The 71,117-nt window shown below is 38.2% G+C and overlaps 6 protein-coding genes and 1 long non-coding RNA gene across 11 annotated transcripts; 4 read left to right on the top strand and 3 right to left on the bottom strand.

Annotated features, from left to right (window-relative positions):
- The first annotated feature begins 10,551 nt into the window (after nucleotides 1-10,551).
- Nucleotides 10,552-13,129, top strand: LOC111479994 (uncharacterized protein YwbO). Its single transcript, XM_023124937.1, has 8 exons — nucleotides 10,552-10,663; nucleotides 11,131-11,301; nucleotides 12,089-12,208; nucleotides 12,313-12,356; nucleotides 12,428-12,553; nucleotides 12,624-12,708; nucleotides 12,781-12,837; nucleotides 12,924-13,129. Exons 1-8 carry the CDS (start codon nucleotides 10,589-10,591, stop codon nucleotides 12,999-13,001), a joined length of 756 nt encoding a protein of 251 aa, XP_022980705.1. The 5' UTR covers nucleotides 10,552-10,588; the 3' UTR covers nucleotides 13,002-13,129.
- Nucleotides 13,130-37,977: 24,848 nt separating this feature from the next.
- LOC111479990 (pollen allergen Che a 1) lies at nucleotides 37,978-39,028 on the top strand. Its single transcript, XM_023124928.1, has 2 exons — nucleotides 37,978-38,198; nucleotides 38,279-39,028. Exons 1-2 carry the CDS (start codon nucleotides 38,030-38,032, stop codon nucleotides 38,884-38,886), a joined length of 777 nt encoding a protein of 258 aa, XP_022980696.1. The 5' UTR covers nucleotides 37,978-38,029; the 3' UTR covers nucleotides 38,887-39,028.
- A 478-nt stretch (nucleotides 39,029-39,506) lies between these two features.
- LOC111480038 lies at nucleotides 39,507-41,296 on the top strand. Its single transcript, XR_002717727.1, has 3 exons — nucleotides 39,507-39,553; nucleotides 39,714-40,189; nucleotides 41,098-41,296. It is a non-coding gene; the product is annotated as an uncharacterized LOC111480038 (long non-coding RNA).
- LOC111480011 (U3 small nucleolar ribonucleoprotein protein IMP3) lies at nucleotides 40,609-42,682 on the bottom strand. 2 transcript variants are annotated; one of them, XR_002717725.1, is made up of 5 exons: nucleotides 42,398-42,682; nucleotides 42,198-42,305; nucleotides 41,309-41,383; nucleotides 40,843-41,153; nucleotides 40,609-40,693 (listed from the first exon to the last, which is right to left on the bottom strand). XR_002717725.1 is itself a non-coding variant. In XM_023124961.1 (4 exons), exons 1-4 carry the CDS (start codon nucleotides 42,529-42,531, stop codon nucleotides 40,919-40,921), a joined length of 552 nt encoding a protein of 183 aa, XP_022980729.1. In that variant the 5' UTR covers nucleotides 42,532-42,682; the 3' UTR covers nucleotides 40,802-40,918. The 2 variants fall into 2 exon arrangements, 1 of the variants encoding a protein (XP_022980729.1); XM_023124961.1 differs by lacking the exon at nucleotides 40,609-40,693 and having other exon boundaries at nucleotides 40,802-41,153.
- Nucleotides 42,683-43,326: 644 nt separating this feature from the next.
- On the bottom strand, nucleotides 43,327-46,402 carry LOC111479967 (transcription factor BIM2-like). Of its 3 annotated transcripts, none has more exons than XM_023124898.1 (7): nucleotides 46,127-46,402; nucleotides 45,912-46,017; nucleotides 45,208-45,331; nucleotides 45,030-45,125; nucleotides 44,305-44,735; nucleotides 43,827-43,944; nucleotides 43,327-43,724 (listed from the first exon to the last, which is right to left on the bottom strand). In XM_023124898.1, exons 1-7 carry the CDS (start codon nucleotides 46,176-46,178, stop codon nucleotides 43,617-43,619), a joined length of 1,035 nt encoding a protein of 344 aa, XP_022980666.1. In that variant the 5' UTR covers nucleotides 46,179-46,402; the 3' UTR covers nucleotides 43,327-43,616. The 3 variants fall into 3 exon arrangements, with proteins under 3 accessions (XP_022980666.1, XP_022980668.1, XP_022980669.1); XM_023124900.1 differs by having other exon boundaries at nucleotides 44,305-44,732; XM_023124901.1 differs by having other exon boundaries at nucleotides 45,208-45,277.
- Nucleotides 46,403-48,776: 2,374 nt separating this feature from the next.
- On the bottom strand, nucleotides 48,777-52,949 carry LOC111479888 (O-fucosyltransferase 27-like). Of its 2 annotated transcripts, none has more exons than XM_023124770.1 (10): nucleotides 52,566-52,949; nucleotides 52,208-52,292; nucleotides 51,398-51,471; nucleotides 51,220-51,308; nucleotides 50,890-51,133; nucleotides 50,700-50,812; nucleotides 50,545-50,635; nucleotides 50,337-50,465; nucleotides 49,707-50,260; nucleotides 48,777-49,635 (listed from the first exon to the last, which is right to left on the bottom strand). In XM_023124770.1, exons 1-10 carry the CDS (start codon nucleotides 52,770-52,772, stop codon nucleotides 49,173-49,175), a joined length of 2,049 nt encoding a protein of 682 aa, XP_022980538.1. In that variant the 5' UTR covers nucleotides 52,773-52,949; the 3' UTR covers nucleotides 48,777-49,172. The 2 variants fall into 2 exon arrangements, with proteins under 2 accessions (XP_022980538.1, XP_022980539.1); XM_023124771.1 differs by having other exon boundaries at nucleotides 51,398-51,468.
- Nucleotides 52,950-70,628: 17,679 nt separating this feature from the next.
- LOC111479221 (uncharacterized mitochondrial protein AtMg00810-like) lies at nucleotides 70,629-71,114 on the top strand. The gene has a single exon (XM_023123774.1). The coding sequence runs from the start codon at nucleotides 70,629-70,631 to the stop codon at nucleotides 71,112-71,114; it is 486 nt and encodes a 161-aa protein (XP_022979542.1).
- Nucleotides 71,115-71,117: the final 3 nt, after the last annotated feature.

The raw sequence follows: 71,117 nt of genomic DNA, 5'->3' as shown, positions 1-71,117 counted from the left end.
TGGGAGAATGGTCGAGGTAGTCAAGGCAATAGTAATGAAGAAATCTATAATGAGAAGAGACTATCGAGCCAAGCAAATTGGTGTGGAAGAGGACACAGTCGAGGAAGAGGCGGCCAATCAAACATTCAGTGCTATAAATGTAAAAAATATGGTCATTGTGCGAATAATTGTAACTCCGAAAAATGTTACAATTGTGGCAGAATGGGGTACGTTGCAAAAGCTTGTCGAATCGAAAAAAGGGTGGAAGGAACAACCAACCTAGTCGTGGAAGACGTAACAGATGAAGGTCTTCTCTTGATGGCTCAAGATGAAGAGAACATCAACAACGACACTCTGTGGTACCTCGACTCAGGGGCAAGCAACCATATATGCGGTCATGAGCACCTATTCAAAGAAATGCAAAAGATTGAAGATGGTCATGTGTCATTTAGAGATGCGTCAAAGGTGGAGGTCAAAGGCCGAGGTACAATACTTCTTGCAAAAGGATGGTGTAATGGGGTCAATCTAAGATGTTTATTACGTATCAGACCTCAAGACCAATATATTAAGTATGAAGCAACTCACAGAGAAAGGTTACTCAATATTCCTAAAGGACCGCCTACTACACCTGAAGGATAAGAAAGGGCGTTTAGTTGCTCGAGTCGAGATACAAAGAAATCGGATGTACAAATTGTACTTAAGAAGCATACAAGAAAAGTGTATGCGAGTCGACGAAGAAGACAAGGTATCACTGTGGCATCTCTGCTTTGGTCACCTACATCATGGCGGCCTAAAGGAGTTAGCGAAGAAGAATATAGTACATGGGCTACCAAACATAGACTTTGAAGGAAAATTTTGTGAAGAATGCATGCTCAGCAAGCATGTGAGAACCTCAATTCAAAAGAAGGCTGAATTTTGGGCTAAACAACCTCTCGAGTTGATCCATATAGATATATGTGGACCAATTAACCCCGAGTCCTTCAATGGAAAGAGGTATTTCATTTCCTTTAACGATGATTACTCACGGAAAATTTGGGCTTACTTTCTAAAAGGAAAATCTGAGGCATTTGAGGTGTTCAAAAAGTTCAAAGTAAGGGTGGAGAAGGAAAATGGTAGACACATCAAAGCTGTACGATCCGATAGAGGTGGCGAGTATACTTCGACGACTTTCATGGAGTATTGTGAGGAGCAAGGCATAAGGTGATTTCTAACCGCCTGGTACACCCCTCAACAAAATGGTGTGACCGAGAGAGAGTATCGGACCATTCTCGACATGGTTCACTCAATGCTCAAGAGCAAAAGGATGCTGAAGGAATTTTGGGCAGTAGGTGCGCAATGCACTATCTACATACAAAATCGATGTCAACATGCAAAGTTAGATGATCAAACACCACAAGAGACCTAGAGCAGACAGAAGCCTACAATCTCTCATCTCAAAGTGTTCGGTAGTGTGGCTTATGCTCACGTACCGAACCAACAAAGAACAAAGCTCGAAGACAAAAGCAAAAGGTATATCTTTATTAGATATGATGAGAAGACAAAAGGATACAAACTACTTGTTCTGATTAGCAAGATGGTGATAGTGAGTCATGATGTGTGAGTAAATGAAGCAAGCAAATAGGACGAATAATTCAACGGAAGTCAATATCGAAGTAGGAGAATCATCAGTCGCTGCACTAACAAGTGCACCAATAGACTCAGAAATTTTCGATGATGAAAATGAACCACGACAACCCAAAATGCGGAGTTTGCAAGATTTGTATGACTCAACAGATGAGGTACACCTTGTATGTCTTCTGCAAATGCTGAAAATATCAACTTTGAAGAGGCGGTGCGAGACACGAAGAGGCAAACTGCCATGGATGAGAAGATTAAAGCGATTCATCGCAGCAACACATGGGAAGTGATAGAATTACCAGAAGGAAGTCAACTCATAGGTGTGAAATGGGTATTCAAGAAAAAGATGAATGCTCGAGGCGAGATTGAGCGATACAAGGTGCAACTTGTTGTGAAGAGATACAAGCAAAAGGCGAGAATCGACTATGAAGAAGTGTTTGCTCCCATCATTAGAATGGAGACAATCTGATTGATCATTTCCCAAGCAACCCAATTCAAATAGCCGATTTTTCAAATGGATGCCAAGTCAACATTCTTGAATGGTGTTCTTGAAGAAGAAGCATATCTCGAACAATCTCCCAGGTACATGAAAATTGGAGAAGAGAAGAAGGTACTAAAATTGAAGAAGGTACTACAATTGAAGAAGGCGCTTTATGGGTTGAAACAAGTACCGCGAGCATGGAATACTCGTATCGACACAACCTTCAAGGAGAACGGGTACAAGCAATGTCCCCATGAACATTCACTTTATACAAAGAAGAGTGGAGGTAATGTGATACTTGTCACTCTCTATGTCGATGACCTCATCTTCTCAGGCAATAATGATGAAATGATAGAAGAGCTCAAAAGCACAATGACCCGAGAATTCGAGATGACAGACTTGGGCTTGTTGAAGTTTTTCCTCGGTTTGGAGGTTAAACAAAAAAAAAACATGTATTTTTATATCATAGGAGAAATATGCAAATGAGATTTTAAAGAAGTACAAGATGAAAAATTGCAACCCGGTATCAACACCAATGGAACTAGGTGCAAAGCTCTCAAAGTACGATGAAGGAGAACGAGTAGATGCAAATAGGTACCGGAACCTGGTGGGAAGCCTTCGCTATCTTACATGCACAAGGCCAGATCTTTCATTAAGTGTTGGCATAATAAGCCGGTTCATGGAGGAGTCAATTTATTCACATTGGAAGGCGTTGAAGCGACTCCTACGATACATCCAAGGAACGATGTCACTTGGGTTATTCTACTAAAAAACAGAAGATTACAATTTAGTCGGTTACTCTGATAGTGATTGGTGCGGATACATAGATGATCAGAAAAGTACATCGGGCTATGTATTCTTCATGGGCAACACAAAATTTACTTGGCTTTCAAAAAAACAACAGATCGTGACACTCTCGACGTGTGAAGTTGAGTAAGTAGCAGCATCTTGGTGTGTGTGTCACGCAATATGACTTAGAAATTTGTTGAGTAAGATGGAGCTAAAGCAACGAGGTGCAAGCGTAATACAAGTTGACAACAAATCAGCAATTGAGTTGGCCAAGAACCTAGTGAACCATGAAAGAAGCAAACACATTGACATTTGATTTCATTTTACCGAGATCATGTGAAGGAAGGAACATGGAATTGTTGCATGTGGCAAGTCAGGATCAAGTTGCGGACATCTTTACAAAACTGCTACCGAAAGTACTTTTCGACAAATACAAGAAGATGATTAGCATGACAGACGGCAAGAGCATTTAAGTTTATAGGGAGTTTTGTTGGAAATAAACTTAAATGAAAAAAAAAAGGTAATTTTTAATTTTGTTAATTTTAGTAAGATTTTTGAAATTGAGGAAGGAAAAAGCAAAAGAAATAATGAAGGGCAAATAATCCTTCTAGGAGAGAGGGGTTATGGGATAGCCAATTTTAGATTTTAGAAAATCTATAAATTAATTCATTTTCCAGGGTAAAAAGGAGAGCAAGAGTTACAAAGTTAAAAAGTATAGTGTAATAGAAAAGGGCTCTTCAGAATTTCTGAATCTCTTTCTCCTCTCCCCTCTAGACATCTCCTTCACAGTTTCGTGAGTGTTATTTTAATAAGTTAGTTCCAGAGCGAGCATTTATTTCTACAAACTGGTATCAGAGTGGAAGCATTTATTTCTACAAACTGGTATTAGAGCGGATTGCTATTTTCAACAAATTGATATCAGATCAAATTTTATTTCAACACTATGCAAATGATTGTAACTCTAACAAATGTTATAATTGTGGTAAAGTGGGGCATTTTGCAAAAGATTGTCGAACCGATAAAAAGATGGAAGGAACAACCAACCTAGCTTTGGAAGATGTAACAAATGAAGGTCTTTTCTTGATGGTTCAAAATGAAGTCAACATCAACAACAACATTCTATTATGTGGTACCTCAACTTAGGGGCAAGCAACAATATGTGTGGTCACGAGTACCTATTCAAAGAGATGCAAAAGATTGAAGATGGTCTGTGTCATTTGGAGATGCTTTAAAGGTGGAGGTCAAAGGCCAAGGTACGGTTCATTACTTGCAAAAGGATGACTTAATAGGGTCAATCCAAGATGTTTATTATGTACCATACCTCAAAACCAACATAGGGAAACTCACTGAGAACGGTTACTTGATATTCTTAAAAGACCGACTGCTACAATTGAAGGACAAGTAAGGGCATTTGGTTGCTTGAGTCGAGATAGAAAGAAATCGGATGTACAAACTGAATTTAAGAAGCATACAAGAAAAATATTTGCGAGTTGACGTAGAAGACAAGGCATCGCTATGGCATCTTCGCTTTGGTCACCTAAATCATGGCAGCCTAAAAAAGTTAGCGAAGAAGAATATGGTGCACGGGCTACCCAACATGGACTATGAAGGAAAATTTTGTGAAGAATGCGTGGTCAGCAAGCATGCGAGAACCTTGTTTCAAAATATGGGTGAATTTTGGGCTAAACAACCTCTCGAGTTGATTCATATAGATATATGTGGACCAATTACCCTCGAGTCTTTCAGCGGTAAAAGGTATTTCATTTTCTTTATCGATGATTACTCCCGAAAAACTTGGGTTTATTTTCTGAAAGAAAAATTCGAGGCATTCGAGGTGTTCAAAAAGTTCGAGGCATTCGAGGTGTTCAAAAAGGTCAAAGTGATGGTGTTGAAGGCAGCTGGTAGACACATCAAAGCTGTACGATCCGATAGAGGTGGCGAGTATACTTCGACAACTTTCATGAAGTATTGCAAGGAGCAAGGCATAAGGAGATTTCTCCTCAACAAAAAGGTGTGGCCGAAAGAAAAAATTGGACCATTCTCGACATGGTTCGATGAATGCTCAAGAGCAAAAGGATGCCAAAAGAATTTTGGGCAGAAGCTGTGCAAAATCGAAGACCACATGCGAAGTTAGTTGATCAAACACCACAAGAGGCATGGAGCGGACAAAAGCCTACAATTTCTCATCTCAAAGTGTTCGGTAGTGTGACTTATGCTCACGTACCAAATCAATGAAGAAAGAAGCTCAAAGACAAATACAAAAGGTATATTTTTATTGGTTATGATGAGAAGACAAAAGGATACAAGCTAGTTGACCCAATAAGCAAGAAGGTGATGGTGAGTCGTGATGTGTGAGTAAATGAAGCAAGTGAATGGATTGGAATATTAAACGGAAGTTAATATCGAAGTTGGAGAATCATCAATCGTCGCAAGATATTGTATGATTCAATAAATGAGGTACACCTTGTATGTCTTCTAGCAGATGCTAAAAATATCAACTTTGAAGAGGCGGTGTGAGACAAGATGTGGCAAATTGCCATGGATAAGAAGATTAAAACGATTGATCGCAACAATTCATGGGAGTTGACAGAATTACAGGAAGGAAGTCAACTCATTGGTGTGAAGTGGATGTTAAAAAAAAAAAGATGAATGCTCAAGGCAAGATAGAGCGGTACAAGACGCAACTTTTTGCGAAGGGATACAAGCAAAAGGCAGGAATCGACTATGACGAAGTGTTTGATCCCGTTGCAAGAATGGAGACAATTCGATTGCTCATTTTCCAAGCAGCTCAATTCAAATGGGCGATTTTTCAAATGGATGTCAAGTCCGCATTCTTGAATGGTGTGCTTGAAGAAGAAGTCTACATTGAACAACCACTGGGGTACATGAAAATTGAAGAAGAGAAGAAGGTACTAAAATTGAAGAAGACGCTTTACGAGTTGAAGCAAGCACCGTGAGCATGGAATACTCGTATCGATACATATTTCAAGGAGAACGGGTACAAGCAATGTCCATACGAGCATGCATTTTATACAAAGAAGAGTGGAGGTAATGTGATATTTGTTGCTCTTTATGTCGATGACCTCATTTTTTTAGGTAACAATGATGAGATGATAGAAGAGTTTAAGGGCACAATGACACGAGAATTTGAATGACAGATTTGGGTTTTTTGAAGTTTTTCCTTGGTTTGGATGTTAAACAAGGAAAGACGGGCATTTTTATATCACAAGAGACATGCAAAAGAGATTTTTAAGAAGTACAAGATGACAAATTGCAACCCGTATCAATACCAATGGAACCAGGTGTAAAACTCTCAAAATACGATGAATGAGTACGAGTAGATGCAAATAGGTACCGGAGTTTGGTAGGAAGCCTTCGCTATCTTATATGCACAAGGCCAGATCTTTCATTAAGTGTCGGCATTATAAGTCAGTTCATGGAGGAGCCGATTTATTTAGATTAGAAGGCGTTGAAGCGAGTCCTACAGTACATCCAAGGAATGATGTCACTTGGGTTGTTCTACTCGAAAGCAGAAGATAACAAGTTGGTTGGTTACTCTGACAGCGATTGGTGCGGAGACATAGACGATCGGAAAAGTACATCGGGTTATGTATTCTTTATGGGCAACACAACATTTACTTGGCTTTCAAAGAAACAACCGATCGTGACACTCTCGACGTGTGAAGCTGAATATGTGGCAGCATCTTGGTATGTGTGTGTGTTTTTTACGCGATATGGCTTAGAAATTTGTTGAGCAAGATGAAGCTAAAGCAACTAGGTGCAACCGTGATTCAAGTTGACAACAAATCAACAATTGAGTTGGCAAAGAACTCAATGAACCATGAAATAAGCAAACACATTGACGTTCGTTTTCATTTTATCCGAGATCATGTGAAGGAAGGAAGTGTGGAATTGCTGCATGTGGCAAGTCAAGATCAAGTTGCGGATATTTTTACAAAACCGCTACCGAAAGTACTTTTCAAAAAATACAAGAAGATGATTGACATGACGGATGATGGTAGACGTATTTAAGTTTACGAGCAAGCCTCTATTTAAATATAAGTATGCTTTAATTTTAAATAGTAGTTTCATGAGTGACTTTTCATTTTTATACGGAAAATTTTGTTAAGATTTTGTTTTTTACGATGTTGTTACTAGTATTTCTTGTTTTAAATTAAACATATAAGTTCATGACTTCGTTTTAAATGTTTCACTAATTTTTTCGAAGGCGTTATTAAAGGCATGTATGTGGTGAAGTCCCTGATCTAAGTAAGAAAAATTAAGAGTGTTATACAAAGTCTACCTCGGAGGAGCATTATGATCCTTTCTTCGCCTCGCCAATTCTAGAACATGTAATTACTAAAAAATATCAGAGTTAATTAGGAGGAAAGAAAAAGAAAGAAAGAAAACAAAAGAAATGCTTGTAGGATAACTCCTCCATGTTTTAGGTGGTTAGGATATACATGTTTAGGAGTCTATATGGGCAATTTTGTTGAGAATATTATGCATGTTATGGATAATTATTTATAAAAATTTATGATGTAGGTTGATTTTAATTTTTTTTTCGTGGGGCTAAAATGGAGGAAGAGATATTGTAATATGTGCTCTGAGTAATTGATGGACGTTATCTCCCAATTGAGCTTCCATGGATGATTAGGTTATGTTCTATAGGTGATTAATAGGAATATCCTTAGCAACGATAAGATGTCTAGACCTGAGTACTCTAAGAAGTTGGATTAGCCCCTAGAGCTAGCCTAAAGTGCCCTAGAAATGTGCGATGAGGACTAAATTGCTTAGACACCCTAACAACTTAGTGAACTTCCATGACAAGGCAAGTAAGAAAGCTTAACAAGGTTAATAGCAGTGCAAATGGTGTCACTAGAACCTCCGAGTCCACTTGAGTTTACTTTAGAGTGTAAAGACAAATCAAGACTGAGGTCACGATTTCGTAAATTGATCCTAAAGAGGGACTTAGGACTATATGGATAGTTAGTTGAGATGAGTACTTCTATTGAGTATAAAAATGGATCAAGGCTGAAGTCGCAATTCCGAAAACTGAACTTGAGAAGAGACTTAAGACTACACAAGTAGTTGGGTCAAGGTCAATGATTCTATTGAGTGTAGGAACGGGTGAAAAAATGAGAACACAATTCCATGAATTAGTTCTAGGAGGAGCCTTGGGACAATACAAGTAGTTGACTCATTAAGAGTGCCTCAAGTGAGTGTGGAAACAACCCCAAACCACTTGAATAGGGTCACGCTGCCATAAATCCATCTAAGAGGGACGTAAAACCACAAGACTTAATAATTAATCTACTCCCAAATTGAATATGACACTATGAGCCTATGTTAATGATTACCAATTAACCTTACACAGATGATGTAATGACCCGACTTTTCGCACATGCATCGATCAGAATCATCACTTAACAATTAAAATACATGTAAACATGCTAAAGATAATTTACAAAAAAAAAAATAATAATAATAATAATGTTTGGGTACCCTTTTTAAATAATATAAAAATATACAATTTAATCAAATAGTTTTACAATAATAAGGTAATTAAAGAAAATGATAACATTCTCAAATTTTGTTCCATAAAGGAATGTTCCAACAAAACTTAAAATAATAAAATCAATTTAATGTTGAAGAGTCCTAAATAATAAATTAAAACATAAAACTCTAAGTTGTCCCATGATCATCATTTCCACCCACACTCAGCATGCTAAAACCTTGTTCTTACCTTAAACTATTATATAGTTCATCAATCAAAATCAAGAAACCTTGATGGTTGATTATTCGTAACACACAGCGTGTATTCAATTCACCTAAAATAGTTTATAGTAATCACTCTTTAGTGACCAATAGTGATTGGTTACCCAATACATATAACGTGTAATCCTTATCACGTTTATAAATTTCGGCAATCACCCATGTGACCAATAGTGGTTGGTTACCTGATACATACAACGTGTAACCCTCATCACATTTATTTCATTCAAAAAATCATGATCTACATAAATGCGGTCCCAAAATAATTATTTTCATGATCAATAGGCACGATAACAAACAATAACATCCACATAATAATTCATATAATGTTTCAATAGGAAAGTCTCCTACTTTCCTAAATTGCTACTAAGAAATAAAGGTCTTATTCGGACTTAGACCAAACCTACCTCAACAACTCTAACATTTGTTGAGCTTTATCACTCATTGTTCTCTAATAGAATAAGTGGTCTCAATTCCTACCTTTCCCGAACACAAGTCATTAGTTGCTACTTCAAATTCCCACTTTCGTACCTTGGTTACAATATTGAAAATTAGAGATAACCATTCGTGGTACGTCGAATCAAGAATGGAGATTGGACTAAAAGTATAAAACCTAACGAAACTAACTGTTCATTCTTTTTTACGGCAATGGCGACGATAATGAGCTACGGTGTTCGTGGTAGTTGATGGTAGTTAAGGTGACAAGGAGGAGGAAGGAAGAAAAAGAATATGCAGAGAAAAAGGGAGATAGCGACGGCTTCCTGCAGGTAGTTGTGGCGGCGACAGTCCTCAGGTTGCGTGCATAGAGAGGCGTAGGTGTGGCGACTAGGGCTGTGGGCTCAGCTTCATAGCTGAGCCTAAGATTTCTTTTATGTTTTTTTAATTTATTTTAGGCGGGTCTTTATAATATCTTAATGTCGGTCATCAACGGTTAAAGCCATACAAGCTTACTAAGTATGAGAATAGAAAAGTTGGTTCACGGTGAGATGAGACCTGTTATCAGAAAGATCCATAGTGTTAGCACCTAGTGTTTGCTTCCAAGCACCGATAGGGTCTAACATGTAAGAGAATCGCTCGAAGATTCGAGGCCTTTCTAAAATATCAAATAGCAATAGAAGTAGGCTCAACCTTTTTAAAGCTTAGAAAAAATCATGTAGTATTCTACTATGAATTGACTACAATGAGCCTCTAAGTAGGCTACTTATTGATTATTTTTTATACTCACTCCATTTCTCGTTTTTAGGTGATTGCCAATCGCAGTAGAGTAACATCAAAGAGTTGCACGGTCATAGAGGGGGTCGTTCCGGGCGTCAGTCTAGTCTATGTATATTGGATTTTTTTTTTCTTTTTATATTGTTCGAAATTGTATCCCAAACACATGCTTCATCTATAATAAACTCGAACAACACCAAAATTGTGTTTGCTTTATATTATGTCTTAATTGTAGTGTTGTTTGTTTTAAATTGAGCAAAATTTTATCTTATTTGTATTATTTTACTTTTATTTTATTTATTTTTGTCTTGTCTTTTTAGTTATGGTCCAAAATTCGATACCACAAAAATTTGATCGTGACAACATACCCGTTCAAAGGAAAGATTGTCACATATTATTAAGAAAAGTCATGCATTGGGTAAAAAATCAACCACCTATTTGACTATTAAAAAAATAATTAAGCATTAGAAAAATTGGACGAGCGGAAAAACGTCGTGAGAGAAAGAAATTAATGATAGAAAAATTTAAATATTGTTTAAAGATTATAATCCGTCCTATATTAGTTTGAATATTGTGTCTAATAAATTCTTGACCATCGGGAACATTTTTTAATTTAATTATATTCTTTAGATAAGAAAGTTGTTCATTTTTTTTGTTTCTATTTGGGCACCTGTTAAAGTCATAGGTGTTAGGTAGTAGGTAGACTTTGAAAATGGAGAAGCTAAAAATATCGCCATGCTCCGTATTCAACTGCCACTGCAGTTCGTTTCTCCCAAGGGACTCCCAATTGAATCCCCTCAATTTTTCCAGGTAAATTCCTTTTTCTTTCCCCCAAACCCCCCGGACTTTTTTATTCTGTCGTACTTCCTTCTTCTTGTGATTCAACATACCAATTCATTTTCCGTATTTCAACAATTGTAGATGAAGATTACGAAAGCAAAAAAAAGAAACCTCCAACAAATTCTGAAATTTAGAGGCACCAATGATTTGATTTTGACTGTTCGAATCTAGGAAAACCCTTGAATGCTTTGATTTTGACTGTTCGGATTTAGGAAAACCCTTGAATGCCGTGTAATTTCAATTGGGCTGAATTGAAAACATCGAGAACCTATGAATTTCATTAGGAATTTTGGTTTGACCTTTTGATGATAGGTTTTGCATAATGTTTCGGGTGATAATCGTAGAGGGTTTCAATCTTCAATGTACGTAATGCTTGAGAAGGGCGAAAATCAGCGTGGTCGTCTCGTTTGAACCTGATTGACTGGTTGTGTTTTTAGGGAAAGTGCAAATATATCAGGAACATGGCCGAGTCAGTTGGGAGTAGGAGCATGGATAAAAAGCTTATTCAAATCGATATAAGCTCCGACACCGTTTGCCCCTGGTGCTTTGTTGGCAAAAAAAATCTTGACAAAGCTATCTCTGCTTCTCAGGATCAATATCATTTTGAGGTTCTCTTATCTAATCTTTTGTTGTCTTATGCATCAAACTTTTGTAGAATTGAGATATATTCATTGTAGCAATCATTTAAAAAAAGGTTTACTATCATATGAGAGATGGAAGCCATGAATAAAAGATCTTCCTCTTCTAGTCTACTTTTTCTCTTTATGGTAAAGAGAAAATGTGTGTTCTTATATATAAAGAGTGAGAACTGCCCTCTGTTATAGTTGTATATTGTTTGGAAATATCATGAAAATGTTAAGTTTCCTTTTGTGCGCTGTATCAAGTTTAGATATTAGGACGAGCCTTAACGTGCGAAATGTTAGTGTGAAATGGGGTGACATAATGTTGCAATGATCTGAACTCAAATTTCTTCTATTCTGATCTCATATTAAGTCATCGTGGAATGTAGAAGCTTGAGCTATTGAACTAAGGTGATTTAATATTTTCAATATATATCTAAATATATTTGGTAGAAACTCATATCGCCCTCCTACTAGTATGAGTAAAATTCATGAGCGATGCAAGGACCCTAATTTGGCGTGCATTAATTACTCTAATTTTCAACTGGTTTTAGTTCATAGAGTAGGACTAGAACCGAAACTTTGCGCAAGTTTGAATTTCTCATCTCATGGAAAACCCTTTTCACTCCGCTTAGCCCTACCCTCCAGTTGGGGTATTTTAGTGATAGGTTCTATAGGAATTGGACGATGCTATTCACGATATGTTGAAAACTCTAATTCTGTCATAGTTTATATGCTGTCTTAACCTTATTACTTGTTTAACATAAATTTGCAGTTGAAATGGCATCCATTCCAGCTCAATCCTTCTGCTCCCAAAGAAGGTGTTGTTAAGAAGGAATTTTACAGGAGTAAGTTTGGAATCCAATCTGAACAGATGGAAGCTCGGATGGTTGAGGTTATCCTAATGAACAATTCTGAAAGCATTCTCGTCGATGCTCTGTTCTAATCAAATTTTCACCCTTGAATACTAAGTTACTATGAAATTTTGGAATTTTTCAGGTGTTTAGGGGTCTTGGACTGGATTACGACATGTCTGGGCTGACGTAAGTGTGAAGCATATAATAACGGATTTGAGGAGGTATGATTTTTGCTAACACGAACGTCGTATTTTCAGGGGAAATACCCTAGACAGCCACAGGCTTATATATTTGGCAGGTCAACAAGGTTTAGACAAACAGCATGATCTTGTGGAGGAGTTGTGCCTTGGATACTTCACTCAGGGAAAATACATTGGAGACAGGTATGTGGTGAGAAATTTCTTACAGTATTAGTGGCGTAATAGAGCTGATCACATTGTCAAATTGCTGTAGGGACTTTCTTTTGGAATGTGCTAGAAAGGCGAGGGTCGAAGGAGCAGCAGAGTTTCTCGAGTCGGATGATAAAGGAGTTAAGGAGGTATCAATACAGGTCCTATATGCTTTATTCGGTTTCCTAGACCTAAATATGTCTACATATGGTTCACTGTAGGTCAAGGAAGAGCTTGAGAAGTACTCGGGAAAAATCTCAGGAGTTCCCTTTTATGTAGTAAGTGAAAAACAATTAACTTTCTCCAACTGATGTAAAGCCAGGATTTTTTTTATTATGTGTTTCTGAACAGAATGTTATGGCAGATCAATGGGAAGCACAAACTGAACGGCGCTCAACCCCCTGAGGTTTTTCTAAGAGCTTTTCAAGTTGCTGGAAAGTGATTGATTGAAACTGAAGTGAAGCTTTTGAATTTGATGCAAGTCATTTGCTAAACTCACCATACATACTGTTCTTGTATTTACTACCATAATGGAATGCATGTCGGATCTAGCTGCTATTTACAGAACAATGATTCAAAGATCTAATATTCCTACTATGAGGCATAATTCGGCTGAAAATTACATTGAAATAGTAATTATAGGAGCTTCCCTCTATTGGGGCTGGAGCAAATGGAACGTGTGATGTGAGTATAGCTGGCCTAAATTGGGCTGTGTAGCTGTTTGGTGGTGTGCTTATTGATGGATGGATTATTTTCGGTATGGGCTTAGGCCTATGCGTGGGCGTGAATAATCCTTCATTTATCTTTGAGCAAGAGGCATTGGTTCGTCTGGTAACATCTACACTTGGCAGTACTTCGGTTGCCAGTCTCTCTAGTTGGATGGGCGCCGGCCGATCTTTCGACTGAATCTCCCTAAAAACCGTACGTATTGGTCTCCCGCATGTGGCTCATGCCATTCGAGGTGGCCCACGATCTTGTGAGTTTCCATTTTTTTTAGGGAAAGTAAGGAGAGTGGGAAAGCTAACCTACTCTTTTGTTTGGTGAATCTCACCTTCGTCCAAAAGTTTGGACTTTTAAGTGAAAAAAAACATGTTATCTAACATTGAGTGTTATGCTAAGAGATTACCATTTTGATACAGTCGGTTCCACTGGTCATTTTTCGGGAGAAGTTTTGAAATTGAACTAGTCAATTAATTAAGAGGTTCATTGCTAACCTATTGGCTTCATCAACATCATCGAGGGCATTTTGTGAATGAGAAGAAGTGGTAGGTGGAGAATGTGGGCTGAGCTTCGTCACGTGGAGGCGTGGACGTACGGGCTGGCAAGCGGATTGGGGGCATGCGTGCAAGAGCTGTCGCGTGAATCGGACCCTTGAATGGTTGGCCTTTGATGCACAAGCCTTGTGCGGCCCATGGTGGGTGTTGGCTTTGGGCGGCCTGCTTGCGCGTGCTCTGATGGGCTGCTCCTGGCGGCGTACGAGTGACACGAGCGCGCCTACACAATCGGAAGGCTGTCCTTCCCATGGGTTCAGGAAATAAATGAATTAAATAAAATGATATAGACGGTAAATAATTAATACAATAATAAAAGTGCATGTTATATTTTAAAAATTACATAGCATGCATGGTAGAGTAAGTTATTATAAACAAGATGCAACCAAATTCAAAAAAGAATTTATATCACGTATATAAAAATAATTATTACAATAAAATAATTAATTAATTTTGATCCATTATAGATTAAATTTGGATCAAATAATTAAGTTTAAAACTATGATATATTATGAATGAAGGAGATGATCAAAATTAGTCCAAAAATAATTAATTAGATAATCGATGAGTAATTAATTATAATTTTGGAAAAGCTTAAGTTGACTAATTCTAATTACTCAAATCAAACACGTCATTAGCGATGCCGCGTGAAGCCCACAGTGGCAATATTGTCAACTTTCAAATTTATTGTAACAACTCTAGATTTCTACTCTATAAAATTTAACTCTCAAAATATCATCTTTAAAATAATAATTTCAAGATAAACATGATACCATCCTTGAAAACATCGCTACCTCTTACGTGTTCAGAAACATAATTCAAAAACAAAACTAAAAATGATAATGATAAACAATTCAAAAAACGTGAAATGCATAACATCATATTCGAACATAAGTCTAGGAATTTAAATATGCTACTAGTCTATGCACATGCCATGGTCTTTGATTGCAATGTCGTCGTTAGCCGTACAAGGGCGGGCCTTTACCTGAAAAGTGACGTAGCACACGACTTGAATATTTCGAAGAATACTCAATAAGTGACCCCACTATAGGAGCTGTAAAAATGCAAATACATGCAATGATGCTCTAGGGACGTATCATTAAAACATCCTAGGGGTGGCCTCTAGTCAGGACTAAATTGGATATGTAGTACTTTCCTACACACGACCCACACGTGCTAGCGTGAATCCCCAGACGGTTCGCACCCCTCTAGACCTATCATAGTAGAGCTAGTTGTACGTAACAACATCTAGAGGTCAGCAAACTCCTAAGTGTCATGCACGACATGATCACTATCATCATCGTAGTGTACGAGTCCGTACTCATTATCGTAGCGTACGATTTCATACTCATCATCGTAATAGAGGAAGTATCCCAGTGCTTATGTACACACAGACATGCATGAGATCCCTATGATTTTCTCGTCTTAAAAACATCTTTATGACAAAACCTTAATTTCATTCTTATATTACTATCCGTGTGCATTAATCTTCATGTTTTCATCATCATTAATCATTAACTAGGGTTCTGTCCTAGAACTAATCGTCATAGTGCAGTATGACATTCACAACATGCTTCTCAACTTAATATGGAAAATAATGTCATATTAAAGAAGTAACATCATATTACGTTGTCATGTTAACATGCATCGTCATCATTATGCAACATCATCATAAACATATCATCATCATCGTAACATCATGGAACGTTATCATATAGCTCATACACGTCATCATACATCTTCATCATACGTCATACGTCATAGTTCATCAGCAAGGCATCATAAACATAAAACATAAATGACACGTGACTGTGCCACTAGGCACGTGTTGTCATACATCAAACGATTGTCTAACCTATCCTATAGTAAGATCACTTACTTGTTCGTCTTTAACCGATGTTTCTCTAATTTCAAGTTCGCTAAGAATCGTTTTCTATTAGATCGTTCATTCCCTTTCGTTAGTATTTTACAATTATAATTTAATTTTAACTTGAAATTGTGAAATACAACATCGTATTGACCTTAATTACCTTAGTTATGGTCAAAATTGGCTTCAGGAGGGCCGGAACAATGGCCAAAGGTAATCAGCAATTTAAACTGCTGAAGCCAACGAAATGTCTGTCTGTAGGCGTGACACGTGTCACCGAGGGAAAGGAACACGTTGCGGCTTATCTCTCAGGTCGAGGTGCGGGTTTGGGTTAGATGTAGCGAGCACGCGGGGCTGGAACAACTATTGGGCTGCTGCAGGTGAATTGGGGCGACGTGGTTAATGGGTCGAGCTGCTGAAGATTGCTGGGCCGAATGGGTAGCTGGGCTGGAATGACACTCGAGTTGTAGGCATCGCGGGTTTTATCAGGGCTAGCAGATATGGATTGGTGGCTGCAGGTGTTCGTTTGGTGTAGGTGGGTTCGACACGGATCCAGATCCGACAGGTTCGTCTTCTTTGCCCAATTTTTTGGTTACGGGTTCGTCTTCTTTGCTCGTTGTTTTTTACATCATTTCTCGTCTTTTTTCTTTCTCTACCTCTCTGTCAGTCTCTCTTCTTCTCTTCCACGAAGTCTTGTGACTTGAAAATACCTACAACGACAAATCCATGATACTCCCAAAATTCAAAACTTAAATCTAAATTATGATGATGCACGACATTGTTAAGCATATAAAGCTTACCTCTCGTGTATGTGGGATCGACAGTGGTTCTTTTCACGCCATGAATCGATTGTTTCGACGTCGGGTTTGTGAGATCGACTTTGCCGAAAAGTTTCAAGTTCTCTCTCTCTCTCTCTCATTCATTCTTTCTCTCCGTGTTTCTATCTTATAGGTACTCTAGGAGCGTGCCTGAGGTCTGTGGGAGTGTTTGGTGATCCGTGTGGGTTGTTGGGACCGCACTGGTTTTTATTTTTATTTTTATTATATATATTTGTTACATTATATACCCCTAAAACCAACTTTCTTCCTAGAAAGTTTCAAACTCTTGTACTAATTTGAGGTATTTTTCTCTTATCTCATCCTTCTGCTCTCGCGTATCTCTATTGCATAAGCTTTCACTTTGTGAGTTAGGATTCTTATGGGCTTCTCTTCATAACTTAAGTTTTCATTAAGCTGAAGGAGCTCGTAATCTATCACGTGGTTAGCGTCATGTATTTCCTCAGCATTGAGACGTGGAATGCATTGTGTACAACTGAGATGGAGGGTGGTAGGGCTAGTTTATATGCCACTAGACCATTTCTCTCAAGAATTTCGAAGGGTCCAATGAATCGAGGGTTCAGTTTTTCTTTACGCCCGAACCTCAAGACACCCTTCATTGGTGCCACTTTTAGAATTATTGGGTCTCCTACTTTGAACTCTAAGTTCCGATAGCCTCACATCTATGTAGCTTTTTTGTCTTCTTTGAACGGTACGCTCTAATTTTCTAAACAGCCTCATTGGTGACTCAAACCAACTCGAGTCCTACCAATTCTCTATCGCCCACTTCATCCTAGTATATTGGGGATCTACATCATTTTCCATATAAGGTCTCAAACAAAGACATCTCGATGGTCACTTGAAAGCTGTTGTTGTATAAGAACTCCATCAGGTGTAATTTTGATCCCAACTTCCCTTGAAATCTAGTACGCAAGCACGTAGCATGTCCTTTAGAATCTAATTCAAAAGCTCTATTTTACCATTTGTTTGGGGGTGAAAGGCAGTACTGTAGTCAAGGCGAGTACCTAATGCTTTCTTGAGTCAGTGCCAAAATGCTGACGTAAGGAGTGGGTCTCGATCTGGGATTATCAACACTGGAACTCCATGTAGCCTCACTATCTCTTTCACATACAACTGAGCCCAATTATTGACTATATATGTTACTTTTCCTGGTAGGAAGTGTGCCAACTTAATTAATCGGTCGACAATCACCTAGATTACCATATAGACCTTTAGTGTTTTGGGTAGTCCTACTATGAAGTCCGTGACTATATTTTCCCACTTCCACTCCAGTATATTTAGGGGTTGTAATATTTCCACTGTCTTTTTTTCTGGGAGCTTTTACTTGTTGATACTAAGCAGTTGCTCACAAGCTCTGCTACGTCTTTCCTCATACTTCGTTGTACATCTTAGTACTGCCTCGATGTATAACAAATCGCAAGTTATTAGCCTCCGTCACTATCTCTTTCCTTAAATCCTCTATTATTGGGACACATAGGCGTCCTTGACACATTAGTCCGTCATCTAAGAATTTTGAGAACCCGTCCACTGAACCCTATGCTAGCTGGCTCATAATCTTATGTAGGTTACGGTCCTCTCGTTTCGAATCAATTATCCTTTATCTAAGTGTGGGTTGTACTGTAAGTCGAGACATCTATGCTATGACTCATTCAGTCACTACAGCTATGTTAGCTCGCTCGAAATTTTTTCAACTCATACCTCACTAGTAATGAGGGTCGACGAGTGTGCCGTATTTCGACTTAGGGCATCAACGATCACGTTTGCCTTTCCAAGATGGTAGTGGAAGTCTATATCATAATCCTTCACCAGTTCCATCCACCTTTGTTGTCTCATGTTCAAATCTTTCTAGGTGAAGAAATATTTCACTCTTATGGTCGGTATAAATTTGGATTTTCTCTCCATACTGGTAGTGTTACCAAATTTTTAATGCGAACACTACTACGGCCAATTCTAGGTCATGTGTGGCATAATTCTTCTCATATTCCTTTAATTGACGGGAGGCGTATGCAACAACCTTGTCATGTTGCATCAACACATATCCTAGTTCTTTCTTAGAAGCATCAATGTAGAACCCCTCTAAACTCTCTAGTACCATGAGTACTGGGGTTGTTACTAACCTTTGTTTTAGATCTTGGAAGCTTGCCTCACACGCAACACTCCACCTAAATGGTATGCCCTTCCTCGTTAGTTTTGTAAGTGGCAAGGCTATCTTTGCGAAGTCCTGCTCGAATCTTCGATAGTACCCTGCTAGTCCTAGAAAACTCTGCACTTTCGTAACCATAGTTGGGCATTTCCACTTAGTAACCGCTTCAATTTTGGTAGGGTCTACGGATTACATTCTTTGATACCATGTGTCCCAAGAAGAAGACTTGTCGCAGCCAAAATTTGAACTTTGAGAACTTAGTGTACAACTTTTTCTCTCTCAGGGTGGTTAGGACTTTTAAAGGTGCTCTTGGTCCATTTTTGAGTATACTAGGATATCTTCTATCAACACAATTACGAACGTGTCTATAAATTTCTTGAACACTCAGTTCATTAACTCCATAAACACACCCGGGGCATTGGTGAGGGAAAATGACATCACTACAAACTCATAGTGACCGTACCTTGTCCTAAACGTAGTCTTTGATACGACCCCTTCTTTAATCTTAATTTGATGGTACCCCAAACGAAGGTCTATCTTGGAGAATACCGTCGCCTTCCTAAGTTGGTCAAATAGGTTTTCTATACAAGGGAGGGGTACTTGTTCTTTATCGTCCTCTTATCTATAGTTGATGTATAGGCGCATTGAGTCATCCTTCTTTTTGACAAACAACATCGGCGCACACCAAGGGGATACGCTAGGTTGGATGAAGCCTTTGTCCAGTAGGTCTTATAACTACGTCTTGAGTTCTTTCAACTCTACTGGCGTCATACTATAGGGTGCTTTATAAATAGGCCCAATTCTTGACTCGAGTTATATGGCAAAGTCTATCATTCAGGAAGGAGGTATTCCTAGTAGGTCTTTCGAAAAAATGTCCGAAAATTTGTTCACTACTAATATAGTGTCTAAGATATTTTCTTTTCCTCTTATATCTATAGCACATGTCAATATAGCCCAACCCCCTTGTTGAACTAGTCTCTTCGAGACTAACGTTGGGGTAGTCTCGTTGCATGTACCTTTAAACTTAAAGTTGGGTCCCGCAGCGGTAAAAATATCACTTTCTTTTTATGCAGTCTATACTAGCGTGGTTTTCAACTAACCAATCCATGCCTAGTATTACATCAAAGTCTTTCATGCTAACTACTATCAGGTCTATGCTTAGAGTTCGGTCGGCTACGGTTACTTGGCCATCTTTTACTCTATCCTCAGCTGCTAAGTCTACCCCCGCGGGTACTTACATACAATACATGCAGTAAGGGTTCTAGTTTGAACCCTGCTTGTGAAACAAAATGAACTGATACAAAAAAGTGTGTGAAACACGAATCAAATATTGTAAAAGTGTAATGACCTAGGATTAGTAGTGTATTTGTCACCACGATATCAAATCTCCCCGTGTCACTACTGGTAGACGCATATGCCCTAGCTTGAGCACGAGTCTGCATAGGTATGTCATCCTCTTCCAATGCTCTGGGCGAATTAGGTGTGTTTGGTGTTCTTGGTCATGCTGTTGATGGCGATATGACCCTCTTGGTCACATCGAAAATAGGATCTTGTCCCAGCCATACACCTTCCCTCGTGCAACTTCCCACAGATCTTGCACCCTAATTCTCCCATTCCTCTAGCCCCATCTTGGTTCCTGGGGTGTCCATCCGTACATCGAGGAGGGTGTCTCTCAACTTGTCGTGGGTTAGGTCGGTCGGCATAGTGGGGCCTATGCTAGCACTCGCTGACGAGCTGTTATCGGACACCTAGAGGGAATAACGACCGTTATATCATCATGGTGAACATAATTGTCATAATCAATCTCATAGTGTACGGGTTCGTACTCTTCATAACAGAAACGTATCGTGATGCACGTGAACACACAGTTATGCATGAGGTTCTCATACTTTCTATCATGGCATAATAAATTATGTAAGACAACTCTCTATTCTTTCATAACATATTAAATCTCATAATTATACTTACCTAATTCTTATACATTATTTCATATAGTCTCCATGACATGGCATATTGGGAGGTTGTGCATCATAAATTTCCTTATTTCAAAACATATCATGCATAACATAGTATCATGATATTTTGTCTATACCATAGCATGACAAAAATGATATGAATAAAAGGGCCCAACCAAGTTCAAATCGATGACCTCTTGATCTGCAGTCAAATGTTCTACTACTGAGCTATACACCCATTTTATGTGATCCTAACCTTAGTGACCCCTTTGTAAGTGGCCCTACTATTGGAATGGTAGAAAAAATTTTCTTATACATGATGACATGTGCCTAATGGCCCCTGCACGTGTCATGTGTTTGATATAATATGTTGTTATGATATGATATGCTTAGATCATATGTTATTCTATAATGATATAATATGTTATGATGCTATGATATGTTATCATGATGTAATATGTTACGACTGATGGTGTTGCTATAACACGTGCATAAGCAATTTAGATCTTAAGCACTCTTAGTACATTAATTATAGTAAATTAGCTAGTATGTTCAAAAGAATTAAAACTCAATGAGTTTGAATACTAACTTTTTGTAGTTCAAATTCCTTTTTCCTCGCGAACCGGTTTCAAACCACCACTAGTGTCTTCCCTACTATTCTCCGGCCTTAGAACGAGATTGTGGAATACAGTGAGTGACAAATTGAAATGAATTAGTATATGTAAAGAGAGAGTTTTGAGAGATTTTCTCAAAGTTTTTTTTAGTAGAATTTCCATGTACCTTGATCCCTCTATTTATAGAGTCATATTTGCATGTTCATGCAAATTTTGACTCCCAAAATTCCATTCAAATTTGTGGGATTATGTGCGAAACATGCAAGTTTGAGTTAACCAAATTTTGACACTCAAAATTTCACCCAAATTTATATGGTTTATTTGGCAAACATGCATGTTTGCTTAAACCAAATTTTGACACTCAAAATTGCTCTCAAATTTGTGGGATTATGTGGCAAACATGCAAGTTTTGTTAAACCATACATTGACACTCAATATTCCACTAACTCAACCATGGATTTTTCCATTAGGTGAAGTCAACATTTTGACTTTCTTTATTTTAATTCAACCATTAATTTAAATAATTAATTTCAAATCAAATAATATTAAATGATCAATTAAACAATTTAATTAATATTAACAAATGTCAATCCCAATCAATTCGAGCACATATTATTATAAATCCCTATTCATAATTAAAATATTTAAATCTTATTTAAATATCTCCAATTCTCTCTTTTTGTTTAATTCATAATTAAAACAAAATACAGTTAAATATATCGTATATATTTAGCGTGTATTCTCTAATTTGAATTCGAACACTTTGAACTCACCTGTCACACTATTCTAAGGTTTAGTCTGATATGAGCTAGTAGAGAGACCTAATGGACCTACAAATCATGAGCTTCAATAATCTGAGATTAACGGGCTAAACTCATTAACCTTGTTAACCAACATTCGTTAACTACTAGGACACTCCACTATAGCCTAGTAGTTGCACTCCCCTCACTATGATATATGTCTGTCCATTTGATATAACCATGACTAGTAAGTAGATCTTTCACAGGTTGTTCGTAACTAGAGCTAGGTCAATTTCCCATTTTACTCCTAAAGTTACTTCTTGTTCCTTAAGTTCCACTGATCCTCTAATGAACAGTTGGTTTGTGGTCCAACCACCAAACTAAATCCCTTTTTGGCCCATGAGAGGGTGGGGCCCCTTGTTCAAAGCTTGGAGTCAGTACTTAAGGGAACAACCTCTCTACTATCCCTAAAAGCGGGTAGGAGTGAATTCCATCTTACACCCTATGTCCCCAGCTATTCACCTAGTCTTACCCTGAAATGTGAGGCTTATTGAGTCGGCGAACTTGTGCCACTCTCACCCATGCAAATCTAAGGATAATTCCAAATAAACAAGAGTTCATAGTCAGCTTAGGATTAAGATCGAGTTACCTAGGTCATCGAATGAAAAAATCAGTCTCAACAGTAAACGACGTTATAAAGTGAGAGTGGTTTTCTTCATGGTCCGACCTTATGCAATACTCATTGCATAGGACACCCCTACTCACATGTCTCCACATGTACAATTTAGTGATCACATTGTTTATATCATATACAAAAGTGGGTCGCATCCATAGTGTCCCTAGAATGAGGTACTCAGCCTTACCCCTGTACTATAGATCATTTTGACTATATACTTGAACTTGATTCACTCTTATGTCTCTACATATAGTTCAAGTAATCATACTATAACCAGAATGTTCTTAGTTTATTGGATTTAGATTAATGATCGTAACATTCACTTTATTCAATAACAATCTTTACTAAATATACATCAATGATAACTTTATTGAAAACAGAATATGTTTTTGTTTACAAACTATGAGTTTTAGGACATAAAACCCAACAACGACGACATGAGATGCATGAGGATATGTTAATTATGATGAGATCTCATGTTACGATGATATGCATGTATGAGATGTCATGTTGCACTGTGACATTAAATATGCTTGGCAATTAAATGTATGATATGTTGCGACATGCATGGCAATAAAGATTTTTCTGATGCACAACCCCTAAATAATGACATGATGATGTAATAACTGAAAGTTTATTTATGAATAAGATGAAAAACATAGGGACCTCAAGCATACTGTATGTTCACATGCATCGGGATACTTCCCCTTTTGTGATGATTAAGAATGTGTACACTATGATGATGAGATGACCATCATGCTTGACATGATGTATGACGATCGTTGTACCTTCAGACGTCCGACTACAGCCAACTAGCCCGACCAAGTAGGCCTAGGGGGTGTGCGAGCCCACCTCGTGGGCTGACATTTGCACGTGTGGGTTGTGTGTAGGGAAGTACTACACATCAAATTTGTCCGAACTGGATGCCACCTAAGAGACTATGGTTTTAAATGATTGGTCCTTAATCATGATTGCATGTGTTTGCATTCCCTGACCCCATTTGTGTGGTCACTTACTGAGTATTTCTTAAACCAGGGTCGTTACTCCACTATTGGGGTCTTGAAATACATGACATCGTTTTATGAAGACATATTAAATGCATGTTTCCGTATAAATAATTTATGCCATGCATATGGCAGCGACTCTAGGTCAGTAGAAACTAGAGTCGTTATACCACTATTGGGGTCCTAAAATGCAAAAAACTTCAACATGGTGATGTGACCCATGGTTTAAACAATAATTTCATTCTCTTATAAGATTTTTCAGTTTAGGTTTAAATTGGATTTCTCTACACACCACCCACCACCCACACATGCAAACGTTGACCCACTAGGCGGGCTCGCACACCCTCTAGGCTTGCTTGCCAGGCTAGCACTTGTTGACGGGCTGTTATCGGACACCCGGACGGAATAACTACAGTTAATCATCACATAGTGTACTCACACTTGTTGACGATTAAATTGGATGGGCAGTTCTCTACACACCACCCACTACCCACACATGCAAACGTGGACCCACTAGGTGGGCTCACACACCCTCTAGGCTTGCTCGCCAGGCTAGCACTTATTGACGGGCTGTTATCAGACACTCGGACGGAATAACTACCATTAATCATCACATAGTGTACTCATATTAAATTCGATAGTCGAGAGCAAACACCATGGTACCCCCTATAGTATATCTTGAGTCATTTTCATTTTCCCAAGCGTAGACATGATTTTGGGGAACAATCATACGGTGTCGTGTATTTTTCGTCCGGTGTTCGATTGACACCAATCTTGGCGAGCATTCATAGGACGGACTTAAGTCCCGAACCGCATACCCAAATTCTTCCTACGGTGTCGTGCATTGTCCGTCCGATGTTCGATTAACACCAAACTTGGTGAGCATTCATATTTCAGATGAACGGACTTAAGTCCGGAACCGCATGCCCAAATCTCTTTCAAAACCTCAACTTTTGAGGTTAAGGTCTGGGGCCCTACCCGACCCTTCAACAACAAGCGTATCTTTGTCCTTCATGTCTATTGTAATGTCTCTGTCATGCTTATGTCTCAACTTGTCTTCAATGCCCACTTTGTGTGGTGGTGTGTTGGATGAGACTTTTGAGGTTAAGGCCCAGGGTCCTACCCGGCCCTTCAACAACAAGCCCATATTTGTCCTTCATCTCTATTCTGATGTCTCTGTCTTGCTTATGTCTCAACTTGTCTTCAATCCCCACTTTGCGTGGTGGTGTGTTGGATGATGCATCGTCCTCCTCGATCGCATCATGACACTCTTCTATATTGGCTCTCATGTGGCCGGATGGGCGTCTCTTGAGGGGCGTCGCTTTGCTTGTCATGGCGTGAGGATCACAACCTACTCTCTTCATAGTATGGTTGCGACATTCTCCCCCACTTAATTAGTCATCGTCCTCGATGAGAACCTCGATGACTTACTCGAGGCACAATCATATTGCAGATTGTGACACTATTGACCCATTTTTATGGGTACATAATTCTTACACATTATTTCATACATAATATAGCCTCATGACATTATATATGGGTTTATAGGTTAGTGGTAGAGCATTTGACTGCAGATTAAGAGGTCACCAGTTCAAACCTAGTTAGTTTTTTTGTCCAATTGACACCAATCTTAGCGAGCATTCATATTTCATATGGACGGACTAAAGTCCCAAAGAGCATGCATAAATTCCTTCCAAAACCCCGACTTTTGCGGTAAAGGCCCGAGGTTCAACCCGGCCCTACAACAACAAGCCTATCTTTGTCCTTCATGTCTATTCTGATGTCATATTGTCTCCCCCACTTAACTTAGTCATCGTCCAGGACGACTTACTTGGGGCACAATCATATTATAGATTGTGACACTATGGACTCTCTTCATAGTATGGTTGTGACATTCTCCCCCATTTAACTTAGTCATCGTGCTCAATGAGAACTTCGATGACTTACTCGAGGCACAATCATATTATTTCCCTCACTTAACTTAGTCATCGTTCTCGATGAGAACCTCGATGACTTACTCGGGGCACAATCATATTGCAGATTGTGACAATATGGACCCATTTTTATGGGTACATAATTTTTATACATTATTTCATACATAATATAGCCTCCATGGCATGATATATGGGTCCATAGCTTAGTGGTAGAACATTTGACTGCAGATCAAGAGGTCACCAGTTTGAACTTGGTTGGGCCCTTTGTTTCCATTTTTCCAAATTATGCTATTGTATAAACAAAATGCCATGATATGTAACGACGATTCATGACATATTTTGAAATAAGATGCACGTCTCCCTGGTCATACGGTGTCAGTGTCGTGTATTTTTCGTCCGGTGTTCGATTGACACCAATCTTGGCGAGCATTCATGTTTCATATGGACGGACTTAAATTTCGAAGCGCATGCCCAAATTCCTCATACGGTGTCGTGCATTGTTCGTCCGGTGTCCGATTGACACCAATCTTGGCAAGCATTGGACGAACTTAAGTCCCGAACCGCATGCCCAAATTTCTCATACGGTGTCATGCATTGTCCGTTCGATGTCCGATTGACACCAAACTTGGAAAGCATTCATATTTCATATGGATGGACTTAAGTCCCGAACCGCATGCCCAAATCCCTTCCAAAACCTCGACTTTTGAGGTTAAGGCCTAGGGTCCTACCCGTCCCTTCAACAACAAGCCTATCTTTGTCCTTCATGTCTATTCTGATGTCTCTGTCTTGCTTATGTTAAAATATGGACGGACTTATGTCTCTGTCTTACTTATGTTGAAATATGGACGAACTTAACTCCCGAACCGCATGCCCAAATTCCTTCCAAAACCTCGACTTTTGAGGTTAAGGCCTGGGGCCCTACCCGGCCCTTCAACAAGCCTATCTTTGTTCTTCATGTCTATTTTGATGTCTCTGTCTTGCTTATGTTAAAATATGGACGGACTTATGTCTCTGTCTTACTTATGTTGAAATATGGACGGACTGAACTCCCAAACCGCATGCCCAAATCCCTTCCAAAACTTTGACTTTTGAGGTTAAGGCCCGGGGCCCTACCTGGCCCTTCAACAACAAGCCTATCTTTGTCCTTCATGTCTATTCTGATGTCTCTGTCTTGCTTATGTTAAAATATGGACAGACTTATGTCTCTGTCTTACTTATGTTGAAATATGGACGGACTTAACTCCCGAACCGCATGCCCAAATCCCTTCTAAAACCTTGACTTTTGATGTTAAGGCCCAGGGCCCTACCTGGCCCTTCAACAACAAGCCTATCTTTGTTCTTCATGTCTATTCTGATGTCTCTATCTTGCTTATGTTAAAATATGGACGGACTTATGTCTCTGTCTTACTTATGTTGAAATATAGACGAACTTAACTCCCGAACCGCATGCCCAAATCCCTTCTAAAACCTTGACTTTTGAGGTTAAGGCCCGGGGCCCTACCTGGCCCTTCAACAACAAGCCTATCTTTGTCCTTCATGTCTATTCTGATGTCTCTATCTTGCGTATGTCTCAACTTGTCTTCAATGCCCACTTTGCGTAGTGGTGTGTTGGATGATGCATCGTCCTCCTCGATTGCATCATGCCACTCTTCTATATTGGCTCGCATGTGGCCAGATGGGCGTCTCTTGAGGGACGTCGCTTTTCTTGTAATGGCGTGAGGGTCACAACCTACTCTCTTCATAGTATGGTTGTGACATTCTCCCCCACTTAACTTAGTCATCGTCCTCGATGAGACCCTCGATGACTTACTCGGGGCACAATCATATTGTCTCCCCCCACTTAACTTAATCATCGTCCTCGATGAGAACCTCGATGACTTACTCGGGGCACAATCATATTGCAGATTGTGACACTATGGACCCATTTTTATGGGTACATAATTCTTATACATTATTTCATACATAATATAGCCTCCATGACATGATATATAGGTCCATAGCTCAATGGTAGAGCATTTGACTGCAGATCAAGAGGTCACTAGTTCTATGGTATAAACGAAATGCCATGATATGTAACGATAATTCACAATATCTTTTGAAATAAGATGCACAACCTCCCTGGTCATACAGTGTCATATATTGTCCGTCCAGTATCCGATTGACACCAATCACCTGGACGGACTTAAGTCTCGAACCGCACGCCCAAATTCCTTCTAAAATCTCGACTTTTGAGGTTAAGGCTCGGGGTTCTACCCGGCCCTTCAACAACAAGCCTATCTTTGTCCTTCATGTCTATTCTAATGTTTTTGTCTTGCTTATGTCTCAACTTGTCTCCAACTTTTAAAGTTAAGGCTCGGCGTTCTACCCGGCCCTTCAACAACAAGCCTTCTTTGTTCTTCATGTCTATTATGATGTCTCTGTCTTGCTTATGTCTCAACTTGTTTTCAATGCCCACTTTGCGTGGTGGCGTGTTGGATGATGCATCGTTCTCCACGATCGCATCATGGCACTCTTCTATATTGGCCCACATGTTGCCGGATGGGCGTCTTTTGAGGGATGCCGCTTTGCTTGTCATGGCGTGAGGGTAACAACCTACTCTCTTCATAGTATGGTTGTGACATTCTTCCTTACTTAACTTAGTCATTGTCCTCGATGAGAACCTCGATGACTTACTCGGGGCACAATCATATTGTCTCCCCCACTTAACTTAGTCATCGTTCTCAATGAGAACCTCGTGACTTACTCGGGGCACAATCATATTGCAGATTGTGATACTATGGACCCATTTTTATGGGTACATAATTCTTATACATTATTTCATACATAATATAGCCTCCATGACATGATATATGGGTCCATAGCTCAGTGGTAGAGCATTATGCTATGGTATAAACGAAATACCATGATATGTAACGATGATTCACGATATCTTTTGAAATAAGATGCACAACCTCCCTGGTCATACTGTGTCGTGTATTGTGTCCGATTGACACCAATCTTGGCAAGCATTCATATTTCATATGGACGGACATAAGTCCCGAACAGCATGCTCAAATTCCTCATACGGTGTCGTGCATTGTCCATCTGGTGTCAGATTGACACCAAACTTGGCGAGCATTCATATTTCAACTTAAGTCCCAAACCGCATTCCCAAATTTCACATACGGTGTCGTGCATTGTCCGTCCGATGTCCGATTGACACCAAACTTGGTGAACATTCATATTTCAACTCAAGTCCCGAACCGCATGCCCAAATTCATTCCAAAACTACGACTTTTGAGGTTAAGGCCTGGGGTCCTACCCGGCCCCTCAACAACACCTATGTTTGTCCTTCATGTCTATTCTGATGTCTCTGTCTTGCTTATGTCTCAACTTGTCTTCAATCCCCACTTTGCGTGGTGGTGTGTTGGATGATGCATCGTCCTCCTCGATCGCATCATGACACTCTTCTATATTGGCCCGCATGTGGCTGGATGAGCATCTCTTGAGGGATGCCGCTTTGCTTGTCATGGCGTGAGGGTCACAACCTACTCTCTTCATATAATGGTTGTGACATTCTTCCATAACCTACTCTCTTCATACTATGGTTGTGGTTGTGACTCTTCATAGTATGGTTGTGGTTGTGACATTTCATAGTATGGTTGTCACATTCCCCCAATTAACTTAGTCATCGTCTTCTCCCCCAACCTACTCGCCTTCATAGTATGGTTGTGGTTGTGACATTTCATAGTATGGTTGTCACATTCCCCCAATTAACTTAGTCATCGTCTTCTCCCCCAACCTACTCTCTTCGTAGTATGGTTGTGGTTGTAACATTTTATAGTATGGTTGTCACATAGTATGGTTGTGGTTGTGACATTTCATAGTATGGTTGTGACATTCTCCCCCATCCTACTCCCTTCATAAGTATGGTTGTGACATTCTCCCCCAATTAACTTAGTCATCGTCTTCTGACAGTCTCCCCCATCCTACTCTCTTCATAAGTGTGGTTGTGACATTCTCCCCCAATTAACTTAGTCATCGTCCTCGATGAGAATCTCAACGTTGTTTTACTTGTCATGGCGTGAGAGTCACAACCTACTCTCTTCATTGTATGGTTGTGACATTCTCCCCAACGTATAACTTAGTCATCATCCTCGATGCTCTCTTCATAGTATGGTTGTGACATTCTCCCCAACTTATAACTTAGTCATCGTCCTCAATGAGAACCTCACTTAGTCATCGTCCTCGATGAGAACCTCAACGCTGCTTTACATGTCATGGCGTGAGAGTCACAACCTACTCTCTTCATAGTATGGTTGTGACATTCTCCCCAACTTATAACTTAGTCATGGTCCTCGATGCTCTCTCTTCATAGTATGGTTGTGACATTCTCCCCATCTCCCCAACGTATAACTTAGTCATCGTCCTCGATGCTCTCTTCATAGTATGGTTGTGACATTCTCCCCAACTTATAACTTAGTCATCGTCCTCGGTGCTCTCTCTTCATAGTATGGTTGTGACATTCTCCCCAACTTATAACTTAGTGGATTCATAGTATGGTTGTGACATTCTCCCCAACTTATAACTTAGTCATCGTACTCGATGAGAACCTCGATGACTTACTGGGACACAATCATATTGCATTCTCCCCCACTTAACTTAGTCATCGTCCCCGATGAAAACCTACTTGGGACACAATCATATTGCATTCTCCCCAACTTATAACTTAGTCATTGTCCTCGATGACTTAGGACACAATCATATTGCATTCTCCCCCAGGATTGTGGATATGGTTGTGCATCTTATTTCAAAAAATATCGTGGATCATCATGGCATTTCGTTTATACCATACCATAATTGAAAGAAAGGGCCATACCATAATTGAAAGAAAGGGCCCAACCAGGTTCAAATGGGTGACCTCTTGATCTGCAGTCAAATGCTCTACCACTGAGCTATGAACCCATTTTTATGGGTACATAATTATTATACATTATTTCATATATAATATAGTCTCCATGACATGATATATAGGGAGGTTGTGCATCTTATTTCAAAAGATATCATGAATCATCATTACATATCATGGCATTTCGTTTATACCATAGCATATTTCTTATACATTGTTTGATATGATATGTTATTATGATATGATATGCTTTGATCATATGTTATGCTATGATGATATTATATGTTATGATGCTATGATATATTATGATGATGTAATATGTTATGACGACATGAGATGCATGACGATATAATACATTATGATGAGATCTCATGTTCCGATGATATTCATGAATCTTCTATTCTTCCTCAAAGTATTCCTAGCTATGACTAACAGAAAACTAAGGCTTGTGTGTGTCTCTTGAAAAAAATCCACTAGAGATTGGAGATTAAGAGGTCAATTCTCCAATCTTCTAGAGAGAATTTTCCATTCTCTAACGAGGTCTGGGTTAATCACAAAGCGGCCAAAAACAATATTTTCGACTCTGGAGCCACCTACAACTTCATATCGAAGATCAAAACAATACACCTGAATATCCTTTGGCATCAAGAAGAAAGAAAGATGAAGGTCGTTAAGTTATTAGCTCTACCTGTCTTAGGAGTTGTGATGAGAACTCCGATCAAGTTAGGGACTTTGACTGGACGAACCAACTTTGCGATAGTCAAGATGGATGACTTTGACATTGTGTTAGGGGTGAACTTTCTACTAGAACACAAAGTCATTTCCATGCCCCTAGCAAATACTTAGTAGTAATGAGATCCAATCCAATGATCATCCAAAAAAACACCCGTCAGCTAGGAGAGGTGAAAATGATGTCGGCACTAAAGTTGAGAACGGATCTTAGCCTTGATGATCCTAAGCTCGTTCTCAGCACCGTATTTGAAGAGGGAAGCTCAAGTGAGTCAACCCAAATAAAAGCCTCACAATCAATACAAAAACATCGTGACGTGAGACAAGGAAGTCAGACAAAGTATTTATCTCCACCTGAGCACATAAATCATGAGATTGATTTTATATCGGGGGCAAGATCACCTGCCACAAATGAATGTCATACAATTATGCCTGAGCTAGCTAACTTATACAAAAAGTTAAATGACTTGCTAATAGTCAGGTTCATTAGACCCACAGAGACAGAGACAAATCTCAGAAGTAACACATGTTCACATAGCGTTGCTTTATTCAATTATTTCAAATTATTTTCAAACGTTTTCCTCGCTCACGTTTTCTAAAATATTTCTCACAAACGTGACTCGAGGCTCAAGCATATGTCGACGTTGTCTGCAAAGTCCAAATTTTTTACGGCTGACTTGTTCGCTAGGTTAGAACAAGTACCGCACAATCACAGTCCCCATTGCCATAAGAATGTAATTGTGACACCTAACAATATCTGTCCGTTGCTAATATCATTAAATATGTGTTGCATCACCTATTCAAGCAAAAAATAGTAAACTCTCTATTCCTAAACCCTCATCGGATTAGAATTGTGAACTACCTATTTTAGGTATAGTAAACTATCTATCATATCCCCTTTTTAAGGCTAAGATAGTAAATACATGTTGCATTGCCTTTTCAAGCAGAAACAATAATCTTCCTATTCTCATACCCTATCGGGTTAGAACAATATGAGACCATGTCTCTCCATTAGACACAACTATAGGTACCTTAGTAGTATACCTTCTATGACTCTTGGGATTCTCTATAGGGTGAACTGAACTCTATAGGTATGAAGTAAACTCTAATCTCTCTTGGCTAACTTATAATATGTATTCAAGAGCACATAGCATTATCTAATAGCATAATTGGGCATTGGTCCTATTCGACTCTTTCAAGTATTTCTTAAAATTTGCTCCATGTGGTTACTTACTTGTTTGTCTACTTTTCGAGCTTGATTCGAGCCTTCAAAAAATTCAAGTTCTCCAAAATTTCTCGATATGTCCTAAATTAAGTTCATGAGACCCTTTGGCAGGATGATCCTCTCTCTCGCCTTTTCTCTTTTGCTTGTGGTGGGATACTCTTTAGGAGGATTGTCTCGAGAGGGGTGGAAGACAGTATTATCGAGTGTTTTGAGGTGTGGAAGGATAGGGTGTCAATGTCACATCGTCAATTCGTGGATGATACTATTTTCTTTTGCTTTGGCAAGGAGAAGTCCTTCCTCATATCGAACCATATCTTGGCTTTCGATGTCATGTCGGGACTTAAGATCAATAGTGAAAAGTTCCAAACTCTAGATTTAAATTGTGATCATGTGGGTAGATGAGTTGCTACGGTGTATTGTGAGATTAAGTCTTTCTCTACCTTTCCTTATTTATATTATTTATCCTCTATGAAATATTTGAGAAGGAACTGACAAACGTCTTGGCTCTCTTATCTTTGATCGAGGGGTTTGAGTATAAACTAGGGATATTGAGATATTTGTTATTGTAGTTGGTTCTTTCATCATTTGTTGAATCCCTCTTTGGCCGATGAGTATGGTTTGATGATATATTTGGCTGGGGGATAGCACCTTATCTTTGTTCCCTTGCCTTTACCATAAATGTCTATGGTTTTATGTGAATCAAGCAAGAGAGGCTCAAAGGAGAGGCTCAAAGGAGAGGCTCAAAGTTCAAGTGTGGACTCTTCCATTCAAGTGATCATTAACTTTGTGCAAATATTGAGAGAGAAGCTGTTTATTCAACCCTCAAAAGTAGTAAGTGAGCAGATGACTTTAAATATTTGTTTATTAAAACCACACCGTTCTATATTTATAATTTAAATAAATTATAAATAAAATGGAAAGAGTAATAAACGGATAGTCCATGATCAGGAATCAGGAACAATAAATGAATGTACAATATGAGCCTATGATCAATAATAAAATATGATAGGAAAGTTGCCATTATTGACGGCAAAAGTTGGTGCCGGGGGATCCATCCGCATTACCTGCTATCTGTCGTGTTTCTGCTGCCTTTCAATATCTAGGTGGTGAGGGTCCTTTTTAGAAATAGAGCGAGCCTTATGAGTATTGAATCTCCTTTGAAATAGAATCTCTTCCTATTCTCACGGTTAAGAAACTGGGAAAGAAACCTGAATTCTTCGCACCTTCAACCATGGATTTTGAAAGCAACCACACCATTCCATATCACGCTGTAAAGCTAGGTATATATATATATATATATATGGTAAATGAAAGGATCTAAACAACTACTAATAGTAAAAAACTATATCTCATATATGATACATAATTTATATATATGGTTATATCTCTCCTTGTAACGACTAACTTTTCGAAGGACTCGAGCCATGGACGGTTACTTACTAATGTGAAAATAAGTAAAAATGCATCGTGCATGCACTTTGAAATTCAATTAAAATGGTAATGAAAATTTACTTTAAAAAAATTATATAAAGAGAAGACCACTAAAATACACCACAAGATCAAACTAATTAAAATACATGAAATAGTAAGTACAAAGGAACTCCAAACTAAAGTGTGATGACATTCCCTATAGCCAACAACTCACATGTGCTTCCGTTCCATTGCTACGTCAAGCTCCACTTGAAAAGAATGTTGAAGTAGCAGAGAAGATTAAATAAAATATGTTCAGTAAGCACCTTGTTGGTAGTTCATATTTCGTTTTTAACTCTTAGTCTTGTTCATACATACGGTATCTTATTTTCTTTTAGGGATTCGTTTCTCATATAGGCTCTTCTTAGGTTACACCCTAGGTTTACTCATTCTACTTTCTCTTGATTTTTGGTCCTATCTAAACCTCCAACCCTTGGAATATTCTTAAGGTCGCTAGAGACCTAGTTAGTTGTTTCAGTTAGTCTCTCATCATCATCATATCTATAAGTTCTTGAGGCGCGACCTCGGTATAAGTCTCATAGGATTCATGCATGCTAAAGCTCGACCAACTCTAAGGTGCAACTGTAGACCCCTGCCGCTCGTGGCAAGTTCACTAAAAGAAAACTAACTGGCAAACTTCCAAATAATCCCCACAGGGCACAAAGCATACATCCTAAAACCATAGGCCAGTTCTATGGTTATTCGAACCCCTGACCATCAAGTCAGGTTTACGATGAGGGGCTAGTTGGCGAACCCTTACCATCCCCGTATAACCGCATAACTCACATAAATGAACAATAATCATAACCAACTCGTAAGATACAATTGTGGACCTCTGCCGCTCATGTCAGACTCACTATAGGAAACTAACTAGCAAACTTCATAGTAGCCCACACAGGGTACCGTCATAAATCATAACATATCATCAATCAGTTCTATGGTTTTCCGGACCCCTGATAATCGAGTCAGGTTTACGATTGGAGGTTAGTTGGCGAACCCAAAATGCTTAAGGTCTGAAAATGGAGGAAAGTACGACAAGTCAGAATTCAAAGCATTTTGTGCAGCTGAGAAAATTAGATTAACAAAAACAGTTCCTGATAAAGCAACACAAAATGGTATTGCTGAAAGAATGAGCATAACATTGAATGAGCGAGCAAGGAGTATGAGGATTCGTTCTAGTTTGCGAAAGGCATTTTGGGTTGATGCTGTAAATACAACAGTCTACTTGATCAATATAGGGTCGCCAGTACCCTTGGGGTTCAAGCTTCCATAAGAGGTATGGACAGGAAAATAACTCAAGTACTCTCACTTGAGAACTTTTGGCTACACAGCGTATGTTCGTGTTGATCCAGAGTAGAGTGATAAGCTTGACGTTGAGGCTGTGAAGTACTACTTCATAGGTTATGATTCTGACATGTTTAGGTAGAAGTTTTGGGATGTCAAGAACAAAATAATCCTGAGACAACGTGACATGACTTTTGATGAAGATGTCCTGTACAATAATAAAGAGAATAAAGGTTTCGAGACAGTAAAGCAAGTGGGAGTTGAGGTTGAGTTGCAAAATAATTAACATAGTGATATTGTAGCAGATACTCGAGAAATTTCTGAGATTGTTGTTGAGGAGCCAGAGGTGGAGCAAATGACACTTGAGCAGATGTTGAGAAGATTATCCATAACTATCAGACTACTAGATAGGTATGTACCTTCATTATACTATTTGTTGCTGACTGATGCAGGAGAACCAAAGCCCTTCGACTATGCTCTACAATTGGAGGATACAATCAAGTGAGAGCAAGTCATGGATGATGAGATGAGTTGGATGTCTAGTCTTCAAAATTGTGTTGCTCCTTCGTCTACTAAGGTTGAGTACGTGGCAATAGTTGATGCTAAAAAAGAGGTGATATGGATGACAGACTATCTAGAAGAATTAGACAAGCGCGAGAAGTTTCTTCATGTAGATAGTTAGAGTATCATACAGTTCATGAAAAACCTGGTCTATCAAAGACAAAACACATCATAAGATGATATCATTTCACTCTTTAGGTTATGTGTTTGGAGAAGATAGAGGGTTCAAAGATTCTAGAAAACATATTAACATGTGTCGATGTTGGAAAATTGAGGTTGTGCAAAGCTTCAATTACTACAGTGGTGAAGATGATGATAGTCGTTTGAGAATAAAATTCTTGGTTGATTGGATTTGTCTCCAAGTAAAAAAATTGTTGGGTTATAGAGTCGGTTGTTTATTTATAGCTCAATCAATGGTTATACATAGTAAAACTATATATTATAAATCACATGTAAAGCAAATAATCATATATAGTAACAACTATGTAGAGTAAAATATTATATCGGGTAAAGCTATATATGGCAAGTGACATATAAAGTAAATAGTAAACAAGTACATATAGTAAAAGACTATATCGAGTATAACTATATATAATAAATGACATATGAAGTAAATAGTTTATATATTAAACAACTATGTATAGTAAATAGGTATATATAATTGATAATTATATCTAGTAAAACTATATATAATAAAATGAATTTTATATATATATCCTTTTAGGTAGTGTTTTAAAAATATATAAAAAAAAGGTATTTTCTGTCTCCTTCATTCTCTTGTGTCCTACTTTTTTTAGTTAATATTGTGCGATCCTAACACATGTATGTTAGAGTCCGTACATGGAATTTTGTGGGGACCCAAATTTATCAATCGAGTAACTAAACACCGTTCCCGAGCACTTCCTCCTACACCATGAACACTCAGCACTACCAAAATTGTCTCTATACTTGGAACCCTTGCTATAAGTAAGATTTTATCATTTAAATCTTCTTCATTGAAGGTTGTTACTTCATTTAGTAGTTAACCTTTTTTTTGTCTTTCATTTCCTTGAATTGTTTAGTTTGTCATCTGCCACACATAAGTGGTTGCCTGACCTAATAACGGCAGTCTTGAACGCCTAGAAGAGCTTGGAAGGTTGCAAATAAGTGAGAGAATTGGTAAGTGAGTGCATCGCATGAAATTAGAATAGCAGCACTCTATAAATAAGTTCATTGTCAAATTGGAACTTGAAATTCAATCTGTTTATTATTCCTTAAATTTTGTATTGTCAAATTGGAAATTGGTTTATGTATTAGCAAACTGTTCGAAATGGAAATGCAATGTGTGAATCTGGCTCAGCAGTATGGTAATGAGACATAAGAGATAAAATGTGAGTCGGGCGTTAGGTGGGAGTAGCCATCTGTCGTTCTAATTTGCAATGAAGACAACAACACAGAATTGGACAAGGTAGATATTAAATGAAACCAAATGGAATTCAACAAAAAGACACACAAAAAAGAAATCTTTATAGATATGAACAGCCCGTGATGATGAAGACACTGCCCATTGTCTGTGCCCTTCGTATTGGGTACCCGTGAACACCCAAGAACATCATCATCTTCACTCATGTTTTCATGTCTTGTAGCTCTTTTCTTCTTATGTCTGCCAACAATTATTCCCCCATTCTCCATTTTTCTACCGTTTTGTACATTTGTCTTACGACCGTATTTGAAGGAAACCCAAAAGGCAACGTGATGTTTTGATAACTAAACAAACTTGAAACTTAAAGGATTCAAATAAAAAATTTCAATGAAGAAATGACATTTTGAGGGTGGAGAGTGAAATCTGATTAGCTTTGGACTCAATTCTATTACTTTCATACATCCATATGACCCGTTACGATTGCTGCTGATTCATCGCCAACTCCGAATGTTCTAAATGAGATTCAAACTCTGAACAAAGTGTTAGTGAAGTGAAAGGTTCTAAAAGTGGAAAGAACATTCATCTATGGGCCCAATTTGTGTTAAATGACATAGAAGACAATTAGATGAAAAGAGTTAAAATTGGTGTGTGTGGTGACTCTACTTGTCTCGTGAACCAACATGGCCCCATTCCCAATTATGTGAATCATTCACAATTCTTCTCTTCTTATTCATTTGTCAGAGTTTCCAGAACACTCCCATATGGGAATTTAGATAGGGATAAAGAGGGCCTTGGTTTTTGAAAGATTGGTATAAAAAGGAGAGCAGGGTTCCACTTCGTATTCACAGTTCCTCTAAGAATTGTGCGCAATATGAAGATGTGTTGGACTTTGCTTCTCTTTGCTCTGTTTCTGAGCCTCACTTCCCACAATGCCTTCTCTCACACTCTTCACAACAACAAGCCTGCTGTTGTTGTCGGCACTGTGTTCTGCGACACTTGTTCCCAACAACGCCTCTCCAAGTCTACCTATTTCATCTCAGGTCCTTCTTATTTCTCGTTTACGATCTTTACTTACCACTTAAAGGCGCATCTAATTTGAGGTTATATTCTTTGCTTGCAGGAGCCATTGTTGCAGTTGAATGCAGAGACCATACAACCTCTGAAACCAATTTCAGACAGCAAGCGAAGACCAACAAAAATGGAAATTTCAAAGTAGTCTTGCCATTCTCTGTGCAAGAACACACCAACAAAATGGAAACCTGTTCTGTAAAAATGATCAAAAGCAGTGACCCCTTCTGCTCTGTACCCTCCTCTGCTACTTCCTCTTCTCTAAAACTGAAGAACTCTAAGATCAGAGATGGCACCAGGGTTTTCTCAGCTGGGTATTTCGCTTTCAAGCCATTGAAACAGCCCACTTCGTGCAATCGGAAGAACACCGACATTTTGAAATCCAAACAAGTGAACCCTCAGCTTCCTTTTCCGCCGATTGTTCCGCCGGTTATTCAGCCGCCATCGATTCTGCCGCCCAACCCTCTGCAGCCGGCGCCGCTGATCCCGAACCCGTTCCAGCCGCCAGCTCCGTTGATTCCGATCATTCCTATGCCGCCGTTGCCAATTTTAACACCGCCGTCTCCTCCGCCGACGGTGTTGCCGCCGTTTATACCGCCATTTCTGCCGCCGATCCCTGGTATTCCGTCTGGTCCGCCAAGAGTGAAAAAGATTCCATGAAGGATGATTTATGATTTTATTTGTAGTGATGTGAAGAGGTGTGATGGTGGGGAGTAAGAAGTAGAATATCGGAAATAAGTGGAGGAACACAATATTGGGTTTTTTCTAATACTATTTAAACTTTGAATCAGAATTTGAAGTACATCCATCCTCATATTCTTCCAACCCAACACAAAATATTCACTTTCCCGAGCTTGTTTAGTTAAGGGGCGATTAAACTCCGAGAATTTAAAGCTACTAGTACACTACGTTAAAATGATAATTCAAAAGAAATTCGATTCAATTATATTTAAATAAATAAATAACTTATGGATTAAGAAGTATTTGATAAGAATTAAAATATACAAGTAAATTCATATTGCCTCAAATGTTTTTTGTTTTAATAAAAGATATTGATCGTATTTGGCTTGCTTGTAGTTTTTGCATAACAGAGGCGGTGCGGCGGGTGGTGGAGAGATTCTTTCTTATCCCATCCTATTTTTATTTTTTAAAATATGTATTGGAAATATAAATATATATCTTATGAACCGATGTATCCATTTATATTTCACCTCACACATTTTATATTCCTCCTCGAATTGACGCAAGTATATTGCAATATTATCCTTACAATTAAAGAAATGCTAGTTGGAGAATACCTCCTCTAACGGCATCTAAGCTGGCTTGGGTATGATACGTTCGGACCCTTTCTTACTAGTTTTAACTCTTCATAAGTGTTTAAAGTCAGCATGACTACTTTTAACTGGTTTAAATTATTTTATACAAAATTCTAATAGTAGAATTCTTATTTATGATTGTGGGACTTTTTTGGTACAATTAAATTTCAGATAGCAGCTTTGGTCTAGATCAACTAAGTAAGTGATTCTACTATCGATTTGGTTGGAAGAATTGCTTTACGTATGATGACACATGCTTAGTGGTCCTACACATGTATATGTGTGATATGCTTAATATGTGATGTTATGATATGTGTCGCTATATGATTTGTCAAATAACATTACAGCCCAAGGGGTATGCAAGCTGACCTAATGAGCCCATGCTCGCACATATGGGTCATGTGCAGAGAAGTACTTCCTATCCAATTTGCCCAAATTGGAAAAGCTACCTAAGAGAAGACAATTTTAAATTATAGATCTTATCATTCTTTATGTGTTTACATTTCTTGACTCATTCTGCATGTGGTCACAACCTTTGTTATTATTCATGGGATCACAACCTTTGTTACTATTCATGTGGTCACAACCTTTGTTATTATTTTATTTCAGATAAAGGCAAGACACTTACTTACCGAGCATTGTTTAGGGTATCGTTTTAATCTTTTCTTTGGTTTTATTTATATTTCCTATTGATAACTTTTTGTTGTTTACTTTAAGTTCATGATATCATTTTAGCAAATTAAGTTCATGACATCATTTTAAGAATGTTCTACATAAAAAGGTCACATCATGTATATATCTAGAGATGGTTTGGCATATCATGTATATATCTAGAGATGGTTTGGCATGGGTAATATTTTCTTTTTGTAATTGACAAAAAAATTAAATGTACTATTCAATTTTTTAAAATATGATAATGCTTTTCTAATATATTAGTAAATAATGAATGATAGATTGGTTTTTTTTTTTTTAGAAGATATATAGTCATCATAGAATGAACAAAATACATAAAAATTTCCTAATAAATTCATCATTACAATTGTTCTAATTAATGAAGTTTAATACAAATGAAAATAGATATCAAATATATCAATACAACCTAAATTTATCCAAACTCGTTGGCTCTACATAACACAAAATTAGATCTAAAATGGTAGAATAGAATTTAACCTTACATGCTACGCAACATTGATGAAGCTGAGATATGAGGCTCGTAACATAAAACAATGTAAAATTATATATGGTATGAGAAAAGGAAATGGAAGAACACTGAATGCTATATTAATTAGCCAATTTAATAAGGGTGGCAGAGAAAGGATTCATACAAGATGAGGTGCTCCAAAAGGAACCAAAACTTGGATAGTACAACTCATCTCTCAACAGTTCATTGCATCGAAATCATCCAACTTATCGTTATATTGTAGAACCTTTCTCTTTATCTTCGATGAATCAACCCATGTGATGAAGTCCTCCATGTTCCTTGTAACTAGGAATGCTGGGTCATTAACTGTCTCTGGACCAACTCTAATATGCCCTTGCTCAATGTATGTAACAGCTTCCCTCAAGTGCTCGGCGAATTTCAAACGTACCAGTACTGTCGACAGCCTCCGTCTGCAACGAGAAAGGGGAAAACAGGGTTGAGGTCAAAATAATATGCAGCAAAAGGATGAGGGTTCATGTATTGGTAATACTGGGCTATTAGCAGTAGAAAACATGAAAAACTCCAAAGAAGAAATGAATTATTTTCTGCAGGATGTTCGTTTTACCTGCAAAAGGATGACACTGACAGGCGATCGCATAAATTCAAGCTCTGTCTGGTTGGTATCACGCCCATATTGTACCTGTTATATTTTTTTTTTCAGGAGAGCAAAGGTGGGAATATGTTACAGATAAAGTTGCAAATAATAGTAGACATGGTTATATATAATCAGATTATATTAATTCATCTCAGTTTAGTCAGATTAGCATGAAATTATTCATTCAGATTAGGATCATCTATAAAAAAGGATTTGGCTTCTTGGAACGTTGGACGAAAAGATATTATTACTGACAAGTTTAAAATGATTTCAGCTTTAGAAAATTATAATACACATTACTCATGATGAATATTGATAGTTTCTTAAGCCATTATTAGTCCAGAATCTTGGACAGCTTGAAAAAATGAAGTGGTTCTTGAAACATTGAGCCAAAAGATATTGATAAGTCCATTGAAAAGTTGATAGTTTCTTTAATATGATAGGTATAGGCGTAAATCGGACAACTAAAGTCTAAATCATTCGTAGAAGAAATAAGAAACAAACCCTTCATTCTATAAACCCTAAAGAGTATTGGGCAATAAGAGAAACATGATCAGCAATGCTTTATCAAAGAAGTTTGCGTCGATGACACAAATGTGGATCATTTTTTTAATGCAAACACAATTGTGGCTGGAGGATTTGAATGTAATGACTCCTCTCAATCTCATAACTAGCCCTTGAATTGTTAGAACCTCTACTAAGCTAGAAGGGGAGATTTTGGCAGTGATCGAATGAACAGTCTAACAACATGCCATAAATTTCTTCTCATCACTAATTTACACAAATAGACGACAAACTTGCTTAATGTAATGCAGGAAATTGTGTCTAAAATTATAGCCAAAAGGAGGCAAGAACTCACAGCTTTTCGAGGAGTTTCTCGGTTAATTCCAATCGGAAAGGGTCTTTCTCGTTCATCTTCTTCAACATGCAAACCAGCTTCTGGACGCCCCGGCATATGCTCGAATACCTAAAACATCAAATGAAATAAAATAAAAATCAAAGCGGTAAACACAAAGAAAGTGGTAGAAATAGAAGAAGATGGATGAAAGGGGAAAGTACTTCTTGTAATCATCCCGTCCGGTGATGTGATAGCGATGCATCACTTGGGTTTCTCTATGACCTCCTTCTCTCTTCCATTCTAAGAAGTTGACCTTCTTCAAAAGCTTCTGCTCGTGAAACTTCAGCTTCCTCATCGGCTCTTCTGTTTCACCTCAAAACAGTTCGCAGCTGAAGAAGGTCTTGGTGTCGAACAAACAAGAGTGTCGCCGGAGAAGGGAACGTGGGAGAACAGAAGAGGGAGAAGGGAGAGTGGGAGCGGCGAAGAAAAGCTTGTGGGCGACGGCAGAGATAGAAGAAAATAACAAAATTTTAGGGTTTAAACAATCAAAAGCCCTAAACATTTTGCTGGGCCTTGGGCAGTAAGGGTATCTTGTTGAGCCCACCTTTATGTAGTGGGCCTAAGAAATTGGGCTGAGGAGGTGGTAACTACATAGCCATGAGCCCACAAACGAAACTTGGCTCTCATTTATATTATTTTGGTTGATTATTTACAAACAAATTCTAACATCTTCAAATATGGGTAAGACCAAAACAAATCTAATATATTTTTCATGTTTCTTTAGAATTATTTTATAATTATTTAATTAATTGGGTGTCCTTACTGCATAAATACCCTGGTAACATAATTGAAAAATGTAAGGAAACTTAATTTTATTTTAGAAAAAACTATTGAGTGAGTTAAATACTTGTAAATATTAGTCTGATCAGAAGAGTAATTACGTTCATGATTGGGAAATGGGGTTTACATTTTCTGATGAACACGAGGCTCGAGGTCGAGAATGAAGCCATGGAAGACGAGGGCAATGGCAACAATGCTCCTGTGGCCTTGCTGATGGCTCTTCCACGTTCTTAGCGACTCAACTAAATGAGAGCAGCACTAAGAACTGTTGGATATCCAATCTGAAATAAAAGCATCCTAGAGATACAAATATTTTAACCTCATAAACCATGCAACTAAAAATATTCTCAGGGGATCTCATTAATCTGGAGAATTACAGGCTACAATACATAAGGAGAAAGCCATCTACAATCAAAGAAATCCCAGTTGCTAACAGACCATGACCTGTAAAAAAAATGGCCAAGATTATCCCCCAAAACACCACCCCCACCCACCCATTTAAGGAAAAAATAATAATAATAATAATAATATCACACTCGAAGATGGAAGAGAACAAAGAAGGCACAGGGGTAAGATAAAGAAGCAGCTCAGTGTAACACACTACACCCCTGTTCTAAGCTTCTTGTGAGCTTGTTCTGAGTCCTCACTGAAGTAGCCATGTAAACTCTGTGCCGTCACTTGATTGTTCAAAGATTGTTTTTTGTCATCCTGGTGAAATAATGGATCACATCACAGAAGAAACAACATCACATCAATTCAACTAGCTAGCAGAAGAAAAGACTTCAAAAGGCCAAGGTGAAGATTTTGAACCTCTGAAAGGGACAACGATCTATTTGCTCGTCTTCCTACATCAACTTTCACTGAGATGTTTGTCTGTGACAAATCAACGCCTGAAGCCTGCAGGGCCTGGGTCAGGGTACTTAGTAACCTGCTCAATACAGAAACCATGTCAATCATAATACAAAAGAAAACTAAAGGGCTAAAACCAGAACATGGATTAAATTACATTCAGGACAGTTCAAGCCTTATAAGAACATTTACAGGGAAAAAAAATAGAGCTGGTAATTACATAAAAAGCCTCTTCTCGCTTTATCAAATCAATTATCTACCATCACAAGGGCAAGATGATACCAAGGAACTGCCTCATGCAGGCAAGGCAACTACACATTTTCACGATTGTGCCGAGGATATTTGAATTTAGCTAAAAAAGGGAAAGAAGCAGCATCTTCCAAATTTAATATCAAGAAGGTCAGACACAATTCATATAAAACTCATGGTAGATGCTCACCCATGGGAATAGACACCTGAGATACCCTCCATTTCACTTTCCACAGAGAGATCCTCCTGATCACTAACAGCATGGTTCAGAAAACCAGTAGTGGTATGGGTTCGACCCTGCAATAATTCGGTCTGGGTCTTGGAAGAGATGTTCTCTGATCCTGATGCAGGCTCGTCCAAAGACTCGGTTGATAAACTACCTCTTCCAACAGGTTCAAATACAATTGGTTGTGCATGCATGCCCATAGGGAGTCCTTGAGTAGCAGAGACAAAGGTATGATCCACCGCATTTAATACTGCAGCAGGACCCATGTCAGCATCCATCACATTCGGTGCATTTGTTAGCATTGCTTGGGAAAAAACGACAGCACTCTCATGATTGGAACCCCGCTTTACCACTTGGGAATGATCAACATAACTTTCAGCAGCTCTATAGTTCTTCTGACAGAAGTCGATTAGACAAATTACAAGATATTTCAGAGTTTGGAGAACAAACATGCCAGGGCAGCTTTTAAGTGTTTGTTCGCAGTTTCATTCATTAATAAGGGGAGTTGCTTATCCATCCATGACTCTCATAATCTCAAAAGAAAGAACAATATTGTAAAACGATTTCTAACATGAAAAGCATAATTAAGGGACCTTCCTAACTCAATTTCCAGAAAAAAGAAGCAAGAAAGTCACCAAACTGGTGAATGACAAGGTGAAAACAAAAGTCAATCAAGAAGAAGATTATACCCATGGAACCAATTTTGAAGGCTCTGAATTCCAACCTTGGCATGACCCTTCGTACATATTTAACTTCTCTTGTAGAAATTGAATGTACTCAATTACCTGATGTACAAATATGTCAAAGATTAATTTATACAACTAACAAGGAATTTCAAAACTAGAATAGGTAATATGCGAGACATACCTCTAACAAGAATGAAGCCTTGTCTCTTTTTTGATCATTCTGAGGTATGAGGTCTCTCAAAATCTGAAATCTGCCCCCATCAGAACACAATATTTCACAAAAACGTGAGATTGTCACGAAGATCCTAAAAAGAAACCCAGAACAAAAGGGCATATAAAAAATTAAAGAGAAAATATCCTGAAAACTAATCCATTAACACTTCAAAAGAAAATAATCCACAAGGTCGAGTAAATTTTTTTACATATCGTTTCATGGAGCGAAATGCAGCAGCATCTTGGTATCTAAGAAAATGATTTTCATAAAATATAACTCATTGAAACAGAATGTGGCAAGTCAATGTGCTACTGTTCATACAACAATCCTGAACAAGGTAAAATTTGAAGCGACTTCCAATTAATATCCAAACGCGACAAAACATATACGAGTTGCTCTAACATCTGAATACCCATGATCCCATATATTTAACTGAGAAACCATACAAATCTGCTTCGCTTTATTTTCACATAACATAACTCAAACGAGGCAATAGAAATACACGTATCCCTCAGACATGCTGAAGTATCCAAAAAGCCATTTGTATCAGCTCAAAAAGCCGAAAAACAAAAGGCCAATTTTTTTTTTTTTCTTAAAAAAGATCAAATTAGAATATCATTACAACTTTTTGGTACAAATTGAAGTATAAGCAGTACGCGGCCGCAACATACCTTTCATTAATTTTACTTCTCCTTCGCTGCTCGGTTTCGGAGTGTTTAGACCGATGACCACTCGCCTTGCTTTCCCCACTCTTCCCCTCTATTTTCACTCCCAACTCTGTAAAAGAAAAAAATGAAACCCATGAACCATTTCATTTCTTAAGAATAAAAAACTGAGGATTCAATTCAAAACCCAGAAACTAGAGAGAGAGAGAGAGAGAAAATACCGTTCCCGTCATCTTGGAAGCGTTCGTGGACGGACTTGGAAGACTTCACCATTGGTAATCCGAATGCAGTGCCGAAACAGTGCCTGGAACCTTAGATTTGAAAGCTCCAAGAAGAAGGTAAGGAAACGAAGAAATGAAAAGGGAGGGATATTGTGAAGTATTCGAACGGCAGAGTAAAAGAAGTAGAAGAAGGTTGAGAGTAGACTTGGAGAGCAATGGAAGCCCTAGAACTGGAGGAGAGGGTGGAGACTTAGAACTCGATATCTGTTTCTTCATTTGCTTTTGTTTTTTTTTTTTTTTTTAAATATTTATTTATAATTGAAATTATTGAAATTATTGCAAGGCTTCTGTTGGTAGTGGCGACTGCTAATTTGCGCCGATTTAGCACCGACCTTAGAGTTGCTTCCAGTGGGCCTATGTTTGGGTTTGGGTTTGAAGCCTGCCTTTGGGCCTTTCCTTGCCTACCTGAGTCCCTAGGTCTTGTAAATTCAAGCATTAAGGATTTTTTGTTTTTGCTTTTTATTATTAAAGTAATTTAACTAAATATTTAATTCCAATACAGTACAAATATAGAAAAGAAAAAAAAAAAAAAAAAAACTCTCAACAACAGCAACCGTGTGTCATAGACTTTGATCGGCCAAGTGATAGAACTGTAGATGGTCTCCAAACGTCTGTGTGGACCATTTCCAACCGCACTTTCTTCAATTCTCTGGTAGCCTTTATGAAGCTAACTCGTTTATGTTTATCTGTTTATTCCTAATGCAGCTCTCACGAGGACTCATATTAACTGATTTCTGACCTTCTAAAAACTCTTTCGCAACCAGCATTTTCATTCCTTTGATGCTCATATGTTCGAGTCTATTGTGTTATAGACTTTAATTTGAAACACTCTCAACAACAACAACCGTGTTCGTACACCCTGTAGTGGTGTATAAGGTTCTAAATTTTGTGACACGTGCTACCACCATAATACCCTTCACAATCTTCCAGGAACTCTTCCCAAATTTTGTTGCATAACCTGTGTTACCCAACTGACCAATAGAGATCAGGTTTTTTCTTGAAACTAGGAATATATCTAACATCATTTAATGTCCATTGATTTCCACGAACCCTTTCCAAACTTTGTTGCATAACCTATACTATCTAATTGACAAATAGAGATCAGTTTCTTCTTAATATCAGAAATATATCTAACATCCTTTAAGGTCCACTTCTTTCGTACATGAGTTTTCATGCAGACATCTCATTTCCTTCGATCTCCAAGGCTTTGTTGTCGGGGAGTTGCACCTTTCTAAATTTTTCATATTTGAAACTTGAAACAATTCCTTATTTGGAGACGAATAAAAAGATGCACCTGAATCCAAAATCCAAAATTCAATCGAACTATCCATGCTGAGGATTAGAGCATCCCTTTGGTCTGTTTGGAATATTTTCACCGTTTTTTTATTTTGATCGACCTTTGTTTGGGTCCTTTAATTTACTTTTTCTCCTTTGGTCATCACTGAGTTAAGCACTAGATGAATCCCCAAATTTTCATTTATGAATACTTTTGTTGAGAATTACATCTCGAATTTCATCGAACTTTAGTTTCTTAGATCTTCAGGAACTATTGATCGCGACAACAATAGTATCCCACGACTAGGGTAAAAACGACATCAACATCAATGCTTTAATTTCATCTTCGAAATTAATTTCCACCGAACTAAGTTGACTTACAATCATAGTGAATTCATTTATATGATTAGCAACAAATCCACCTTCAAACATTTGTAGATTGAACAATCTCCGCATCAAATACAACTTTTTCATAGCCGACGATTTTTCGTACATATTCGACAGCGGCTTCAACAAATTTGACGTTGTCTTCTCCTTGATGATGTTAAATGCCACATTTTTAAACAACGTCAACTGAATCAACTCTAGGGCCTGATAATCCTTGAATTTCCACTGCCTTGTGGTCATGGTATTGGCTTCACCCCAATAGGAGTTTGTAAAGATCTTTCTCGTACAAATAATCTTCAATTTGCATCTTCCAAAAATTGAAATTGGATCCATCAAATTTTTCCATTCCTATTTTTGAAATTTTCATCTTCACATATCGTGGTGAATCTCGCTTAGCTCTGATACCAATTGTTAGGATCGCACAACAATGCACACACACTTAATCTAGATGGACACAAAGAACGGAAGAGAAAAATATGAGGAGGAATATTGACTAAAGATTTTATATTGATGTGTACAGTGATACTAGAGAGAATTAAGAAAATACATTACAAAGTATCTTTGACCCCATGTATATGGTTTCAATTTACTATATATAACTTTACCATATATAACCACCTATTATATATAAATATATGATCTCAATTAGAGATAGACTAATCAGAGATGAGGCGTGACAGAGTAAGAGGAGCATAGGTCTTCTTACTAGCAAGGGAGGTGATCACATAGGTTACTAGAGGAGGAGTTCGATGGTCAGGCTTCACAACACCAAAAAAAAAACGTGGAAATGCCAAATCTACAAGATGCTCGAGATGGAACTCATCTATAGCATGCGACGTACATTGGAGATGTTACCAGCATGTGCCATGGTAACCATGGCTAAGCGACAAAGGTCATAGTCTAGAAGAATCGACACTTCACTAGAAGAATATTATTATGTGGCAATGCAAATAACATAACAAAAGTCTGTGGTCGTGTCAATGTAAATTATTGACCCATTTTAGTTAATTTTGGTAATGCAAAACTACTTCACTCCACAAACAAAAACAGCCGTGAAAGAAGTCCCTAATTTTCCCAGCTTTCCTGAGTTGATGAGGTTCAGGCAATGGAATTGCTTTACCGACTTAAACGCATTGCCTTACCGACTTAAACGACTTAAACAAGGATGAAAAAGAAAATTTACATGAATTACACTGTTGGCTGTTCAAACCAGAGCAGATGGTTCACTGCTGAACCCAGTGCTCTAGAACCATTCAACTGGTTAGTGCCAACACGTGTGCATTACAAAACTGTTGCTACCAATTCCAAGCAACTCACTTCCTTCTTATCTCTCTCCACCATCAAGTTCCTCTTGATCGTTCAGCAGAATTGCTTCCTTACTCATCATCTCTCCATTTCTCTCTACCCTGTTCCCACTCCTGTACCCCAAAAATGATTCTGATGTTGGTTCATCTTCATCGCCATCTTCTTCAGTTTGCTTATCTTTCGATCGCAGGCCCGACTCACTTCGCATCCAATCGGGACAATGATGTACAACTCCTACACCACCAGCCTGAGCTTGCGAATGAGTCAAACGACTCGAAGGAGCATGCTCTGAGTCCTGTCTTGAGCAAGAACATTCAGGAACTGGATGTGATAGAAAAGATATTGATTTCACCACTGTTGATGCCTCTATCAGTCCGTCCAGTAACGACTTCCTTAGATGTTGGCGAATCGACCTCAGCCACGTATAGTTTGCATGATATAGCTGTTCTCTGGTTTCTGATAAGAGCGTTGCCACTTCTCTTCTGCATTGACAAAAGCGTCGTAAAGTTAACTCCAATCGACGTCGAATATATCAATATAGAAGAACATATACCTATCAGGCCGGTATGTTTTAAGTGAAGCTGACTGATAAAGTCTATGGCCCATCACCAAGCTTGCGAAATTCGGATGCCCCTTGCCATCACGATCGAACCCAGGGATAAAAACATCGGCTTCGACAGATATAAAATAATCAATAGCTTCCCAAAGCAATTTATGGGCATTGGTTCTCAACTCCATTACAGTACTTTCAGGCTCAATGTCACTCTCAGCCACCCAACCCCACCAACCTTCTATGTTATGTGGATATTTCAGCCTAGCTGGCGGAGGTGGCAACAGGCGAGGACGTGGACCATCACTCTTCCACATATCAGGCTTCGACTCCTTCAATACGGAAGGTGGAGACCTTGGATAGTTTCCTCCGACGTTTATCTCACGACCATAAAGCCTACTAAGTTCCCATGGGGTGCTGAGGGAAGTCCTGTCAACGACATTCTCGAAAATAGCATGGAGAGGAATCAAGGTTCGTTGTCCACCAAAAACTTCTCCGCCCGACACATATATAATGGTGTCCCATGAGTATCCATGAGCCCGGAGAAGAATTCCAACCTGTAAAAGGTGAATATTCATGACATCAAATTCTCCATTTTCATCTAACCATTTGATCCAAACAACTATAGCTTACCTCTTCTGGCATTAGAGGGCAAGAACCATTTAGTCGTTGCCCCTCAGAATTCATCGAAAGCTTCTCCTTGACGATCCCACGCCTTCGCATCCACACTCTTTTGTGCTGAATGAGCTCATTATGTACATCCTGAATTTCATTTCAAATTTAAAAAATAGATCACTAAAATGATAATAGCAGTTGCATAATCAAGGTTAAAATAGTGTACCTGAAACAGTTCAGCACAACCATAATACGCCAAGGCCTCTCTTGTCATCCCAGGATAGTAGGCTACGAACGGCCTGCCTGGAGCTCTTAACCTACAAAAAAATTCGAGTAAGAAGAACCGTTTCGAGAACCGTTCAAAACATTTCAAATACTTACCTATGCAGAATTTTAGTGGCAAGATCCTGAACTTCCACTCTGAATTGAAGAGCATGGAAGGCAACTCTACACCTCAATCTCTGATACTCTTCAAGATCAGGCGGAAGGACAGCCTAGATGTTCATTAAAGAGTACAATCTATGAGATTTCGAAAAGTTCGACCACCGAGATGTTCGTTATAAAAAGTTACCTGCAAGCATCCACCGTCGGAGATGACAAGTTCGACCACCGAATGCTTCTTCAGAACAGGAAGAACATGGTGGCGATAAAAATATGGGGATGCTAAGTAAGATGGCTTGAAATGTGGGATCTCCTTTTTCCTCCGAGCACCTTTCAGATTTCTCGGAAGTGTCTTCACGATGTTAACGTCTCTAGTCAAGGCTGCAATGAAGTGGTCTTCATTATAGAGATAAGAAAAACTCTTGAACTGGGAGCTGCACGAACATAATTGAACAGTTTTGATTGAAAAAGTAGTTTTCTGAGCAATGGAAAAGGTAATATAAAATGGAACAGTTCAAACCTGATTCCTTTGCTGCTTGTGGTTGATTGAATCTCGGGAATTACTAAGGTAGCATTAAGTAGCCGAGCAATGACAACAACATCACATATCTAGAAGGCCAAGCATTTTCAATTCCTTCAATTTGATATCATTACCTGATAGGATTATCATAAAGAAGATCAAAGCATTGCATCCTTACCGAATTCCTGATCTCATGGAATCCGCCCTGTATACGAACAAAGATGAATCCATTTGATTGTGATGAGGGATCTGCTGACATGATTAGTTCAGGAATGCATCGTTTCAAATACATCGTTTATCATCAGCTTTACTGAGTTGAAAGGCAACATGCACACATCGAGGAGAATTGCATTTTGGGAGGGAGTCCCATGTTGACTAATTAACGGAATGATCATGAGTTTATAAGTAAGGAATAAATCTACATTGGTACGAGACCTTTTGAGGAACCCCAAAACAAAGTCATAAGAGCATATGCGCAAAGTGGACAATATCGTACCATTATGGAGAGTCGTGATTCCTAACATGGTATCAGAGTCATGCCCCTAAGTTAGCCATGCAATAGAATCATCAGGTGTCGAACAAAGAGTGTACTTTGCTCGAGAACTCTAGAGAAGAAATCGAGATTCGATTAAGGGGAGGCTGTTCGAGGGCTCCATAGGCTCTATGATGTGTACTTTGTTTGAGGGGAGGATTGTTGGGAGAGAGTCCCAAATTGGCTAATTAACGGAATGATCATAGGTTTATAAGCAAGAAATTAATTTACACGGATACGAGGCCTTTTGGAAAAACCAAAAGCAAAGCCAGGAGAGTTTATGCTCGAAGTGGACAATATCGTACCATTGTGGAGGTCCGTGGTTTCTAACATAGCATACACATTGAATAACATATATATTTGTCTAAAATTTCAAAGACCAAAATGAAATCAGCACATAAATACAGGATGCAACACAGGAATTCAACCAAAATGAAGGTGCAGAAGAGGGCATACCAGGATAGTGTTGTCTAGGATTTGCATAAGGATGCAAAGTTTCCAGCCGCCTAACTGGGCCCCAAAGCCGTCTAAACAAAGGACTCTGAACAAACACAAACAGCAGCCAGCAAATATAAGGTACTAGAAACAAAGCATGAAGTAAAATGCAGCCAAAAAGTAACAGAACAACCAAAACAGAATACCCATTTGAAAGGAAGCCTTAAAAATTGATGGAAAAGGCTCATGTTACTACATAAATCACACAAAAACCCCCAGATTTGATGTTATTTCAAATTCACACAAGGAACTGATATCCCCAAAAACAGAAAGATCTGTAGAAACAAAAAGAGAGAGAGAGAGAGAGATGAGATGTTACAGCTGGGGAGAAATCTGGATGTTCAAAGACGGGTCTCCAAGAGAAGATTGTAACAGCAGCAGCAGATGATTGATACTCAGAAATGGCATCCTGAGTAAATCCAGCAAGGAAGAAATGGGTGAAGAGGGAAAAAGTTGAAAGAACAATACCCAGTAAGCCAACCCATTTCATCCTGGATTTCGACACCATCTCCCCCTTCCCTTTCATAGCTGCTTCAGATTTCTGTCCGCACAAGGCAGAGCCCCAAGGGAAGAGGAGGAAGAAGGTGCAGTAGTGGAAGAGTGAGTACAAATTATAAAATCGTTGACCAGCCAAGTTTTGATTAACCTTTTGGGTAATTAGAATGCGTGGGTGGATTGACTTGGAGAAGACGGTGGAGAAGTAATAAAGGAGGGAGAAAAGTGGTGGCTTTTTGGGTTTAAACATAGAACTAGGGTCGCATCATTACCTAAACCACCCATGTTTTCTTCTGTGTCTCTCACGTGCGATGGATGGCCCTTTGGATTCAGCCGTTTTTCAAACATTACAATTCCTAAATGCTCATAGCCATAGTAGCCCCGTAGAGTGACCAATGTTCTTCATTGCCTAAATAACAAAAAGAAAATTGTGAAAATTTATGTCGGATAATATTGATTCTTGACTTTATAAACTAATATCATTAAATTTTAATTGGCTTCCACATACACTGTACATAATATTTAATTTTAATTTTGTTTTTACTTTATTCTACCCCAAGGTGATGAGGATGAGCCAACCTTACTTACAACACAAGTTTATGAAGTCCGAACTCTCGGTTCACCAGAGTTGACGGAGATGACTCTTTATGAAGAGAAGGTTGTCCTGGAAGAAATTGAGAAGAAAAACAACACTTGGTTCCTAGATACGGGAGCCAACAATCATATGACTGGTTGTCGAAGTTGGTTCTCGGAATTGAACTAGTCAGTGACCGACACGGTGAAGTTCGGAGATGGATCACTTGTAGAGATAAAAGGATGTGGAGATTTGATGTTGCAATGTGAAAATGGAGATCATTGTATCCTTTCCGATGTATATTTCATTCCTAAACTTAAAAGTAACATTATATGTTTAGGACAATTGGATGAATAGAGTTGTAAAATTGAGATCGAACATGGTTTACTTGTCATTTTCACAAAGGCAAAGGAGTTCTTGGCAAAAGTGAAGCGGTCAAGAAATAGGCTATATACAATTAGCCTAAAAATAACGAAACCAACATGTCTACGAAACAATTGGTAAGTTGTTTGAAGATTCTTGGTTGTGGCATGCTAGATATGGGCATTTGAATTTTAAGGCTTTAAGAAACCTGTCTACGAAACAAATGGTGAAAGGAATTCCGCATGTTGAAAGGATCAAACAAGTTTGTGATAGTTGTATAATCACTAAACAACGAAGAACACCATTCCCACAACAAGCGAATTTTCGAGCCATTAGTGTTCTACAATTGGTGCATAGCGATTTGTGTGGTCCAATTACTCCAACAACTCATGGAGGTAATAAATTCTTTTTGCTGTTGGTAGATGATTTTAGTAGATATATGTGGATTGAATTGCTCAAAAATAAATCTAATGCATTCTTGGGATTCAAACGTGTAAAAAAATAAAATTGAAATTGAATCCGGAAAGAATTTGCAAGCGCTTAGAATTGATAGAGGTGGAGAATTTACAAGTAATGAGTTCAAAGAATATTGTGAAAGCAGTGGGATTAAAAGATATTTAATAGCACCCTATTCTCCGCAACAAAATGGTGTGGTTGAACGACGAAACCAAACTGTTATTGCAATGGTGCGAAGCATGTTGAATTGCAAAAAATTTTCGATGTATTTCTGGGCAAAAGCGGTGAAGGCTGTCTACATCCTTAATAGATCCCCAACGAAGAGTGTAATTGAAGCAACTCCTTATGAGAAATGGAGAGGAAGAAAGCCTAATGTAGAGCATTTTAGAGTGTTCGGAAGCATGGCGTATGCAAGAAATACAACACCAAATTTAACCAAATTACAAGACCAAAGTGTGCCAATGATTTTCATGGGATATGAAGCAGGTTCAAAAGCTTATCGTTTGTATGATCCTAAAGCGAAAAGACTTCATATCACCCGAGACGTCAAGTTTCTAGAAGAAGAAGAATATAAATGAGATGTGCAATAATTGGAAGAAAATAAGAAGGAAGGTGGTAAATTCGCTGTTCATTATGATCCACAGGTATATGTGAATGACGAGGACATTTTAGAAGAGCAGGGAGAATCATCAGGGACTTTATTGGGAGAGGATTCAACACCAGCAAATGATTTATCACCAGGAGACAATTCATCACTAGGAGACGATTCATCTGACGTCTCATCTAGTCCAAGAAAATTTCGATTGTTAAGAGACATTTACTCTGATTCTATTGAGTTGAATGAAGAAGTTGGGATGTGTTTTCTTTCACTTGAGGAGCCAAATTCATATATGGAAGCAAGAGATAATGAGAAATGGCAGCAAGCAATGCTAGAAGAGTTGTCTGTTATTGAAAAAAATGGCACGTGGGAGTTCGCAAAACTACCAAAGGGACATCGAGCAATCGGGTTGAAATGGGTATATAAGTTGAAGAGAAATTCGGATGGGAGATCGTGAGGTATAAAGCCCGTTTAGTCGCAAAGGGTTTTGTCCAGAAATATGGAGTGAATTTTGATGAGATATTTGCACCTGTTGCAAGGTTTAAAATAGTGCGAGTCTTGATTGCTATAGCAGCGCAGGAGAGTTAGGAGATTCATCATATGGATGTCAAGTCAGCGTTTCTTGGATTTCAAAAGTGTCCTTTAAAGCATGCTGTGTATACACGTTAGAAAGAAAATAAAATTTAGATAGTTGGAGTTTATGTTGATGATTTAATTATTGTCGGGTCAAGCAAGGATGATATTTTGAGCTTCAAGCAACAAATGAAGAAGTTGTTTGAAATGAGTGATTTAGGATTGTTGTCTTATTGTTTAGGAATAGAAGTTAAACAAGATGTTGATGGAATCAGGTTATCTCAGTCGAGTTATGCGGCAAAGCTTTTGGCAAAACTTGGAATTATGGATTGTAATCCGTGTCATGTTCCTATAGAGCCGACAACAAAGCTAAGCAAAGGGAGTATAAGAGTATTATCGGAAGTCTTCGTTATTTAGTGAACACACGACCTGACTTATCATATTCCATCACAGTTATGAGTCGTTATATGGAAACTCCGACTATGGTTCATATGGCAGTTGTGAAGCAGATACTCAGGTACATGAAAGGAAATATTGATATTGGATGTCATTATGCGAAGGCAAAGCAAGTAGAAAATCGCTTAATCGGATATAGTGATAGTCATCTTGCTGGAGATATATATGATCGAAAGAGCACTACGGGGACATTGTTTTTCTTATATGGCAATCCAATTACATGGACTTCAAAGAAACAAAAGATGGTGGCACTTTCATCTTATGAAGCGGAGTATATTGCGGTGACGTCAGCTGCTTGTCAAGGAATATGGTTAGGACGTTTACTGAAGGAATTGCATGGGAAGGAAGTAAATCCAGTTCGTTTAAATATCGATAACAAGTCTGCTATAACATTGGCGAAAATCCATCATGATCGCAGCAAACATATAGACATGAGGTTCCATTTCATTCGTGAATGTGTGAGATTGAAGTGGATCATGTAAAAACTGAAGATCAATTGACTGATATACTTATGAAGCCATTAGGATGACAAAAATTTGTGGAGCTTTGAGAAAGAATTGGTTTGAAGAATGTAAGAATGTGAAGATCGAAATACAAGATTAAGGGAATGATTTCTTAGTTTATTTAATCTTGTATTAACAGTAATTCATTTGTATTTGTTGTTTGTATTTTAAATTATGTCATTTTTAGTATTTGTGGTTAAGATGAAGGGGAAGTTATTAGCAGTGACTAAGATTGTAAGAAGTTAGTTTTTCTTTCTGTCTATATATGTATTGTGTAAATAACAAGTTGAATAAATTAAGTAAGTTGGTTTTGTTTATTTTCTAAGTATTACCTATGTTAGAGAATAACGGTATTGTTCAAAAATCACTTTCTTGTATGAGTGTTTCTGTCAAGCTCTTCGCAAGGAACGAGAGGTTCTTCACATGAAGATGAAAGAATAAGTATCAAACTATTTTTCTTGAACTCTTATAATTGCCAATAGAAAGAAAATCCATGGAGAGAAGATGACAGACAGTGATATCATAGAAAATATCCTAAGATCTATCATTTCTAAGTTCGACTATGTCGTTTTCTCAATTGAGGAGTCTACTAATCTTGATTCCTTATGCATTGATGAGTTACAAAGTCAAGCTCTAAAAGTCACACATGATGGAAGTTTTGGTACAAAAAAAAAGAAGACGTAGTGGCTTTCAAGGACGAGGTAGAGGAAGAGGTCGACAAAGCTTTGATAGATCAACTGTGCAATGTTACTACTGTCTTGGATTAGGACATTACTAATATGAGTGTCCTAAAAGGGAGAATGACAGAAGAACAAATTATGTCGAAACCAATGAAGAAATGCTATTAATGGCCTACGTAGATGAGAAGAAAGCTGAAAAGAAGAACATTTGGTTTCTTGACTCTAGATGCAGCAACCAGATGTGTGGAAAAGAAATTTTTTTTTGTCGTATTGATGAAAAGTTTATACAAACTGTGAAGCTGGGTGACAACTCAAACATGACTATGATGGGCAAAGGAAATGATGTAAAGTTTCAAGTAAAAAAAAAACACTTTTTATTACTTCTTTGTTTTATGTCTTTGTCTCTACTTCTTAACAATAGAAAAACAATCTAATTATAAACATTCACATACTCTTCTAAAACTAAAATAATAAAAACTAATTATAGCCATAAAAACGCCATTATCTCCTATAACAACTATTGGTCTTTCGTCTACAAGTTGTCCTTTCACTTTTCCATTATCTTCCAAATTTAAAACCTACGAAAGAAAATAACATTTAATGTTTATTCAACAAAACTCTCCCATGCCAATCATCTTCTTGTATTTGTCGAAATGTACTTTCAGTAGCAATTTTGTAAAAATATCCGCAACTTGATCCTGACTTGCCACTTGCAGCAATTCGACGCTTCCTTCACATGATCTCGGATAAAGTGAAAATGAATGTCAATGTGTTTGCTTCTTTCATGGTCGGTCACACCTAGTTGCTTTAGCTCCATCTTGCTCAACAAATTTCTAAGCCATATCGCGTGACATACACCCCAAGATGCTACCACATATTTAGCTTCACATGTCGAGAGCGTCACGATCGGTTGTTTCTTTGAAAGCCAAGTAATTGTTGTGTTGCCCATAAAGAATACATAACCTGATGTACTTTTACGATTGTCTATGTCTCCGCACCAATTGCTGTCAGAGTAACCAACTTGTAATCTTCTGTTTTCGAGTAGAACAACCCAAGTGACACCGTTTCTTGGATGTACCATAGGGCTTGCTTCAATGCCTTCCAATGTGAATAAATCGGCTCCTCCATGAACCGACTTATAATGCTGACACTTAATGAAAGATCTGGCCTTGTGCATGTAAGATAGCGAAGGCTTCCTACCAAACTCTGGTACCTATTTGCATCTACTTGTTCTCCTTCATCGTACTTTGACCTAGTTCCATTGGTATTGATACTGGGTTGCAATTTGCCATCTTGTACTTCTTCAAAATCTTTTTTTGCATGTCTCCTGTGATATAAAAATACCTGTCTCTTCTTGTTTAACCTCTAAACCAAGGAAAAACTTCAAGCCCAAATCTGTCATCTCAAATTCTTGTGTCACTATGCCCTTAAACTCTTTTATCATCTCATCATTGTTACCCAAAAAATGAGGTCATCGACATAAAGAACAACAAATATCACATTACCTCCACTCTTCTTTGTGTAAAGTGCATGCTCATAGGGACATTGCTTGTACCTGTTCTCCTTGAAATATGTATTGATACGAGTATTTCATGCTCGCGGTGTTTGCTTCAACTCGTAAAGCGCCTTCTTTAATTTTAGTACCTTCTTCTCTTCTCCAATTTTCCTGTACCCAGGTGGTTGTTGTTTGATGTAGACTTCTTCTTCAAGCACACCATTCAAGAATGCCGACTTGACATCCATTTGAAAAATTGGCCATTTGAATTGAGCTTCTTGAAAAATGAGCAATCATACTGTCTCTATTCTTGCAACGAGAGAAAACACTTCTTCATAGTCGATTCCTACCTTTTGCTTGTATCCCTTCGCAACAAGTCGCGCCTTGTACTACTCTATCTTGCCTTAAGCTTTCATCTTTTTCTTGAACCCCACTTCACATCAATGGGCTTACTTCCTTCCGATACTTCTGTTAGCTCCCATGTATTGTTGCGATCAATCGCTTTAATCTCCTTATACATGGCAATTTGCCACTTCTTGTCTCGCACTGCCTCTTCAAAGCTGATATTTTCAGTATCTGCTAGAAGACATACAAGGTGTACCTCATTTGTTGAATCATACAAATCTTGCAAATTTCGCATTTTGGGTTGTCATGGTTCGTCTTCATCATCGAAAATTCCTGAGTTTGTTGGTATACTTGGTGCAACGACTGATGATTCTCCAACTTTGATATTAACTTCCATCGAATTGTTTCAGTCTCATTCGCTTGCTTCATTTACTCGCACATCACGACTCACCATCAGCTTCTTGCTTATCAGGTCAAGAAGCTTGTATACTTTGGTCTTCTCATCATACCCAATAAAAATATACCTTTTGCTTTTGTCTTCGAGCTTCGTTCTTCTTTGATCCGGTACATGAGCATAAGCCACATTACTGAACACTTTGAGATGAGAAATTGTAGGCTTTTGTCCGCTCCATGCCTCTTGTGGTGTTTGATCATCTAACTTCGTATGTGGACATTGATTTTTCACATAGTTGGCGCATTTCAAAATGAGTGTTCAAACTAAGGCATAACAAAGAGGGAGGAGTTGCGAAGCACAAGGCTTATCTGGTGGCAAAGAGCTACGATTGCGACACATTGCTTTTGGGAGGTCCACCACACAAACATGAAGTTCGCTTTCCTCAACGGAGAGCTGAAGGAGACCGTCTACATTCGACAACCACCTAGCTTCCTAGACAACGACAACTCCGACAAGGTACAACGCTTGCACAAGGCACTCTACGGGCTTCGGCAAGCATCACGAGCCTGGAACGCGAAGCTCGACAGTACCCTATTGTAGCTGAAGTTCAAGCGTTGTGCCTCTAATCTTGGCATGTACACGCACGGCAACGACGAGCAGCGTCTGATCATGGGAGTATATGCCGATGACCTCATAATCATTGGAGGCGACATGGAAGTTCTTGTTAGATTCAAGAGGAAGATGTCAACGAACTTCAAGATGAGTGATCTCGGTGTGCTCAGCTACTACCTCAACATCGAAGTGCAAAAGAGTCCTGCCGACATCACCATCTTTCAAGGTGTGTACGCAAAGAAGTTGTTGGAGACAGCTGGGCTAGCAGACAATAACCCTACAAGGATGTCAATGGAGGCCCGACTCCAGCTAAGGAAGGGCAGCACTACGACGCCAGCAATTACCGCAACATTGTCGGGAGTCTATGCTATCTGGTAAACACACGACTTGACCTCGCTTATTCCGTTGGATACGTGAGTAGGTTTATGGAAGCACCTAAGAAGGAGCATCTCGTGGCTATTAAGCGCATCCTACACTATGTGGCCGGTACTAGAGGCTGGGGTGTGAGATGCTGTACAGGGAGAGGAAAGGAGAAGCTTGAGCTGGTCGACTATAGTGATAGTGACATGGTCGGTGACGTTAATGATCGTAGGAGCACCAGTGGGATGATTTACTTCCTCTCAGACCGCGTGATCTGCTGGCAATCAACTAAACAAAAGGTAGTTGTTATGTCTGCTTGCGAAGCAGAGTACATCGCCGCTTCGACGGCGGCCACACAGGGGGTCTGGCTTGCGTGGTTGATGGAAGAACTTATCGGAAGAGAAGGTGATCCACCAATGCTATACGTGGACAACAAAGCTACGATCTCCCTGATCAAAAATCCATTTGCACGACCGGAGCAAGAACATAAAAATTAGATTCCACTACATTCGTGAATGTGCAGATCGGGGGCTCATCAAAATTTATTTCATCCGAACAAAGGAACAGCTTGGAGACATCTTCACCAAATCTCTGGCGCTGGTGAAATTTGAAGAACTTCGCTCGAAGATCGGAGTTTAAACAATAGGGTAGATATATCATAGGGCTCTATGAGGAGATTGTTAAAAGTCATCCTTATTCTTTAGTTAAAGACACACAATTAACGTTAGTGGAATGACCACCTCGAGTGGAATGACTTTGATTAAGTTACCACTCCTTTCCATTTTTAGCATATAATTGTTATTTAAATATATCAATCAAATGAGAACCAGATCATCGGTCTTCAGTAGAATCTGAAACACGTCTTTCTCTCTCTTGTGTTTTTCCTGTTTTTTTTTTCTTCCTCCAACAATCGACTATTTTTCCTCCGACAATTTCCTCACGACAAATTGCTCATTCATCAGGTTGTTCCTTCCACCTTTTTATCGGCTCAACAATCTTTTGCATAATGCCCCACTTTACCATAATTATAACATTTGTCGGAGTTACAATCGTTCGCATAGTGACCAAATTTGTGACATTTGTAGCACTCAATGTTGGAATAATTTGATCGACCGCTTTTTTCTCGATTGCGTCCTCTTCCACGCCAATTTGCTTCTCTCGACTGTCCCTTCTCCTTATGGTATCCTTCATGACTTTTGTCTTGACCACCGCGACCATTTTCACGACTTCCACGGCCACGACCTCTACCTTAAAAATTTTGAGAATAGAGTACCTTTTCATCTTTGATTGACACCTTGGTTTAAAGTGCTTGATCGAGTGTTTCCTCCTCCTTCTTCTTACGTTTCTCATGTGCCTCGAGAGAATCGGCGAGTTCGTCGACTATGAACGTTTCTAGGTCCTTTGACTCTTCTATCGCGCATACAACATTCTCAAAATTGTTGGTTAATGATCTCAAAATCTTCTCCACAACTCGCGTCTCGGTTAACATTTCTCCATTTCGATTGAGTTGGTTTACCAGTCTGTACACGCGTGATGTAGTCAGATACACTTTCCGACTCCTTCATCTTCATGCTCTCAAACTCACCACGAAAAGTTTGGAGACACACTTGCTTGACTCGGTCGGTTCCTTTGAACACTTTTCCTAAAATGTCCTACGCTTCTTTTGAAGTAGTTGCACTAGCAATCTTCTCAAAGCCTGACTCATCAATGGCTTGGAACAACATGTATAGTACCACCTTATCTTTTGATCGCACCTCTTTCAACGCCTTGTTTTGTGCTGCCATATAACCCGTGATATCTTTTGATTCTTCAAAACCTTCTTCGATCACCTCCCATGCATCTTGAGAATCGAGAAAAGCTTTCATTTTAGTGCTCAAATTCTCGTAGTTTATCTTCGTTAGTCGCGATAGCAGCATTTGACCCGTTACATTCGTCATTGGTTGTGATACCAAATTGTAAGAAGCAAAAAAAAAAAAAAAAAATAGAAAGATAAAACACTATTTTTTTTTCTTCTCAAATAACACTTTTCTATTTTTTCTTCTGTTTGATGTCTTTCTCTCTACTTTTCACAATAGAAATAACAATCTATTTATAAGCATTCCCATGCTACTCAAATAATAAAAACTAATTATAGCAAAATAAAATGTCATTATCTTTTGTAACAACTCTTGGCCTTTCATCTACAACACTATTGACCTTTCACTTTTCCACTAGCTTCTTTATTTAAAAATCACTAAAGAAATAACATTTACTTATTATTCAACAAAGAAAAAGGTTTTGCAATTCTTATACAAAAGGAACAATTATATTTTTTCAATCTCTGCCGAGGGAACAATTCTGCTTCAATGCTATTACAGAAGATCCCGCAAGAACATTACATTATCAGTATGGACATCAAGGTTATGGAGGACTAAAGACACTTCAAGAGAAGGACATGGTGCAAGGATTGCCGATTCTTAAAGCTCCCTCAAAAGTATGTGAAGATTGTTTGATAGGGAAATAACAAAGACATCCATTTCCTAAAGAAAGCACATGGAGATCATCTCAAATTTTTCAACTTGTGCTTGCTCACATATGCGGACTGATCACGCCCATCTCTAATAACAAAAAGAGGCATTTTATCAGTTTCATCAATGATTTAAGTCGAAAAACTTAGTTTTTTTTCTTGGCTGAAAAATCATAAGCGTTCTCTATTTTTAAAAGATTCAAGAGTATGGTTGAAAAAGAAAATGGTATATACTTGGAAGGCTTAAGAACTGATCGAGGTGGTGAATTCACATTCAAAGAATTCACTAGCTTTTCTAATGAAAATGGTATTCAAAGTCAACTGACAAAAGCTTACAGTCTACAACAAAACGACATGGCGGAAAGGAAGAACAGGACAATTATGAATATGGTTAGATGCATGCTAATAGAGAAAAAAAGTACTAAAATCTTTCTAGTTGGAAGTAGCAAACTAGACGTTTCATATTCTCAATAGAAGTCCCTGTTAGTTTATTTAATATTTTATTAACTGTAATTCATTTGTATTTACTGTTTGTATTTCAAATTATGTCGAAAGTTTAGCAGCTAAGGGAAGTTATTAGTAGTTAAGGGAAGTTATTAGCGGTTATGGGAAGTTATTGGCAGTTATTAATGTGTGGCTATTATGTTTACATATGTACTATGTAACAAGTTGAATAATATGAGTAAGTTGGTTTTGTTTATTTTAAAATTATTGTCTCTCTTAGTTGTATGAGTGTTTTCTAATAGTCCCGCTCTAACTGTGAAGCATACGACTCCAGAAGAAATTTGGAGCAAACATAAATCATCAGTCTAAGATTATAGAATTTTTTGACGTGTTGTGTATGTTCATGTCCCAGAAAACAAAAGAACGGAGTGAGGATAAAAGTTTGAAGTGTGTATTACTTGGAGTTAGTGAAGAGTCTGTTGGTTCTAAACTTGTTTTTATTTATTTATTTTGCTTCATAAGTTTTTGGTGAAAAATAACTATTAGTATTTTTTTTTTTTTTGTTTATTTCTCCATAAAAAAAAGCTAGAGATATTGGACATTGAGTGGAACTAGTTTTTAGGGAGTGGTTGCTGATTTGTAGCAAGAAATATGTTATTTTTTATTATATAAGGAAAATGGTGTCAAGTTAGTAAAACACCATCAAAAGAAGATAAAATTAATTTGTGTTGCTTCTTCTCCGCTTGTGTTATTTTCTTCAATTAGTATTAGAGCTACAAGATCAAAACCTGTTTTCAATCATGTCCCACCTAGAGATTGAGCGGTCAAGAAGGGAGAGAGATCAAAAAATGAGACAAGAATCGAATGACAGGAGCTAAAACACCGGTGCGATAGAACGTGATGCCTCACATGAAGTGAGTGTACGAATTCAAGAAAATGAGGTATCTGTCACACTCAAATACCCGATGTTGACAAAATGCAACTATGCAGCTTAGGCGATTAAGATGGAGGTATTTATGATGGCACAAGGTGTTTGGGAGGCAATTGAGTCACTCGAAAAAGTAGATAACCGCAAAGATAAGATGACTTTAGCAGCTATTTATCAAAGTATTGGAGAAAATACGTTGCTACAGTTGGGTGCCAAGAAAACGGCCAAGGAAGCCTGGATCATATTGAAAAATAATAATCTAGGTGCGGAAAGAGTGAAAGAAGTTAAAACGCAGACACTCTGGCGGGAGTTTGAAGCATTGAGGATGAGTGATTCAGAAAGTATTAATGAGTATTCTGGAAAACTCACCATTATTGTCAACAAATTGAGAGGCCTCAGCAATACTGTGGATGATATCCAAGTAGTTAAGAAACTTCTACGATCCACCTCTGCAAAGTTTCTTCAAATCACTTCAACGATTGAGGAGTTCATTGATCTCAAAACAAATCCATTGATGAAATTATTGGATCACTCAAGGCACATGAAGAAAGGTGGCAAGGATTTGGAGAAAAAGATGAAATCGTTCTCCTTGCTCGTGCAGAATGGAAGGAACGAGAGAATGAAAAATCCTCAAAGAAAGAATGGAAGGATCAAGGCAGTTCCAAAGGAGGTAGGGGATGGGGTCGTGGAAGATGGAGAGGTCGTGGGAGAAGTGACTGACATCGAGGAGATGAAGAAGAGTCACAAACTCAGAAGAAGAAATTGAACAAAAATAAAATTAAATGTTCCCGGTGTTAGCCGATGGGACACTTCGCATCAGAGTGTTCCACAAAAGACGAACAACTCAACTTGATAGAGATGCAAAAGAATGAGGAGTCTTCATTGCTGATGATTGAGGCGTGTGAAATTAAAACCACACATGACAAAGAGCCTGATTTTGTGATGTTGAATGAAACTATAGTGCCGCTATAGCCAATATTAGAGCTGAAAATTCGTAGTACCTAGATACTGGAGCAAGCAACCACATGTTAGGAGAAAGGAGGGTGTTTCATGAGCTCGACACATCTGTTGTTGGAAAGGTACGTTTCAGTGATAACTCTGTAATAGACATTTGTGGTCGAAGAATAGTGCCCTTCAAATGCAAAACCGATGAGCATGTGATCTTATTACAAGTCTATTACATACCTAAACTCAAAAACAATATAATAAGTTTGGGACAACTGGAAGAGTGGAAATAAAATTGTCATGGAGGACAGTGGGATGAAGATATATGAAAGGGTCAGGAGCCTGATTATTATGGTGACCAAGGGTCAGGAGCCTGATTATTATGGTGACCAGAAAATCCAACAAAGTGTACGTAGCAAAGTTGAATCTTGCGGATTAGGTGTGTTTAATGGAAAAAATTAGTAATAATGGTTGGCTGTGGCACGCGAGGTATGAACAGTTGGTTATAAACTTGTTTTTTTTTTTAATTTATTTTGCTTCATAATTTTTTGGTTAAAAATAGTTGTTTTGTATTTATTTTATTTTTGTGGTTCATTTCTCCATTAAAAAAAAAAGACTAGAGATATGGGGAGGAAGAGTGCAACTAGTTTTTAGGGAGATATCATGAGTGGTTGCTGATTTGTAGCAAAAAATTTGTTATTTTTTATTATATAAGAAAAATGGTTAGTGACACACCACAAAAAGAAGATAAGTTTAATTTGTGTGTCTTTGCTCCTTCTCCCCTTCTGTTATTTTTTACTGGTATCAAAGCTACAAGATCAAGGCATGTTTTCAATCATGTCTCACCAAGAGATTGAGCAGTCAAGAAGTGAGAGAGATCAAAAAATGAGACAAGAATCGAGTGATGGGAGCCAAAGCACCGGTGCGAAAGAAGATGATGCCTCAAATGAAGTGAGTGTACGGATTCAAGAAAAGGAGGGATCTATCACACTCAAATACCCGATGCTACTCAAATACCCGCTGACAAAATTCAACTATGCAGTTTAGGGAGATTAAGATGGAGGTATTTATGATGTCACTATTGGAAAAAGGATAGTGAAAGAGTTAGGAATAAATAGAAGCTGCAGTTCTTTATTAATGTTTTGTGACTCAATGCTTAGAGGTTTACACAATTCCAGTATTTATAGCTTATACACTGGACCAACCATAAATAGTAAATCATCGAAATCTAGATAAATTTAAATCTACTAACAATCTCCTAAAATCTTGGTAGTTTGAATATTTGAATCATATCTCAACTACTTTGAATCATATCTTCATTTTGAATACTTTGAATCACATCTCAATGCTCCCCTTGATTCAAAGTTGCAAATGCCAAGTAATCTTCTAAAGTAGCAAAACTTTTCTTTTGACAAAGCCTTGGTAAGTATGTTTGCTAGCTGTTCATCGGTGTTACAATATTCCAAGACAATTTCTTTGTCTGCAACAAGATCACGAATATAGTGATGTCGAAGTTCAATATGTTTTGTTCTACTGTGAAACGTTGGGTTCTTTGTCATAGAAATAGTTGCTTTATTATCACAAAATATCTTTGTTGCCCCTTTTTGCTCTTGTTGAAGCTCAGCTAACATTCTTCTTAGCCAAATGGCTTGACACGCTGCTGAAGTTGCTGCAACATATTCTGCTTCTGATGTTGACAAGCCACTGTTGCTTGCTTCTTTAAGCTCCAAATGATCACTCCTGGCCCTAAAGTGAAAACATTGGTTGAAATGCTTCGTCTATCATCTAATGATCTTGCCCAATCACTATCGGTGAATCCATATAGTTTGAAATTAGAGGATTTAGAATACTAAATTCCATACTCCATAGTTCCGACAATGTAACATAAGACTCTTTTTACTGCTCCATAATGAACCTTTGAAGGATGTTGCATAAACTTAGAAATAATACCAACAGGAAATGCAATGTTGGGTCGTGTGTGAGTTAAGTAAATTAGTCCGCCAACCAAGCTCCTGAACCTTGTAACATCTGTCATTTCTGCTCCATCATCATGTTGTAATTTCTCATTAATATTCATAGGTGTAGCTGCAGGCTTACAATTAAGCATACCAAATTTACTCATAATATCTTTGGCCTATTTGCTTTGTGAAATAAAAATTTCATCTTCAGCTTGATATACTTCAAGACCAAGAAAATAGTGTAATAGACCCATATCTGACATCTCAAATTCACTCATCATTGAGACTTAAATTTATCCAAAAGAGAGTTAGAAGAGCTAGTGTAAATAATATCATCAACATAGAGGCAAATAATGATGAAATCACTTTTACCTTTCTTCTTCACATATAAAGTAGGCTCATTCTCACTTCTCATGTATCCTTTCTTTTAAAAATACCCATCAATCTTGTTGTACCAAGCTCGAGGGGCCTGTTTTAATCCGTATAGTGCCTTTCTCAACTTAGTCACCACAATTCTGCTGCTAATGCTAGAATAGTTCTTACAGTTTCAAAACAAGCTACTGGAGAAAAAGTCTTCAAAATCTATACCTTGTTGTTGTGCATACTCTTTTGCTACAAGACGAGCCCTATGCTTTTGTATGCTTCCATCTGGTGCAAATTTTGTCTTGAACACCCATTTCAAATTGATTGCATTTTTTTCGTTTGGTAAGTCAACCATCTCCCATGTTCCATTTTTCTCAATGGACTGCATCTCTTCTACCATGGCTTTCTTCCACTCTTCTTTTTCAGCTGCTTCTTTATAACTCATAGGATCTGAAAAAGTAAGAGCAAATTGACATGATGCATATATGTCAGTTAAAGATTTATACTTCTTTAGAGGTGTCTCATCCGAAAGTTCTTCAAGAGAAGAATCCTTGTTTAGTGATGCTGAAGATGATGAATTTGACACATTTTGTGTTGCAGTGGAGGCACTAAGAGATGCACTAGAGTTGACCCTTGTCTCTTCGTTTGGAGGAACTTCGAGTATAATCTTTTGCTGCTCCTGTTCTTTACTCCAATCCCAACTTGTGTTTTCATTAAATATTACATCTTTTATAACTAAAATCTTTTCACTGATGGGGTTGTATAATTTATATGGCTTTGATTGAGTACAATAGCCAATGAAAATGCACTTTTCAGATTTTTCATCAAGCTTTTGACGAATTTGAGGATGTTTCAAAGCATAAGCAACACAACCAAAGATTCACAAATGACTTACATATGGTTTCCTTCCATGACATGCTTCATAAGGAGTTCGATTTATAACCGCCTTGATTGGTGAGATGTTTAATATATAAACAGATGTTGCTACGGCTTCTGCCCAAAATTGGTTTGGAAGTCTCCTTGCTTGTAACATACTTCTTGCCATCTCTACAATAGTTCGATTTTTTCGTTTAGTGATTTCATTCTGTTCTGGAGTGTAGGGAGTTGTTAATTTTCTTTGGATGCCCTCTTCTTCACAAAATAGATTGAACTCTTTAGATATGAACTCGCCACCTCTGTCTGTGCGAAAAACTTTAATGTGACAGCCACTTTGGTTCTCCACCATAGCTTTAAAAATCTGAAACTTTTGAAAAGTTTCTGACTTTTGTTGTAGGAAGTAAACCCAGCTCATGCGACTATAGTCATCAATGAATAGTAAAAAGTATGTACTCCCATCCAAGGACTTCATTTGCATTGGCCCACATAAATCAGCATGAATTAGTTCTAGATAGTGTGAAGCTCTTTTAGCTTTTCTAACAGGAAAGGACTTCCTAGTCTGCTTGCCATAAATGCATCCTTCACACAAATTAGTTGAATCAATTCTTGGTAATCCGAAAACTATACCTTTATCCCTGAGTATTTTCAGGTCGTTCATATAAAGATGTCCATATCTGAGATACCATAATGTTGAGTCATCTTTCGTGCTAGCAGTAAGAGCAAAATCCTCCATGTTAGTGGAAAGATCTTATTTGAAGTCATGACAATTTGAACTTTATGGCCTGATTTCTTATGTGTAATGACACATGTGTTGTCATCAAATAGAACTGAATGTCCTCTGGTCATCAATTGTTCAACACTCAATAAATTGTACCTTAAATCAGGTACAAATTGAACATTATCTAATTGTTTTATCTTACCATGACTAGTTTCGACTTTCATTGTACCTTTTCCCTCAACTTGCATCTCTTTTGTGTTTCCAAGTTGCACTTTAATTTTTTGCGTCTCATCAAGCTCTTTGAATAAGGATTTGGTGTCTGTCATATGGTTCAAGCATCCTTTATCAACAAACCATAAGTCACCTTTTTTTTGGATTAGTATCCATGCACGCCAGAAGCAGCTTTTCTTCTTCTTCTTCATTCTCTGCTGCAAAATTCATTCATTGATTTTTATACCAACAATCAGATTTTGTGTGCCCATACCTTCTGCAATGGTAACATTGTATGACATTCCTTTGTTCATTGAATTGTCTCTATCCATCACTTCTCCATCTACCCCTGTTATCACGACCACCATGGAAGTTGCGAAATCCTCCTCTTCCACGACTTCTACCTGCTAAATGAATATTTTCTCTTTCGTTGTTTTCGTGGTTGGTTGTCTCCTTCACTTGAAGTACCTTTTCTTCATTCCTTTCTGATGATCTATTGATTCTTGCCTCATGAGCCTGAAGTGAGCCCATCAGTTCATCTACGGAGAGTATGGACAAATCCTTAGCTTCTTTTATGGCAGCCACCACTTAGTCAAACTTTGGAGTCAAGCTTCTTAACACCTTTGCAACAATTGTTTTGACTGAGATTTTCTCTCCATAGGTACGCATCTGACTGACTATTGTCATTGCTCTTGACAAAAAATCAGCAATTGATTCGCCATTCGTCATGAGTAGAGTTTCAAAATCATGCCTTAGAGATTGCAATTTCACTATTATGACCTTTGAATTTCCTAGAAACTTCTGTAGAATTGACCATGTCTGCTTTGATGTGGTTACTGCTGCAATTCGTGAAAAGATAGTCTCATGAACTGCTTGTTGAATTGTGAATAGAGCCTTGGCATCATTTTTCTTGGTTTCTCTTAGTCTCTCCTTTTCTTCTATTGTGGGTTCTAATATATCAAGAAATCTGTGCTCCACCAAGTCCCATAGCTCCTACAATCTGAGCAAGGTCTTCATCTTGATGTTCCACCACTCATATTTTTCACCATTAAAGATGGGTAACAACGGTGCAGAGGAAGAAAAACCAGCTACTACCATTTTTTGTTTTGTGAAAGAAAATAATCACTCACCCTCGTGTTTAAGGAACTTGGCTCTGATACCAAAATTGTTGGAAAAAGGTATAGTGAAAGAGATAGGAATAAATAGAAGTTGCCATGCTTTATTAATGTTTTATGACTCAATGCTTAGAGGGTTACACAATTCCTGTATTTATAGCTTATACACTAGACCAGAAATAGTAAATCATCGAAATCTAGATATATTTAAATCTACTAGGCTTGGAATTTTAAACTTGATCAATGTTTGCAGTCACTTAGTTTTGTTAGATGTCCACAGGAATATGCTCTCTACAAGAAAATTAATAGAGTTGAAGCAATGATAATCGGCACATATGTGGATGACTTAATCAAAGTCGGGTCAAACAAATAAGTTATAACTCAGTTCAAGGAAGGGATGCACTAGAAATTTGAGATGAGCGATTTTGGACTTTTGAGCTATTACTTGGGTATTGAAGTACGACAAAGCAGTGAACCAATCACTTTATGTCAGGCCGGATATGCAAGAAAAATCCTAGAGAAGCTAGGAATGGGGGAGTGCAATCCTTGTTCGATTCCCATGGAACCAAGAATGATGAGCAAACATGGGAATGGAGAACCTGCGGTTGACAAAACACTTTACAGAAGTGTTATTGGAAGCTTACGCTATCTGGTTAATACCTGGCCCGACATAGCCTACTCAGTTGGTAGATACATGGAGGCACCAACAACTTCACATCTCACAACAATAAAACAAATATTGAGGTATGTGAAAGGTACTCTAAGTTTTGGTTGTGTTTATAAGAAGCTATCGAATGTGGAGCTGGTAGGATTTAACGACAGTGATATGGCTGGGGATATTGATGATAGGAAGAGTTCAACTGGAGTGTTGTTCTATTTGAGAGTAAATCCAATAACCTAGGTA

This window comes from Cucurbita maxima, unplaced genomic scaffold (assembly GCF_002738345.1).
Source record: "Cucurbita maxima cultivar Rimu unplaced genomic scaffold, Cmax_1.0 Cma_Scf00005, whole genome shotgun sequence".
Lineage (NCBI taxonomy): Eukaryota > Viridiplantae > Streptophyta > Magnoliopsida > Cucurbitales > Cucurbitaceae > Cucurbita > Cucurbita maxima.
The sequence above is the reverse complement of the archived record's forward strand: the minus strand, read 5'-3'. Positions and strand labels throughout refer to the sequence as shown.

Coding starts and splice junctions, on each gene's coding strand:
- LOC111479994 (XM_023124937.1), top strand. CDS start 10,589: ATGCTCCGTATTCAACTGCCACTGCAGTTCGTTTCTCCCAAGGGACTC. Junction 11,302..12,088: donor AGGATCAATATCATTTTGAG/GTTCTCTTATCT, acceptor ATAAATTTGCAG/TTGAAATGGCATCCATTCCA. Junction 12,838..12,923: donor CAGGAGTTCCCTTTTATGTA/GTAAGTGAAAAA, acceptor ATGTTATGGCAG/ATCAATGGGAAGCACAAACT.
- LOC111479990 (XM_023124928.1), top strand. CDS start 38,030: ATGAAGATGTGTTGGACTTTGCTTCTCTTTGCTCTGTTTCTGAGCCTC. Junction 38,199..38,278: donor GTCTACCTATTTCATCTCAG/GTCCTTCTTATT, acceptor CTTTGCTTGCAG/GAGCCATTGTTGCAGTTGAA.
- LOC111480011 (XM_023124961.1), bottom strand. CDS start 42,531: ATGAGGAAGCTGAAGTTTCACGAGCAGAAGCTTTTGAAGAAGGTCAAC. Junction 41,384..42,197: donor GAGAAACTCCTCGAAAAGCT/GTGAGTTCTTGC, acceptor AAAATATAACAG/GTACAATATGGGCGTGATAC. Junction 41,154..41,308: donor TCAGTGTCATCCTTTTGCAG/GTAAAACGAACA, acceptor TTCTCGTTGCAG/ACGGAGGCTGTCGACAGTAC.
- LOC111479967 (XM_023124898.1), bottom strand. CDS start 46,178: ATGGTGAAGTCTTCCAAGTCCGTCCACGAACGCTTCCAAGATGACGGG. Junction 46,018..46,126: donor CTTCCAAGATGACGGGAACG/GTATTTTCTCTC, acceptor TTTCTTTTACAG/AGTTGGGAGTGAAAATAGAG. Junction 44,736..45,029: donor CTTCAAAATTGGTTCCATGG/GTATAATCTTCT, acceptor GACTTCTGTCAG/AAGAACTATAGAGCTGCTGA.
- LOC111479888 (XM_023124770.1), bottom strand. CDS start 52,772: ATGAAAGGGAAGGGGGAGATGGTGTCGAAATCCAGGATGAAATGGGTT. Junction 51,134..51,219: donor ACAAGCAGCAAAGGAATCAG/GTTTGAACTGTT, acceptor ATGTTCGTGCAG/CTCCCAGTTCAAGAGTTTTT. Junction 50,261..50,336: donor GCCCTCTAATGCCAGAAGAG/GTAAGCTATAGT, acceptor CACCTTTTACAG/GTTGGAATTCTTCTCCGGGC.
- LOC111479221 (XM_023123774.1), top strand. CDS start 70,629: ATGAGCGATTTTGGACTTTTGAGCTATTACTTGGGTATTGAAGTACGA.